Below are 72,089 nucleotides of genomic sequence, written 5' to 3'. Positions count from 1 at the left end.
TGAGCTGCCCCGGGAAGTTTCAAGCAGATAAATCAGAAAACTTGTCAAGATCCTGTGAAGAACTATTAGGAATAATATCATTTTATTCATGCATTTACTTGGCAGTAGTATTTATTTAACCTTTGGCTGGTGTCTTAGTTAAGCACCGACCTATTACAGTAGCCTATACGACAAGTAGAAAACTCTCTAGAGTCATAATATCAAAAATATTAAGAAAGCTGTTTATAAAATTAGACAAAGTTTCTATTAGAAATATATTTTAATGTTTCCCGTGATATAAAGTAATATGGACTCCTTTTTGCCAAGTAAAATGCATACATAATGTATTGTTACAATTTTAAATATTGATGTATAACACAGACACTATACAGACTACTGTTTGTACATTTGTATGCAGTAGGCACATAAAACAATTGAAATAATATGCTGTTATTCTGTAGCTATTCTTCTCTTATCATCTGGATTAAGTCAAATTTGTTCACAGGCTTCTACACAAAGGCTCATTTCTTTTGTTGCACAAATGTAACCTGTTTCACAACCATTCCACAGGACTGCCAATATTTTATGCTTAGCTTGAAAAAATGTTCTGAGGGAGGACACAGTTCAGTTTGTCTTCTGTCCTTTAATTAGATAGTTTTCATGGGCTTTTTGATTAACATGCTAAAATAACACTTAAATTGTTTTACGAAACTGATTTGAACAATGTAAGCTTTATCTGAAGAAACCAGTTTTTTTTTTTTTTTTTTTTTTTTTTTAACACAGCTCTGGTTGAGAAGTAATAGCCCTAGGGTAAGGATTAATAACTGGATTGAGCAAAATCAAAAATGTTGGATATGTATTAACTATTTTTTTTTTTTTTTTTAATAACATTCCTGGATAGTCCTAACTTCTATCAAGTTGAAGAGCTCAGTAGGTCACACAGTTGAGAATCAAATCCAGGTTGTTTACCTTCTCCCAACCCACTGCCTCTGAGCCTACCCAAACACAGCCAGGGGCGGTATCTATCCATTACCTGGTTAGGGACACCCCAGGTCATTGAACTTGTACTTCCATAGCTCCAATCACCCTTAACCGCTATGGTATTCTGTGATGTACACACTAGACAACCATTCACTTGACATTAGGTATGACACAAATAACTGTCATTTCTTTCCAGCTGGCCTGCGATTTCAGCTTTCCATCACACAAAATCAGATGACTGATGTGATCAGTATGGAAACTAGCAACCAGTTGGATAACAAGGTTGTTAAGGGTGCGGTCCGTATGTTAAACATCAAAGTGATTGTATATAAAGAAAATAGTGACATTACAATATGTGGCCACCAGGTGTTACTATGCAGTAAAATACCATAATAAAGTTTATTGACAGAAATCTGATTTTTTTTTTATTCTTATTCTTTTTTACAAATACAGTAAATAGCAGGGATCTAAGCTGAGCTACATTCAACCTCTGCATTTTGCAGCCATTTCAAAACACCTTTGATTAAAGATACAGCTTTGATCCACACATAAGCTAAATGTGTGTGCACTGTTTGTGTGCTATGATGGGAGGATTCAAATGCCTTAATACATTTCTTCCCCCTATATGGGAAAATGCAGGCAAATTAGTGTAAAGACAGTGAGTTATTATAAATCATATACTTTATCTGCATAACTGTTTTCTGACCTCTGGATATTTGCCAAATTATTTTTAAAAAATAATTTAGGGAGGATATTAAATCCAACAGTAACAGTGAAAGGGATAATCATGGATTTATGTATTTTCCAAACTTAAAATATTGGTGTGACCAAGTCTTTATTGTTTCAATTGCTTTGGTACTGTATGAATGCAGAAACCTACATCTGCACCAGCAATGCTAATATATTACAAAGTATATAAAACATTATAATTGTACTATTTGTAAATAGTTACATTGCATGTGTAGGCCACACTTTTTAACTGGTGTGTAAACATATGTATTTAAAGTTAGACAGTAACACTTATTTTTTGTGTACACAATACTAATACTATGTTTTAAACTGTGAAATCCTACCTATGTTTAATGAGTAGCTGATTTTGCCATTTCAGGCAACAGCTTAAATTTAATTTACCCATGTAATTAACTTAAGCCAATGGCTACTTCATAGATATATTCGATATAGTATTTAGTTCAGGTAGTTATCAGGCTGTCACTAAATCAGTAAATACAGACATTTAAAATCAAATGAGTTTCTGCTGTTGTCAGAAAAATTTTCAGCTCTGAGCACCCGAAACATATATTTTTTTATAATTGGAAAAAACAAAACAAAAAACAAACAAACAAAAAAACATATTGTATTGTTTCCTTGTAAAAGTAAAAGCAATTACTGTATATACAATCTGACAAGCTTGCAATTGAAGTGTTTATACTTAGTACATACACTGCATATGTGTAAAAATCTGCATGTCTATGCGTTGCATCAGAAAGGAATGTAAATGCAATTGCTTACATGCGCTGAGCAACAAGACGTTGGCATCCTACCGGCTGTAGGTTACAGTATTTTTTCCTAAAACGTGAACGTATTTAAAGTAGGCTACAGCCAGAACAAGCTTAGCTATTATAAAAAACTCAAATGAGACTAATTTCCACCATAAAAATCTCTTACCTCTGTTCCCGTTGTATAATCGTGGATTCTTAGTGTCTACAGAAAAGAACAGAGCTACTCGACTGGTTGCCTGTGGAAACAGTAAAAGAAACGGATAACTTCCTGGCTCAGAGAGCGCTAGAGAGTCGTCCTGACACAGCCCAGACTCAGCAGAGATGTGCATAATGATGTGGGCACGTGATTCTCTCTTTTATTCTGACAACTGCGTCACCTGTAGTACAATCATTAAAGCAATACGAGACACGGGCATTGCATGAAATAAAACTGCATGGCGTAGCCTATCCAAATACAGAGAGAAAGTATTTAAAACCATAGTTCCCTTCCCCCTATAACAAAGCCTGATTTGCAGTGTGTTGGCTGCAAATCAGAAAAGTGTTTATAATTATCATTTTCACCTTGGTTTCTTTAAAGGCGTTATAATTTTTTTTATATTTTATATATATATATATATATATATATATATATATATATATATATATATATATATATATATATATATATATAAATACTTTCTGAAAGACTTGATTGCCAAATTCCATTTATTTTATTTCTTTGTCTTAAAAAAAAAAAAAAAATTAAAATTTAGGGAGCTTCACTATTTGACATTGCAGATGAATATCCTCACCCCTGGACGCTGTAGAATGAACAAGGAGGGTAAGGATTGAACAAGCTGAATTTTGAACTGTTCCGCTATGTCACCCCATTCATCTGGCGTCAGCAACGGCCAATCAGAACTTTGCATATGTCTGTCTGGACTAAGGCAGATCCCTCACGCTGCGTTACAGGCACATTGTCAAATCTCTTTCAGGGTAACATGAGGGCAAGTTACAAAAAAGGGAGGGGTCTTATGTTTCCGAGTACAGTATCATTTGTTTTCAGTGCGGGTGTATATACCTTGAATTTCATCGGTCTTCCAATACACAGTGACACAGTTAAGTGTCAAATAAAGTCAAATAAATCCATAAATGAACACAACACTGGAACTGTGTTGACATACAATAATCCTAACGTTTTACCAGTTGTGACGCCAGCTTCTACAGAGGTACATTGAAGCTTTTAACAAATCATATGGGCAAGAATGAGCGCAGAGAAGCCGAGTTTATGTGTGGTAGCGAATGTTGCTACATCCGTAATCTTGTAACACTATAGAATTGTTGAAGCATGCTGAAACATTGTTAAAATAAATAAATAAAATAAAACCTAGCTCCTGAGGCTATAAAGCTAAACAAATACTTTGTAGACAGCGTTGTAATATTCTTTATCAATGTAAATATTGTGCATGGTCATTTTCTTTTTTTGTTTGTGTTTGTTTTACAAAACAAATATTTATTTTGAAGTAAATTGTGGGATACCATTCACTAACCAACATTCAAATAACAAGGTCGTTATTATTTGTAGTCATTGTCATCATAATAACTTTAAATAACCAGTGGACTATAAATGTATAAACTGCTTCAATATTAAATTGGATTCATTTATCCATAGAAATATTTCATACCCCCTCCGACCTTGACCCACCCACTTTTAGAAAGGTTCTGGCGCCCTTGGTTATACAGTAAAATGTAAAAAACGATTATTTAAAATTGTAACTATTTCTGAGCATTTTATGTCAGCTGCCGATAGGTCCCTTCATGTAATGACGTCCTCGGTCTCGCCTACCGAGGGAATAAGTAGTCACTCCATGGAGCCCACTTCCTCATGTGCCTCTCACCTACAGCAAGGTACGGTTCTGTGTCACTAACAGAGTGTGTTTTTTGAAAGAGCTCTTCTGAGTCAACTGTAATTCCCTTGTATTTGTGCTGAGAGCCAGCTTGCAGCTCTCGTGGAATCAGCGGATCCATTTTGAGTGTCTTTCCTTCTACAGTCTGCTTTGCTTGTGTTGCAGGCCCTCTTAAGCCTTCTGTGAAGCACCCTAGGGGACGAGATGTTCTGCGACATCCTAGAGAGTCGTCCTGACACAGCCCAGACTCGGGCGCTTCGCAGAAGGCTTGACGGGGCCATGGGAACTGAATGTTTGTCCCCTGTGACCGAGCCGTCTGAGGCCTTAGGAGCCCCGGTTCCCCCCCTCCTCCAACTGTCCCAGAGCCCCTCGCAGGGTATCCCCTGTCTTTTCTCGGCTGTCCGTCATATGAGAGTGACTGCCTGTGCAGTATTGGTGTGTGCGTGTGTTGTCTTTCAACCTACACCTTCAGGGGGAACACTATTCCTCGGCTTGCCGCCACATAGTTGAGCGACTGCCAGTTGTCATTAACACAACTTGGGCAAAAAAAAAAAAAAAAACCCAAACTAACAAAAAAGTCAGCCGTGTGTTCCTCCATCGGGGCTGTGCTTTAGACTGCCCTGCTGTCGAGTAGACCTCACCGACTGCCTCGGCCCACCCATCTTGGTGTGTTGGACCTCAAAAAATAGATAAATACATAAATAAAAGTGTGTTCCCCTTTCTGCTCTGTTTTTTTTTTTTTCCATTAGTTGAGCTTTCAGCCACCACAGCTTTGGCCTGTGTGTCTCCCCTGGTGCATGCTGCACGCTGACCATGTGGCTGACTACACACAGTTATGGTAGGCACCGCTGCATTAGCTGCCCCGGTGCTTTGGTACCTCGGTGCACTCGACGCATGCAGTGCGCACAGTACTTTGGTGCCTCGTGCACATAGTGCCTCGGTGCTCTTGGTGCATGCAGTGCACTTGGTGCTCAGTGTGCATAGCGCCTCGGTGCTCTTGGTGCATGCAGTGCACTTGGTGCTCGGTGTGCATAACGCCTCAGTGCTCTTGGTGCATGCAGTGCACTTGGTGCTCAGTGTGCATAGCGCCTTGGCGCTCTTGGTGCATGCAGTGCACTTGGTGCTCCGTGTGCATAGCGCCTTGGCGCTCTTGGTGCATGCAGTGCACTTGGTGCTCAGTGTGCATAGCGCCTCGGTGCTCTTGGTGCATGCAGTACACTTGGTGCTCGTGTGCATAATGCCTCAGTGCTCTTGGTGCATGCAGTGCACGTGGTGCTCAGTGTGCATAGCGCCTTGGCGCTCTTGGTGCATGCAGTGCACTTGGTGCTCCGTGTGCATAGCGCCTTGGCGCTCTTGGTGCATGCAGTGCACTTGGTGCTCAGTGTGCATAGCGCCTCGGTGCTCTTGGTGCATGCAGTGCACTTGGTGCTCGTGTGCATAATGCCTCAGTGCTCTTGGTGCATGCAGTGCACGTGGTGCTCAGTGTGCATTGTGCCTCGGTGCTCTTGGTGCATGCAGTGCACTGGGTGCTCGGTGTGCATTGTGCCTCGGTGCTCTTGGTGCATGCAGTGCACTTGGTGCTCGTTGTGCATAGCGCCTCGGTGCTCTTGGTGCATGCAGTGCTCGGTGCATATGGTCCTTGGTGCACACAATGGTGCGGTGCCTCAGTGCGTGTGATGCACACTGAACTCAATGCACACAATATTCAGTACACAAGGCATTCGGCACGCTTGGTGTACACGGTGCTCTGTGCACTCAACGCGTATGGTGCTTGATACTTGTGGTACCCTCTGTGCTTTGGTACCTCGGTACATGCAGTGCTTAAGCGCTCTCATGCTTACACTCAGTGCAAGATGGTGTGCAGTGCCAGGGTTATACCCCAGCTAGAATGTCTTGGTTCCATGCTTGCACGTCCTGCAGGGTGAACATACCCCAGGAGGATGGGCATACATTGTGTGCATGGTGCTGGAGTGTCTAACATGCTACTTTGGCACTAGGGGACAAGACGTTCTACGACATCTGTGCGGCTTTCCAGCCACTTTAGCCAAAATAAAGAGATGAAACAAAACAGATTAACACTTAAACAAACAGTGGACTAACAGACAAACAAGCATGGTGAGTCAAAACAATTATTTAATTTTTCCTCTCCACACCCATTCTCCACTCACCGAACACACAAACCCGATTGAGTAAAGCATGTTGCTTTTATGCAGCTGTACCGAGACTTGATTGTCAATCATTCAATTGGAGTCGTGGTACAACTGCACGTGAATTAATAAAGTGCAATTCCCTGTGCTTGCATATTATTACATTTTACCTGCACGTGAGGTGCTGTGCAATCCTCGTGCCTAAATGCAAATATACATTTTAAACAACTTGTGTTCCACAGACCCATTTATATCCTGTGTACCAATGACTATACACCAACATTAACACACAACATGCAACATGGCAGGCTCCCTATCGGCCACAGGAGTTGCTGGTGCGCAATAAACCGAGGATTACCCTGCCTGCCAACCTGAGTCCTCCCAATCTGGGCGGCGCTCGACCAATTGTGCGCTGTCTGCTGGGAACTACCGGCCAAGATTGGCGATGGCATAACCTGGACTGGAACCAACAATCTCAAGGCTATAGGGTGCATCCTGCACTCCAAGAGGAGCACCTTTACTGGATGCGCCACTCGGGGAGCCTCACGTCTTAACCCTTTCAACAGACTAGGCTACTATTTACATTTACCCTATCCAAACGACAATACATTGCCCCTATATAGGTTGAACAATTTTGCAATCCCCGTAATGTGTGTGTGTGTGTGTGTGTGTGCGTGCCTTATAAAGTGAAAAAAAAATTATATCTGTATCAAAAACACATTGGAAATGTGAAAAAATGTCAAGTTATCCAAAGTGCCCAGCCATTTAAAGTAGCGATATCAAAAACATAATCCAAGTTTCAAGAAACCATTGGTGCAACCTTGCCCAGCACAAAGCAAATAGGCACAACTGTAAAATTGATGGGGGCCAAGGTTTCCCCAATTGTTTCTTCTAAATTGTATCAGAAACACAAGATAAGTTAGAAAAAACAGTTGGGGCAAGTTGTTTCAACTAACTTGGCTTGTGTTTTTCATGAGTTTGATCTGTTTTTATTGTGCCTGGAAAACACAAGACAAGTTAATAGAAACAATTGGGGCAACCCGTTCTGTCGTGATGCAAATAAATTAAATACTGTCTATTCAACTTGTTACATGAGCCCCCCACGGTTGTATAATCCAGTTTGGAAGCACCCCAAAAATTCAACAGCAGTTACTAAAAGAAAAAAAAATTAAAATATTGAATTTATATGGACATTTTATGATGTGTAATTTAAAAGCAATTGACAGTAACATGGTAAAATCATCAAACTTAAGCCTAAACCTAAAGCTTGTGTTTATGATAATTCACATATAATTCAACTGCTATCAAAAAATTCAATTTAAGAACATACCTTTCTTATGAAACTAATGTATTTTAAAATACGGTGCCATTGTGTCTATGGCTGCACATTTCCAAATGAAGTACTGTACTGTACATCGGCATCACATGAGGATACCTGGAATTAGTCAGAGGAGTGAAGTGAAAGATAATGAAGCAGTGACCTATATCCACAGAAAAAAGCCTGGGGCCTTTCAGATACTGCCACTCTAGTCTATTGGGATCTGGATAGCTAGCTGGAATGCCCTGAATAATTAAATAATGAATGAGAACATTTTCCTCTTCTCTTTCTTCTTTTGTCAGTCTTTCCTGGTAGACCCCAGTTACAGGTATTCAGTCTTTGTTTATTTGATCAGATCACAAATGTGATGTCAAGTCTTGGCAAGATAACAGCAGTGAATATAGAAGTTACACAGTTGCTAGCATCCATGCAAAAAGACACATGCAGTAATCTTACACACATTGGTTTTAAGGAGCAACCACCATTCAAATCAATCAATCAATCAATATTTATTTTATATAGCACCTTTCATAGTGGACCACCATCACAAAGCACGTTACAAGATAATGAGGAACAATGCATAATACATTAAATACAGTCACATACAGGGCATAGTACATTTAATACAAACAGTAAAAAACAATGCAAATACATTAAATACAGGCATAATACATTAAATAAAGGCTAGGATGTGAATTCTTAAAATTGTGGATGCGTCTGTCCAGCAGAATCATACAGATAAGATGTAGGAGTAAAAACCCTGAAATAGCAATTTAGATAAGAGCTAATAACAGATACAGGGCTTAGGAGCATTAAAAGCAAACGAGAACAAGTTGGTCTTGAGAGTTGGTATGAAACAAGCGACTGTGGGAGCATTGTTTAGGTAAGTGTTCCTGAAGAGAATGTCCTGCCTAAGGGAGACTAAGGGAGATACAGTACTGCCTAAGGGAGACTACACAAGAGTTCATGGGTGTGAAAGGCATTTATAATAGCACTTAGATATTTCCTGCACCCGGTTTCACTGCTGACTTTTCTGTTGTTTTTTGTTGAAAGAGCAGAACACACGGACAGTAAAGCAGTGTTAGTGTAGAGTAGTAGGTGCTGCACTTATTCAGTAGTGCTTAACAAAATGCCCTAATTTATGTTAATTGAGAGAGTAAAAGTGATTTATGAAGACAAATGGACCAATTGTTTATTAGAAGCCGACTATTTAACCCATAATTCCCCCTATAACAAAGCCTGATTTGCAATTCGGTAAATCAGTATTTGCAATCCTATATAAAAAAAAAAAAGTACAAATAATGGTTTGGGTCTTATTTCGTTGTTATCCAGAATATCACAATTCCATATCTATGTATCGCAAATCACTAAGTGCAATAGATAACCTGAGACGAGGGCTGCGCACAGGGGCAAACGCAAGGGCAACGCTCAAAGGAATTGTGGTAGCGCTGCAGGGAGTGGTCTGTCCAAGAGAGTGATTTTGATCAAATTTCGTGCACTGCACAAGCGTAATCCAACACAATGTCTTTGCGCTACACCAATCACTGCCGAGTGGGAGGTGAAGGTGTAGTAGGGACCCCTAAACTACATTATAGATAACAATACGTACCTTAAATACCATTCCCATCAAAGGATGGCTTTAGAGTGAACTCAGGCATTTACAAAGATCTGTCCTCTGTCCAAAAAACAAATTGTTTTAAAATAAAAACAAAAACAAAAAAAATAAAACCCTTGGATAGCTCTCTGCTCTGTCCTGCAGTAGGCAACTGAAGTGTCTCCAAGTGTTTCCTATTCTAACAGTTTCATGTTCCTTAAAAACTTGCGTCCTCTGGAAGGTCAATATGACATCCATTTCATATGGCTACATTGTGAAAACACAACATGCCTCGAAAAAAATCACTGACCTGAGGTCTTGATTGTAGTGTACGACCTGACTGATTCCAAATGTATGCTCAATGACAGATCAAGCAGATTATTGCCTTTCACGCTTCATTAAAGTAATTCCATGCACTGTACCACTTATAGCCAACTGGCTAATACCTGCAGTAAATAAAATAAAATAAAATAAATTACTGTCACATCTAACAATAAAACAACCATTTTTTAATAGGCATTGACAGAGCATTACCGGTAAGGGTTTTCATATCTTTTTTGCAATCTAAACTCACACACAGATGTGAATAGAGATTATGGCCCGTATTTTAAACCTGTCTCTTTAAGATCCTCTGCTGTTTTGGTATTCACAAGCAAATGACAGAGCTTCTGTTGTCTAGAACATTAGCATGGCTGAGTTTCCATGGCTACTACCAGAAGATCTGCCTCTTAAGCCTTAATTAAACAGTAAATATACTGTATTGTGATTTATTCTGATGAATTGAGCAAAAGTGTATATACTTTACAAATAAAATGATCAAGGGTTTTCTATGTGTTTACATTTTTGGATTTCCCTCTCCATTACCTTATTATTCCCTGTATTAATATCTTGAGAACTAATCGTGCAATTGGGACAAGTTCTTAAGGGTGTCAGAATTGAGTGGACTTCTGAGTCACTTCCAAACTTGCTTTGAGACAAATAAGAATACAAGACTACCTTAACTAAGGTAACGTTAGCTAGTACAAAATTAGTGACAACTGGTATCTGTGTAACCAGCTATTGAAATAAGGAACATAAGATCACCTAGAAAATTCAATAGGTAGCATAGAGACTCAATTAAAATGCGATGTCAGGACTATTTATTCATTAACGTAAGACTTTGCATCCCTGCTCAGCACCTGGTTTATTGTAAAACCCTCACCCTGTACTTTGCTCTGTCACATCCATCTGTAAAGCTAGAGAAACCCATATTCTAAAGTTCAGTTGTGTTACCAAGTCAGATTGCTACAGATTGTGCAATGGCTTTACTTGAAATTATATTTACAAGAATATTTTATCTATGAAACTGGGACTAGTAATATAAATGGTTGGCTCAAACTTTAATGTGAGGCTTATTAGTTACGATTATTTAAATGGTAAATTAACTTGTTAGCTGTCACAATAGATTGAGGGATAAGGAAGAATTTTTATATATTTATATATAGCATTATTAACTGACTAAATGCATTGCTGTTGCAGATAAATAATGCTGTAGATGTAAGTTATAGTCTCCTACTTTTTGGTAGTCTTGGCACATGATTAGCTGACCTGTCGATGCTTGGAAATATTAAATGAATTGCAATATAAATTATTAGTTTTCTGTGTTAATAATACATGCATTTTAACAATTATGAATGAATCACTTTCCTCTGGTATAGTTCCCTCTGCATTTAAAGTTGCGGTGGTAAAGCCTTTACTTAAAAAAAAATAAATAAAAATACCTCGACCCAAAAGTCCTTAGCAACTCTAGGCTAATATCCAATCTGCCATTTTTATCAAAGGTTCTAGAGAGAGTTGTTGCTAATGAATTACACCAGTTTCTAGCTTGCAATACCGTATTTGAGAAGTTTCAGTCTGGATTTCCTGCTGCACAAAGCACTGAGATGGCCCTTGTTAGGGTAGTAAATTACCTTTTGATAAACTTTGACTCTGGCTTTCCTTCCTTAATTCTTCTAGATCTTTCATACTGCAAACCATTCCATTCTATAGAATTGTCTTGAAAGTTTTGTGGGTTTGTCAGGAGGTGACCTATCTTAGTTTAGAGATGAAGTCTGATTTGTTAGTTGCCTGTGGTGTTCCGCAGGGCTCTATCTTAGGTCCTTGGTTGTTCTACTGGGGTGCTATTAGTCGCTTGCCTTGCTGACATCAGTGTTGGGCGTCACAGAGCTTCTTAATGTTGAATGCTGACAAAACTGAGGTTATGCTTGTAGACGCACAGCATCAACCAAAAAATATAAATTTACATAAGTTAGACCTTAGCAGTCTCTCATCAGAACTAGAACTGAGAAATTTAGGGGGTCATCTTTGATCTTGATCTATCATTTGAGAATCAAATTAGGAAAATTACGTGTCATTTTATCGTTTGAGAAATACAGCTAAGCTTAGACCTATTATTTCCGTACCTGATGCTAAGAGGCAAATGCGTGTCTTTTTTTGTCTTCTCTGGTATCCCAAAACGTGTGGTTTTCTCCCTTGCAGCTTGTACAGAATACAGCCGTTAAAATTCCCACTAAAACCAGGAAAAGTGAACATATTACCTCTGTTTTAGCCTCTTTGCACTGGCTCTCTGTGAAGTATAGAATTGATTTTAAGATTTTGTTGTTAACTTATAAGGCCCTGAATGGATTATCACCTAGTTATTTGCAAGAGTTACTGACCCCGTATCTTTTGAATCGCACTCTGAGATCACAGGATGCGCAGTTGCTGGTTATTCCTAGGGTCAACAAAATCACCATGGGAGGAAGGAGGGGTTTTTCTTGTACAGCTCCTAAATTATGGAATACTCTGTCTGCGTGTAAGGGAAGCTGGGACAGTTACAGTTTTTAAGTCAAGTCTGAAAAGTTCGGTTAGAAAAAGGCTTTCTTATCTTAATGGGTTTTAATGTAACTTTTATATTGCTGCTTTTATTATTATTATTATTATTATTATTATTATTATTATTATTATTTATTTATATTATTATTATTATATTATTATTATATACTGTTATTTAAATGTATTGTGGTTTGTTTTTATGTGGTTATATCAATAGAGAGGGGGCCAAATAAAATAAAGTCACATTCATTCCAGTTCTCCAGCTTCCCTGTGCGGTAAAGGGTGATGAAACTAAGGTTAGCTACCATTTTATAATCAAAAGAACAGGTAGACAGAACTAAAACTAGTTTCCTTGTCACCAATTAAAAAATATTGCTATATAATTAGCTGCACATTAAAGTATTTTTGTCCTATGTACAAAAGTGACAAAAACAAACTACCGTACTTGTTTGTAAAAAAAAAAAAAAAAAGAGAGAAACAAAGATAATCTAATTAATCATTTACTAAATGGGAACAGAAATGACCTAACCATTAAAATTATAAATCAACTGGAGGACTGTTACAGTTGGTAACAACCTTTATAGACCCTAGCAATAGTAAAACAAGTTTAGTAGTATCAAACAATGTATTATAGTGTAGTACTTCAAGTTATGGATTAACTTTTAATACCCAAGAACTTCACTTAAGTACACATGTTTCACATTGTATAACTAACTTGAGCAATGTAAAAGTGAAAGGGTTTTTTTCTATTCGAAATGAAGAAGTTGGAAACAATAATATGTAAACTATTTCAGAATGAGAGCCAGTGGGACAGTTATATGTGCCTCATATAAAATACTGAAGTTATACATGCAGCAAAAACAACTGTATATTTTTATGTACAGTATTTCTAATAAAATGGTGAAAATGTTACACTATATGTAAAGTATTGTAAACATATTGGCTGTACACACATTTCAAAATGAATACTGTAGTTCATCACATTACTGAAATACAAATTTGTTAGTATACTAACATACTGCATAGAGTAATAATAATATAACATCTTTCATAGTGGACCACCATTACAAAGCACTTTGCAGAGGTAGGCTGTAAACTATATACAGAGTCACCCTCAATTGATTTAACATCTCATCCAAAGTGATTTGCTCAGGGTCACACAGTGAGTCAGTCAATGCCAAAGGTGGGACTTGAACCGTTGACCTGGTTACAAGCCCTGGAATTTAACCACTGGATCACACTGCCTCCTTGTTTGCTTGATAATAATAATAATAATAATAATAATAATAATAATAATAATAATAATAATAATAATAATAATAATAATATAAAAGCTCCAAAGAAAACTTGTGAAATACACTGCAGACAGACTTGGTCAGTTACTAATGCTACTGTTGAACAGAGAACCTCCTCTGTTCCAGTTACTGTATTAGCCACTTATTTTATGTAGTTAAAAAGAAAATATTATTTCCTTTTTTCAATTATAACCACCTACTTTGTTTCATCCTCCACAGATGTGCATTCTTGATAATGCTTTAGCTATGGAGTGATTCATGTTCCATTTGAAGTGTGTTTGTCAAAGCTTAAATCTCTTAAATTTTAAATATCTCTGTACTATGATTATTTATTTAATCCAATAGCACCAAGTGGACATATCCAACTCTATACAATTGTGACTTCAGTGACGGTTAAACGAGCATGACGCATATCTGATTATTTCATTTTTGCCCGTTACATCCCTTATCCGTTTTTTCAGGGAACACAAAAAGATACAATGTCAAAAATACATAGCTGAACGGACAGTGTTTTAAAATAAGTAGGCTTCCATTTAGATGTTCTGTAGCTTGTTTTGTTGGTAGAGTACTATTTTTTCAATACAAGTAGTATTTTAATTCAGAATGATATGATTCTGAAAATATCACTTGAAAATAGACGACTGTGGATACGTGGACTGTAATACAGTACATATTTTTAAAACCAATACGTACTGTAGCAGTATGTAAAATTCCCCATTAACGACTATGGCAGGGCAGATGAAAAGCCCTGCACAGAATGTATTGGTGTATTATTATTAAAAATATATATATTGTTTGGGAAGGGGTGATTTTGTTATTGTATGATTTAAATGTATTTTGTGATTTAAAGAAAACAAATGTTTTGGCTTTTGTTATTGGTTTGGATGTGGTCTGGCAGATGCGATGGTAGCAACTTGTATCTGCCAAACAGCTCGTGAGAATGTGGCTTGAGCCTTTTATTGGATTATTGTTTAAGGGGTTGTAAGTAAGTTTAATGTGCAGGTATATGTAACCTTGTGTTTTTCCATGTTGGTGGGGCGTGTACAAGATGAGAGAATGAGAATGAGAATGAGAATGAGAATGAGCGGAGAAAACCAAAAACAAAACCGAAAGTAAAAAGAACAGTAAGCAATTGCTACTCGTGCTGGGCAGACCAGCACAATATTTGTTTATGTGTGTGTTTTGTGTTCAAGTTTTGTTTTGTTTGAATTTTTATTTTTGCTCTGTGGGCAGTGTTTTTTGTTTAAATATTTTATTTATTTTTGTTTAATACAAACGGTGCACAGAAGTTCTTTTCACCCTGTATAAGGGTGGGGGCATTCACTGACATGGGAGACAGAAGATGGTATTTGAAAAACACAGCACAGCTGCCCAGTTTTATTTATTTTCTTTTTTATTTATTTTAGAGGGCGCTGTTGTCTGTGGCCTGTATCTCGGCAATGGTAATCAGGACCACAGGGTTACTGCCACAGGTATACACAGGCGCACTCACAGGTGCTCAAAAATAATAATGAAAACCAAAGGTGAAATGAAAAGGGAAAACAAAACACAGTAATAAAACTACAAAACAAAAGTGCTGCTTTCACAATGCCCCCACTGCTGCTATGCCAGTCAGCGCAGGTCTCTGTCCTACGCTTGGCTATTCTCTATACACTGTGGTGACCAGTTCCCTGTATATCTACACACGTCGCCTTGGACACGTAATAATTTATTTAAATTCTTATTTTATTTGTTTAAGGTGGGCTTTCTTCCTCTCTTCAATCACTGGCATTCCTGCCTGGTCTTTATTTACACTACCATCTTCGACCAGCATCACAGGGTACCCCCTGTTAGGCCACACGAATGCATAGCGAAGTGCAGTTCTTATGTGCCGATCATTCCCCCAAGGCCTGCCTCTCAGCCACTCAGAGAGAGGGAAAGCCAACACAACCTCTTCCCTACCTCTCCGTGTCATCGCCATGAACGACAGGCGGTTCTTACGGCACTGCTGCCCTCTTCCTGCAGAACCACGCATGCGCCAGACATTCAGCACAGATCTCCCTTGTTACACACCTGTTCTACTTGTCTGTCCTGTCAGCTGTCTGGTCTGGGAATGCCACCCTCAGCTATCCTGTCTCAACAACCCAGCAGCAAACTGAAATCAAAATGTTACCCCTGCACAGAACTGCATAAAATGTAAAAGGCAATGTAATTTAGCAAAAGATTAAAAAACACCAGTTTCAAAATTAAAACAGTATCCAAAGTTATTATTCAAAATTGTAGATTATAGTGCTCAATAAGGCCCTAATGTTACAGTTTACTTGTAAATGAAAATGCACAAAAGCATCTAGATCACAGATTTTTTTATTTTTAATTTTTTTTAATTACTGTAGTTTTTCTCGTTCACTTTTGCTGTATTTTCGTCATGTGAAATTGGAGGAAACGCTGTGTAACTGCACAAAAGACTGCTTTGGCATTGAAAAAAAATGTATGTTCTATTTAGCTCTGAGCATATGAGCAAAATGTCATTCGATTTGTAAGTTTAAGTGCTGTATTGCCAGATCATCACAGGAAATTAGATCTCTCATTGACTGGTTTGTATACATGAAGGTAAAAGCATGGGAAAATGTCGTTCCCTCAGAATTGCCCAGGTTTTAAGCGTAGCTGTATATGTATGAACTGGATGAAAATTGTAAATAATTCTTGCAGATTGGAGATGCCAAAACAAATCCAGTCCTTTGATCTGTTTCAGTCTAGGTGTTTTCAACTAAAGTACAGTCTACTGTATAGGGGATGTTGTGATGGAAAAATTGTATGAATTCAAATATAATTTGAAAAAGACACCATAGGCAAAATGCAAATAGGACAGAATGCAAATGAAACCTGTCACAAGGCTAGTTAAGATCCTTAGGCCTGGCCTGATGTGGAAAATATACACAAAAAGCACAGGTGTTCAGGCAAGATCTTTTTCTAATTTAGTGGTGCATAAAGTATGGGGAGAACACAGAGGAGGTTTTGATGCATTAGAGGGACCAGTTCTGCTGCCTGCAGAGAAGAGATCTGAAGCAAGGGTTTCACCTTGACTGAATGGATCTCGGTTAAATAAGACAGAAAAGAAGAGCTTGCTTTCCTGCAGCTAAACATCCACACACACTGAACCTTTGATAAACTAAAAAAATGAACCTCTTGTCCAAATAACCTCTTTTCTGAGAATGACAAATTGAACTTTCTGTGAAGTGCTAAAATAAGTTTGTGCTCAGCGATTACTATCTAAATGAACTTTCCGTTAAAGCATTAAGGTTACCGTGGATATTGTTATTGCTTAGTGAGCTGTTAGGTACGAGGCGTAGCTGAGTACCTGCAACCAACCAAGCAGTGACATTATTCACAGTAACCCATGCCCTCTCGTACCTTAACCCTCTGCGGTCCTATGTCGGACCAGGTCCAACATTATAATTTTCCCTTTCCAGTCCATCAAAAAGACGTAAAGCACAGGTCTCTATTATTTTTTTTCCGGAAAAAGCAGAGAAAACCGAGTGAGACCAATATGAACTGAATTAAGCCGAAAAAACAGTGTATCTGAGCTATACACATAGCCCTTGCACCACAGAGGTAAAACAGACACATTAACAAAGGAGATAGCTGCTTCTGCATCCAGCGCTCAATGAATATCACAGACATTTTCAGAGCTTTTTGAGATGTTATAGTAATAAAATAATGACTTGGACTGCATTATTGAGGAGTTTGGTGATAAAAAAATGATCAGGAAGGGAAATACAACGAACAAGGGGTAGGGCCTGGCTGGAGATGCAGGACTGATGTTGTTGTGCCATGCAGTGCATTTTAAACCTGTTTTACTCTGAAAAAAAAAATTCAAATTGTGCATAAAATAAACAGCGTGTGTGAAAATAAATTGTACCTGATGCGCCTGACAAATTTACTAATATAAATAAATACAAGGGAAATGATAGTTTATGAAGATTTATTAAGAAATTTGAAGGATAATCTTCCGCAACAGAAAATAGTTCCTATGAACTATTGATACTCAGGTAAGATTTCTCTTTATTTGAGTTGCAATTTTGTGCTCATAGACATTAATTTGAATGTTGCCCTTAATTGTATAATTCTCAATTGTTGCAGAAGGGGGCACTGAAGTGCAGGAATGGGGTTTGCTTTCATCTGATCTTATTTTTTTGTTTGCCGATGCCGTGGCGTTTTCCTCTGTCAAGATGTTGCTCCAGCACTTTCAATTTTCTAATGACGATCCTCAATAACTCTGCAGGGAGCTCTCCAATCTGTGATTAAACATGCTTTGTTCTCCTTTGTTAGGGTGAAGAAAAAAGGCAGGTGGAAGTTTTGACAAGTATTTCTCTAGTGATGCTACTGGGCACAAATGATTTCCAGGCTCTTCAAACATGAATCCGTGGTGACATTCTCTGTTCCGTTCATAGGGATGTTTGATTTTTTGTACTTTTGTCAAAGGTCATGGTGGCATACTTAACTCCCTTTTCATCTGTTTTTATAACAAAATAATCTGCCAGTAGTTGTCCATTTTCTTCTTTCCCCTACATCTAAAATGTAACTGGACATCAAACCAAACTTTACTCACTAGACCAACAGCTGTGTCAGGGTTCAGGGGTTCAGAATGCTTGACTACTTGAAAATCTCAGTAATTGCATGATGATGTTGTGTTTTATCTCGGCCTTCTCGCCTTGTACCCACAAACATGTTGTTTAAACTTGTGAATTCTGTGTCGCTCATTAGACACCAAAATAAACTCATTTAAATTTCATTTAAGAGCGCAACACAGCTGCTGATTCCATATTGCTCACCTTTACAGTTTTGGACTGTGCCATAACAATCTCTAAGGATATTATTTAGCTCTTCTTTTGTTTTTTTATTACCATTATTACAATAGTTGCTGTGATACAATAGTGCCATGGGTCTAGTGATTTACCCAACAGTTACAACATTATATCACGGCTTAGAACCACTGATTGGCCAATCAGCATGCAGCGTTATAACAATCTTTTTTATAAAAACTGTTGAGACATGATGTTGCTCGCAGCTGCAGTAGCACCAGTTGACTGCTGGTGGTGCCATGAACAGGGTGCCTACAAATGAACAGGATGGGGGAATGTGACAGGATAGCGTTGTGGTGACGTCAGGCCAGATGCAGGAACCAAACACACAGAGGCAGTACAGCAACTCAAAATACTCTACGCACTGTTTATTTAAATAATACAAAACACTTCTCATAGAGCAAAATAAAACAGATAAACAAAAACAAATCACAAACACAAAACACAGGTCAGGCTGAGCAGATAGTTTTCACTGATCCTATTCTTTTGCTTAGTTTGAAATTTCTCTCTCCTCTCACTTTCCCGTTCCTCCATCGTACACCCACCCCCCGAGTGTGGAGAGCTGCAGGCTTTTGTTTACTTGGCTGAGGGGTTAACTATCAATTATCTCATTACCCCTCGGCCACAATCTGCACAAGTTTAATTAATAACTGGCAGAGGATGAGCTGCCCATCGCCTCTGCCAGAACACATTTAAACAAAACAAAACACTTGGCTTTCGCAGTCATTTAAATACATAATAAATCATACAACAAAACAAATACAAAACAATACAACATGAAACACAGGGGCAGAGAGGGAGACCCTGTTCTAAAAATAAATAAATAAATGCATGTACAGGGCTCCTCACCCTGTTACATGGAACAATGCAGCCAAAACTGCAGCAGGAGGCTCCTCAGAAGGAGGAAGAACTGCTGCCAGGACAAGGACCGAGACTTTTGAGCCTTTGAGGCCATGTGTGCTACTCACAAGATTGGAGATGTATGACAGGGTACACCCTGCCTCTGTGTGTATTTTCTGTTTTTCTGTTGTTTTATGATTTAAATATATGTATGTATTGGTGCACAGGGTGTGGTTTTATTAGTGTTTAAAATGTGTGTGTCTGTGCACAGGTGTTTTAGATCAGCAGGGAAGGACTGATTGCGAGAGACGATACTTATTTTGGGGTTTGGTTCACCATTTTTGTTTGTATATTTGTTTTGGCCAATGTGCCGTTTTGTTTATGGAAAGTGTTTTGTTTTGTGTTTAAACCTTTTATTTTGCAATAAACACGTGCATCAACGCTTCACTCACTGTACTGGGTCTGTCTACTTCCTTGTCGGACGTCACCACCAAGCCATCTTGGTCACAGCGTAGAAGAAGTGTATGCCATGGTACATCTCCTGAAGGAACTGGACCAGCGAGAACACAGATGCCCTCTTGGAATGCTGGAGCTATAGGTCCCATAGGTCTCTTTGTAAGCACTCTGCATTAGTTGGTCCCCGAGCGCCAGCCGGCTCTCCAGCTCGATCCACGAGGCCCTCTGTGTGCTCATGCCCCTAGTGTAATCTTGATAGAAGACTTTGATCTGCACTTTCCCCATGTCCCACTACTGGCTCCATGTGGGGAAGCAAGATCGTCTGCTGTGCCAAACCGTCCAAGTGTCACGGAAAGACTGCTCAGAGTGTTTGTCCTCCAAAAGGCGTGGTAATTAATCACCAAATAAAATGATAATGTGAGGGAAAGGGAACTGGGAGTCGAAATGAATATAAATGATTGTAGTCTTTGTTTATGTAACTCCCTTTTCTCTATCTGTACCTCTCCACACACACACGCCTTCTGCCACTCTTGCTTTCTCCACACCATCTCCCGGTCTTTTCCCCCGCACCCCCTTATATCCTCTCCTCTCTTTCACACCAAACCTGCACCACCCAATCCTCCACACACACACACACACACACACACACACGCTATCCTGATCCCCTCCCCCAGGATTGCTACAATATATATTTCCCTCTCCAAATTCCGAGTCCCATACGATTTGAAAATATAACCTAGTGGAACCAAATCGTACAAGCAACAATAAGAAAATGGCGGTGCCTCCACTCTGCTGAGCCTAACTAACAAGGTTAGGGTAAAGAAACAGTAAAGAATTATACATTACAGGACACTATCAAAGTAGACTGTGGTTCAGATATACATATATTATGCTCTATCAACCTTTTGGGAGCCTCCAGTTATCAAACACTTTCCTGCGCCAATAACAATAATTGAACTTACAACTGAAGGGAGACAGGAGAAAAGAAAATAGGTTGACAATGTTTTGCCTTAACACGATCATACTAGGACCGCGGTTGTGTAAACATGACAAAAAAAAAAAAAAAAAAAAAAAACCTCTTTATTTTAATGACTTACAGGGCCAAAGTATTTTGCAGTACAGGCTTGAAACACACATCATTGGATAGGGGAGGGACTGACATTTACTTTTTCATTTGATGTCACCGAGAGGGGAATTTAGTGACTAAAGGCCGGAGAATTTTTTGGCAGTGTGGAAAGAAAAGATGCTACTGTAGAAAATACATTTTTTGTGTTTTATTTTTTATTTTTTTAATAGAAATGGAGTCAACTACAGCCAAAAAACACTTGGTTCTGGGGGAGCATCCCACTGAAAAATGCTTGGTTTTGAAGGGTTAATTACCAAACTCTCTAAATGCGATGGGATACAACACGCAGGTTGTATTCATCCACATTACACTTTTCTCAATACTGTATATAAAAAATAAATTTCAGTCACTTTAGAAATGAAATGTCTTTTAAAGGAATGTCTTCTTTCTTTAAATAAAATGCCCCTTATCAGAAATAACAATGTCCTTTTTTCCCTCAGTTAGAAAGAACAGCATGATGCTGGTAACAAAATTAAAGTCTCAATAGTCAAAAGTCCTGGTTTAAACAAAAGAAATGCTTGAGGTTTAGCATGTAAAATCTCTCCATGAACACTTCTTGGATTTGACCACCAGATGGCAGCACAATACAACAAATGAGCACAATCCCACAATACTATTATTTTAATACAATTATTGTATTGTTATACACTTATAACTTACTGCAATCTCAATTGTGTTTCTTTACAAATTCTTTCTTTCATCCTTTTTGTTTATTAACTAAGTATTTTAAAGTGCAACACTATTATTATTATTATTATTATTATTATTATTATTATTATTAAAATCTGTATTATGTGCGGGTCACCACTTACCTTGTATTATTATTTACTTTTATTTAATTTTTCCTTTTAAAACAATCAGTCAGGTGAACTTGACAGAAAATGCTTTATAAATATGTCTCATAACCTTCAGAACGAGTATGAGCATGGTAATGTGGGAACAACTCACTTGGCTTTAAGGCTTAGAATGATGAGTGATAAAGCACATGCAAGAATGTATGGGGGAGAAGAAATATGGTAAACAATGAACCACAGTAACCTTGTAAAATAGAGTAGTTCAGGCTCCCGAGTGGCGCATCCAGTAAGCGCTCGGTGAGGATGTATCTCTACAGCCTGGAGATCGCAAGTTCAAATGCAAGCTATGTCACTGCCGACCGTGACTGGGAGTTCGTAGGAGGTGGCGCTCAATTGGATGAGCGCCGCCCAGGGAGAGAGAGGGCTAGGTCAGCTAGGGTGTCCTCGGCTCACCGCGCACCAGCGACCTCTGTGGTCTGGCCGGGCGCCTGCGGGCTTGCCTGCAAGTTGTCCAGAGCTGTGTTATCCTCCGACGCTGCAACTCCGAGGTGGTTGTATGGTGAGTCTGCAGTGTGTAAAGATGCGTGCAGCTGACGCCAGACACTTTGGAAGACAGCATGCGTTCGTCTTCGCACCTTCCGAGTCAGCGCAGGGGTGGTAGCGGTGAGCTGAGCACAAAAATAATTGGACATTATATTAAATTGGGGAGAAAATAATAAAAATAACAATTGTAGGAAAAAAACAAAGTAGTTTGTGGTTTGTTGTATTTGAATGGAGTAACAGCTGAACAACTCATTTCTATTATAAATTAGTAAGACAACATAAACAAACTGTAGTCACCTATGTTCTGAGCCTACTGGAGCATAAATACCAGACAGAGGCATAGAGAGACAGAGAAGCTCTCCTACCTACAGATCATCTGGACCATCAGCATCTCCTCAGGGGTTGAGGGAATCTAAACAGCTGTCTATCTCTTAATACTTGTGGCATGTATTGTATCTAAACAACAAAGTTCAATGTAGAATGTAATGTGGGTATCTGAAACATGGTCTGCTATCACCTTTATAGCATAGCCAAGTAGTTAATTCAATTTTTCATGTTGTATTAAAGCAGCCTCTTTTTTAAAAAATAAAATAAAATAGATGATTATGTAATGATATGTATGATTTTAATAAAGCCACACATGGTATCTTGTGACAGTTTAATATTTTAAAGACTTTAAGTGTTTGCAAACTATTTTTTTTTTTGTTGAATTTAATTTAATTTGGTGGGCCCAACCATATTATTGAAAAGTGGCTAGAGCTTTGAATTAGTTATATAATATATAACTATACACTATTTCTGTGCAAACAATTCATCCCTTTGTGGATTTGAACCTGTGAGTAATTATAATTATATGCTAAATGGAAAATAACACCATGACAATTAAATAACATTTTGTGTCTAGTTTATTTCAAATCCCTTACTATATATTAAATGTTTCATATTCACGAGATTCTGAAACAATGCTGTTTTTAGCAAGAGATTTACACAAGTGCTGTACAATGGGTAATCTGTAGAAGTCTGCATCCATTACAGATAAAAGAACATTTACCCTGAAAAGTACTTGCAGCTACTGTATACACATTTTGAACTCTGCAAATAACTCAAATCAAGCATTAGTACAGTAGTGTTAAAGTTACACAGCAGACAAAAAAGCAAGCTTTCTAATGTACATCTTAGCACTTTTGTTACATTTACATTGCCACCCACAACAATACGCACTTTGATATGCAAAAGAAAAAAAAAAAAAAACAATATACATAGAAATTATGCAACTTTGCCATTAAAATAATTTCTTATTAAATATCTGATATTCTATACAAATTGTCTAACAATTATAATGCACTGGTTTGCATTTCTTTAAAAAATAAATAAAAAAGGACATGGTTAATTTGATTGGCCCATATTTTATGCTGCATCACATATTTGGTCTTTACACCATGCAAAATGACTAGAACTACAGTTATTTCCAAACATTAACATTTAAGTAGCTCATTCCCACCTTTACTAAAAGAACACCACTTAATAGTGACCACTCAGTTGCCATCCCATGCATACATTACAGTACTTCCCATGTTACATTTACTTAAAAGACACATCTCAAAAGATTACATCGATAGTCCATTGAGCGGTTGTTTTTAGCAGGTTTGCCTGGACTGCCATGAAGATTGCACTGCAATAATCAAACAGTCAAATTTTGAAATCTTATTTTGCCCGGTTTATGGGATCTCCGATAAGTTCTGGGCACCGAGCTGCTTTGTTTGCAATCTGGTCACACTTCACAATGAGGTCATAGTTGATTTTATCCGTGATCACGCTGTCCTGCTTGTATTCAGGGTGGTTTGCAACAAACTCTCGCATCCATCGAGCCATAGTCATCAGCTCCCCTACAGCATAAACACAAATGCATGCATGTTAGCATGGTGCTGTAATTAGAAAATGCCCTGTATAAATATAATTGAGACTTATAATGAGTCCTAACAAATGCCTCTTTTTAGCTTTATTGGCATCATCACTGACCCGCCTTTTTATTGCAGTGTTTACATTTTATAAATTATGATCAATTATTTAATGACAATAATCCTAATTGCATTCTGGGGGTATCTAGAGGTATCTATCGGTCTGTATGATAATCTTATCTGTGCTTATGGTGGATATACAGTAGGCCAGGGTGATTTACTTTTTCATGACACTCTTTAATTTGGTCCTGGGTCAGGTAAGAGGTAACCTGAGACATACCTGAAGCTCTCTTCTTTATTAGTTTAAGATAATTCAATATGGTGCACCGCGTTTCTACGTCTACTTCCATGTTTCCCAGGTAGCAGTTCAGGATCGGTATTAAACCGTGAAAGACACCTTCCTAAAAGCACACACAAACAAATTGAAATTATGATGTGCAGAAACATAGTAGGGTTGGGAGAATAATCAATCAAGAAATGAATAAAAGGTCAGCAGTTGTATTGTTGGATGATTCATTGTTTATTCCCCTTTTTAAAAGTCACATTCAGGTAAAGTACAGAAATGCGGAAATTATCTTCAGAACTCAAGTTTGACAGTTGTTAAGAATAACTGTTATTCATTGAAAATAATAGCCACAAGGCCATAATCCACTTATGTTGTACTTTCCCAACAATGACAAGTTCATAATACAGACTGAATTGAACTTCTTCTCAAAGAATGTGTAGTATAGCAAATGAAGCACACCCACCTTCCCATTAATGATTGTGTCAATGCTCATCAAAGCATACTCTTCATTATCATTGTCTAGGCCGTTTTGAGCTGAAGCACCTCCATCAGCAACAGGATTACAACCTACATTTGACAATGAAAGAAAATAAACTACAATGAATTTCCTACAATTGATATGCAATACTGTACCTTGTAAAACTGAATAAGGAAAAAGTCGACTCGTGGAAATGTAAAAACATAACCACCTGCCCCACGACAGGGCTATTCCAGGACAATAGTATGTCCGATACACAAACCGAATACATATCAGACCAATGGTAAGCCCAATATTTACTTGGTAATGGGTCTATCTTAATACAGTACACAGACGTGTGATCAACCAAAAGTCATAAGCTCCGTTTGGTTTGAAGGAAACAAGAAATCAAAATGTGCTTTGGTGCAGTCGTCTGTCTAGGTAGCATTTACTCAGGTCAACACCTAGACGTTAAAGGTGTTGCAATAGTAATAATAATAATAATAATAATAATCATCATCCCCAGGAACAAGGATATAGTGGAGGTGGACGTAGGTATGTCATACTTTGCATTTTTCCATATATCTGAATTAACGTTATTAAGCATGTTATGTCTATATGTCACCTTTTTTACAAGTTACTTCACATACTGTAAATCAGTAATTTTTAATATATTTGAAACTAGGAATCTAACACCTCTATTAGCCGATATCTAGGTCTTGCATGCCAGTTTTGCTAAATTTTTAAGTGATGGGTAGGCTTGTTGTGTGTTGTTGCGTCCTTATGATCAATGTATGAGTAGAGGTATATTATGGTAGGGAGACGACACACAAAAAAAATTAATACAAATTTAGGTATTCAGTAGGTTAATCCAGTTTAACACATTTGTTACTCAATGCACATATATATAGCAATGGCCAAAAGTTTTGCATCACCCTATCGAATTAACACATTTTACTCCTTAAATTAAACCTGCTGAATAATGTAACGTTAACATATTGAATTACATTCTGCTGTATAGTTTTCCATATACTTAACAAAAAACTGACATTAAAAACCTAACATGAAATACTGTACTACTATTATGGCTTCCAGTAGACTCTTGTGATATCATTTTATAGTTTCTTTGATTACATGACGCTAAATGAAAGATCTAAGTGATGTCTTAAAACCTAAAATTTAAGTGATGCAAAACTTTTGGCCTTAGCTGCATATATCAATTGCACAGAAATGCACACAATGTGAAGAGAGGAAAACGTTAGTAAACTTGCCTTTGAAAATGTCCTTCCTGAAGTAAAACATTCCTTCAAGCACAGCATTCCGTCTCTGAGCAACCTTCATATTTTCATCAACCTAACAAAAAAATCACTTTAGCTTTTCACCATAGCCTATGCTGATCACCTTGTAATCTACATACTGATAAACTGATCTGACTTTGCTTTTGTAACTAGTCCAGTATGTATGGTTAATCACTGTACCTTTGGCACTGCAGCAATACATGCTCTATTATTTTCCCCTGCCTCTTGTCACACATGCTGAAATGCTGTTCTTCTGCACAATAGTATATTTTTCTAATCTCAAGCAGAACATGACAGCCTCGGGAGTAACAGACACACAAAAATGCCATTCATGCTACAAGAGCCATTTAAAATAATAACCATTATTGCAAGCACACACACAGTACACTAACACTTATAACTAAATCTAATTGAACTAATTGAAAAGATAATTGATAGCCAGTAACTAACTAGAAATGGAAGTTTTGTGACCATAAACAAAGCAACCCTGATAGCATGATCCAAGGGGTATGTCATTATATTAGACTGAATGGCTTATAAACATGAAGTAAAATGGGAATTTGAAAAAGATTAAAAACAAGGTGGCACTGAAATGTTCACGGGACATCACCTGTAATGGAACTTAATTCAGAGAATCGTAGAACACCAACTACAAAGACACTACGTCAAAGAACGTGGTCTGTATCATTCAAATGGCCGGGATTATTTATTTATTTTTAACTTAAGACAATGAAGAATACAGCTGTAACAAACATGTTTGGCAGCAGCAGCTTTGCAAAGAGAAAAAATAAATCTCAGGAAAGGGGTACAACAACCACAATTGGCCTACAGAATCAAAGAATGCACCTACCAATATATCTTGAAGCCTTATGTCTGTCATCCAGAAACCAAAAAGTCACAAAACCCCATTGTCAGTCATATTAGGTCACAGGTCAACGTGATGGATAGTATTAGATTTTTGCCCACAGTTTCCACAATAATATGAATATATCCTACCTTCGACAATGGAATAAGAAAGTCAAGTTTGTATGAAAGAATCACTCTTGTGAGCAGTACAACAAATACAACGTATGCTGAGTTTTCAAAGTCTGTCAACTGGACCTGCAAGAGAAAATAATCCAATATCAGTGGATCTCAACAGTACTGACCATGGTGAACAGCTTGTATATATTTAAAACTTGATTTTAAATAAGCTGACTAAAGTGGCAAATTCAGAAATGTGTGAATATGCCTTTTAGCAATAAAGAATGTAATATTGACATGTTCACTGTTACAGTATATTAAAAACAACCTCCTCTCCGCTTGAACTATGTTTGGCATTGTGCTCAAAAAACTAGATTTAGCAATACTGAGAAAAAGCTTGCCAAAACCACTGAAAAGTACATAAAGACATATTATTGACTGAATACAATTGTGTATTTCTTTTATTGTGGGAGAAAAATAATAAAATGTGCTAAGCTGTTGCTAAATGTTATCACCAGTTAGTCCATGTTTCTACACATGCTAACAGCACTTGCTAAAAACATGACAAATAGCACATTCCATGCAGTGGTGATTTTCTAGTCGAGATGTTTAGGCTCCTTGAAATTTATATCGCTTGTGAATCGAGTTTCAAGATTCTAGTCCTGTAGAATTTAGAGAACATCTTCTTGTGGCACAAGAAACAAATTCTCAGGAACCTGATCCTTGAGTTTAATAATTTTAGAGTGAAGCAAAAGATGACTTACTTCCATTGGGCGAAACTCTACTCTCCACCCGATGTCAGACTTGGGAGGAGGAGGTTTAAATCTCATTGTCTGCCAGTTGGTTGATTGAATGTTCTATAATGGAGATTACAAAGAGATGAAAAAGATAAACATTGGTAGTCTATTGAAATACTCTACCGTTATGCACGCAGCAGAGTATTTAATTATTATTTTTTTAAATGACAATACCTCAAAATGGTCAGACTCATTCTCATCATCCAGATAAATTTTCTCTTCAAACAGAGTCAAAGGATCACGGATAAAAAGATGTGCTATATGTTGCGCCAAGAGCTTGTCAATCCCTGAAAGAAAAAGGTTTTATTTATCTAAGATTCAAGGCCAATTTATAAAAGCAGAGGGTTTTTTGCACTGCCATGTAAAGAACATGCACCAGTGTCTCAAATGAGTCTGAATGTTCTCAATTTAACAATGGCTTCTGAAAGTGATTAAAAAGGAAGGCCAGAACTATACCATGTGTACTTATCTCGTGAATATAGATTGAGAACTTCTTGTACAATTGTTAGCTGTGATGAGCGGTTAATGCACTGCAACCCGACTATGGTATCCCACTCTGTGAAGATCTCGGCGGTCCATTTTTGATGAAACTGGCTGCTCGCGCCCCAGGTTGAAATTTGCAGTCAATTGATCTGCAGTTGCTCGCCTGTTTTGTCTTGCACTTCAAATGAATGCATGGATATCACAATCCTGGAATATGCGCTTCAGCCCACGTTGCCCTTTGCTGATGATGTCTTTCCCTCGGAGTTCCATGCTGACATCACCTTAGACACCGTTGCTCGTGAAACATCAGCCAGTGTCGCTGTCTTGGTCACTGAAGCTCCTGCCAAACGCGCCCCAACAATCACCCCTCTTATAAAGTCACTGAGGGCTCCTCTTGCAGCCATGCTAGCCATAATTATAGGCAACCAGGCCTGTCCAGAATTTTTTTTTATACATGACCCTAAGCATGCTGGGATGTTATTTGCTTAATTAACACATGACCCACACCTGTGTGGAAGACCTTGCTTTCAATATACTTGGTGTCCCTCATTTACCCAGGTGTTTCCATTTTGTTGTCCACTACCTGTATGTCCCAGTTTCAACTTAAATGGGTTGAAATAAGGTAATGTGAAACAACAACAAAACCCAACATCAATTGCATTATGGGGGAAACGGCAGCCACGACCTTACCATGTTATAACTGATTCCGCTCTATAAATGGGCCCCATTAACGGGATAGCACTGTACTTGTTTTAAAAAGACATACCCTGAATAATAATAAAAAGAGCTTAGCAGTTACCTGCTTCTAAAAGTTGTCTGTTGATCTCTTCATCTACTGTTAATTCAATGTCATTGTATTTTTCACCACAACTGGAGAGGTAGCTGTCTATGGAATCATATCTTGATTTATTGATCCGATATTTATTATGTTTTAGGGGCTGTAAAAAAACAAAAATGCCAATACATAAATAGTTATAAATACTAGAGTTAAAAAAAAAACAAAAAAAAAACAGCAAGATTGTGATTCAAGTTGTATCCTTATAGCTGATAAATACCATTGTTCCAATACATCTGCATGCATGAAAAATGAACAGTGTCAAGAAAAACCTATGCAGAACACCCCCCCAGCTTTGCTTGTTTTCAAAAGTGGATGTGGATGTTTAATTGAAATGATTTGTGTTTAGTTCAAACAGTAATTGTATTTTTTGGCCCCAAAAACATTTTCACCTGTTTCTAAAACAGAAAATAAGTTAAAAGGATAGACAATGATAGACAGGCAATTTCAAAGGCTATGTTGACTTTCTAAGAAATAAATAATAAAATAATGACCCTACCTCTAAGCCCCGCTCTTCACGTGTTCGGTCATCGACAGAAGCAGAGATCACTCCCCAACGACAGTCATTATCAGACACGTAGCCTCTATAAAACGGAGAAGCTGCACTCAAAGCCATCTAGAAGACAGTAGAAAAATAAAAATAATAAAAATAATAATAATAACAATAATATTGAAAATAAATATTCAAAAGAAAACAAAACACTTGTCTGTCATATTTACTGTTTGTTTTGTTATATGGTACTTTTTAAAAGTAGCTATAGGTGGTGGCATAATTCATTTACAGTACATGCAGACTACCAACACTACACATTGTTCTCAAGTTTGACTTCAAACTATTATATATAGACATCAATTCAGAATTTGCTAACGTGCTGTCATTTGTGACAGTACATTACGATGATATTTTTTTGTATTCACTAACTAATCCATTAGTTCATGTACTGGTACCAAAATGTTTTTTGAAAAAAAAGTGTTTCAATCAATTAGATACACTCTAAAACTTCAATTAAATGCCTCTGGCGTTTATTTACATTATTTGTCAGCAGACCTGGCGCGTATTGGAGACCAGTGTTTATATTAGATCACTAGCTTCACATGCTTCATCCGGTCATTGTGAAGCCACCAACACAAACCTCACAGCGACATCGTAACTCAATTTAAACATTCCAACAACTATGTTACAGGCTCTGTGTCAGTGGGAACTAAGTAACAATTTTGTTTTATAACAAAATTACATTGTATTGTACACCCTGAAGTATAAAGTGAAAGTATACAGTTTTTTTCTATGCACTGGTTAACAAGGATATGGTATGCAAAACGTTGGAAAATGAACAAGCAGAAGTATGGATTTGTATTTAAAAACAGAATTAGATCTACCATTGTTAATATTAATAATAATAATAATAATAATAATAAATACTTCTTCATTTTTAAAAAAAACATTTTAGAATACAAGCAATAAGTATCATTATCAAAAATTATTTACTGTTTAATCTCAAACTTGTACATTGCTAATACAACAAAATTCGTTAAAATACACCAAGTGGTTTGTATCTGGTTTACTTTCGGCATGCTTGAAAACTTTTAATAACTTAATAACTGCATTAAGTAAATATGCATTACATGTAGGCCTACCTCAGCTTCAATGGCAGAGACCCAGCTTTTATTTACAACAATTGCCAGTAGACCCGGCGCGTATCAGAGACAGGCGATTATTTGAAGTTTTACAGTATTATATAATATTTTATAATGCATTTACAGTACTTGTTTTGTTTCTTTTTATAATATACCTACATTTCCATAAGCACAGACATAAAACTCAAATATTATTGTACAACAATCACTTACCACAATGGGACATATTGTGGCAAGCTGGTCATATAAATATCTAGCTTCACTTATGCTACAAGCTTGGAATGTGACCTGTCAAAGAAAAAGAAACAAAAATTACATATTTGTGTGGTTTTCAATAACAAAAAGACCAGCACCACATATTTTCAAAAAAAATCACAATTATATCAACAAACTACAAACACTTAAAATTAAAAAGCGTGGATGACATTGTTAAACAAGGACTAGAATAGAAAGGGCTTCAAGTGTGGATGATATTGTTAAACACGGACTAGAATAGAAAGGGCTTCATTACACTAGGCTTTTTTTTTCAACCTATGGAAAACTACTATAGTTTTTTTTTTCAAGGTAGACGTTTAAACAAGCTGTAATTTAATTTGATAACTATTTCAAAGTAAAGAAATCCTCTACTTGAAGACAAGAGTTTCCCATTCCGAATCCCATGCAGTCCATGTATATGTGGTCTGGCAAAGCTGCCCTTCCTGCCTCTCCGTCGTCATCTGTTGGGAATTTCTCAATAAACGGAGATGGGGTGTTTATGTCTTTAAAGACTGCAGAAAAAACAAAACAAAAAAATGTATTCCATTAATGAGGGAGCTCCAGATGGATTCCTAAATTACTTTATCGGTGGGGTCTCTACACAAAAGCACATTCACATTTGTTTAGACTGTTTCTGATGATCCCTAAATAAAGGTATATAAAAAAAGTAGTAACTGCAACCAAGACAGTAAATAATGCATCTCAGGAGAAAAAAAAAAACTACTTACTGGGTACATTTATCACGACTTTCTCTCCTCTTCTATGACGGATATTTCTGGTCAAAGTGCTGCAATACAAACCAAAAAACACATTCAATTTGAATTCCTCATCAGCCCACATGTATTTGCATTAAAATCCAAATAAACAGCCACACCTCTGCTATCTTAATTTAACAACATCAATTTTATTAGGATTCTAGTTGGTGGCTCCTTTTGAGCACTATTCCAAAGATATCACATGATCCAGTGATCCCTTCATCTCACAATGCAATCTCTGTGTGGCCAAATTACTTGAAAATGTGCTATTAACAGATTTCTTTGGAATCAGGAAATACTCAAAAAGGAGTGGAACAAGGTTTCTACAAGCACAGACAATGTACTTGTGGTGGATTCTGATACAGAGACAAATTATTAAAAAAGGAAGAAGATACTTAGTCTTTATTGAAGTCAAACTTCATTAGTTTCAATGAGAGTGTATTTTTGGAACATACAGTATATTTCAGCGATAGATGTATATGCAAATTTGCACAAGAGAATTCTATTCTGTACTTGCCTAAACCTGGGATGCGGATTAATTGCTTCATCTGGAAAAAAGAGAGATTTGGATGCTCCTTTTTCGACTGGTTTGGGATCAAACTCTGGGAAAGTAAAACTAGGGCAACCCAATCTGTAGAAAACAAGTAATACATATATGAAGTCCATTATGAAGCTTGATCAAGACCACAGAATACAGCTGTGCTGTCTAATGTGAAGACACGATCTCAAAGTGTGTACATCTTTCAAGACAGCACAGGTAATGAAACTTCACTAAAAGGACTATAAAACAAGGTTTACCAACAGTCAATGCAACATTAAGGTTACTGTCTTTCAAGAACTAAGCAAAAATAAATCTGAGATATAATAGGGCCACGAAACAGTTAAGACACTACCCATACTCAAATTGCCCTAGAGAGCCCTTGAATATGTTAAGCCATTATCACAAAACATTAGGCTTTATCATCCAAAATAAAAATTACTACAAAATGAAAAGCACATTAGTTCACATGGAAAAGTTATGGGTATAGTTTGGCAACATTTTTCCATATGCGTTTCCATTACACTCATAAGAACATATTTATTTATAGTCTAGCGTTAGGTAGCCTCATTCATATTCTTATACCTTGGGAATGCTGTAAGGGTGCACAGTATCTGGTTTTCTTTCAGTAAAGAAGAGGCTTCCCTCCGTCGTTTCCCCATGTTGTCTTCGACAGTGTTAAACTCAGACATTGTTCCTCCATAGGGCTGGCCAGGCGTGCCTTCAATCATGTAGCTGCCATACTCAGGCCTCCAGAGGGTCGGGTGACTAGAAGAAAGAAATACACCAATATACAGAAACTGCTTGGGGGATTCTGGACATGAAGAGAGGCATTCTTCTTATTGATTCAGGGGGTTGTATTGTTAAAATGTGAATTCGCGAGTTCAAAGAATGAACCGAATATAATTTTCAATGTGAATTTACTTACTTGGGATTGGCATTTTCACCTTTTTCTTGAAGAGTGTGCAAGACATCGGCTCCATTGAGCACCAGACGAACTTTCTGATCGTTGTGATCTATAGCTACCAACATGTATTCAACCTAGGACAAAAGCAAGAATATTCAAAATGAAACGGACATTACAATTAGGTGAACAGTGTAATCATGAAATAAAGTGTATGTGAAAAAGATCTATATCATTGATATGGTTAGAGGTTAAAACAACAATACAGCAACAATGGGGTTGGGGGAGGGGGGCAAAAAAAACAAAACAAAAAACAGCTGTATACCAACTGTTAAGCCAACATCTAAATTATGTTGTCTGTACCATTAACATGGCCAAAAGGTTAAAATGTGTGTCAGGGAAACAGTTTATTTTTATAATTTTATTGCAACAGCACTGAGAATGGAAGCTGATTAAGTAAACAGGACGTCATATTCCAGCCAAGGTTCAAAATGGGTGGAGAAAAACTACAGTGGGAAATCTAGGGTTTTGAAAAAAAAAAAAAGTGTTGACTGCTTATTATTAAAGTCTTAAGCTACATCCAAACTAGATGCGAGCAAGCAAAGTCGCTGAATGTCAATCCATACCAGACTTGGAAACAATCCAAAAGTCTGGAAATGAATACATGACCCCGCCCATGCATTCCTATTGGACGTACTATAGATAGGCTGTCATTACAAAACAGGGCTTGTTTTGATAAAAGGTTACCACCCTGACCGCTGGCAACTCCGTTGTAAAATAGAGGTTGAACTTTAAAAACTGTAGATCAGAGTTAGTGAACAATCCCATATATCCAACAGCTTTACTGTTATCACATATTAGTAGTAATTGTACAGTTGTACCGGTACATTTCCAGTTGTCAGCTGGACAATAGTACTATATTTGAACTGATATTTTCAACAAAACTATTTTATTGTTATACATTTATATATAGAACTTACTGCAATCTCAATTGTGTTTTACAAATTCCTTCTTTGACACTTTATTAACTACTTTAAGTATTTTAAAGTGCAACATTATTATGAATTACTATTATTATTGTTCAGAATACATAATCACTATCATCACTATCATAATAATAATTATTATTATTATTATTATTATTATTTGCAAGTCACCACTTACCTTGTATAACTACTGATGCGTTTCTGCAAATCTATTTTTTTCGTTTTTCCTTTTAAAACAGTCCGGTGAACAGATATGGCTCATAATCTTCAAAACTATGAGCTTGGTAATGTTGGGACGGGTCACATAAAATACAAACGTGTTGCTGGCTTTGTTTTACAACATATAGAATAGTAGGACCTCGATAATACTTGTGTTTTTTTGGTGAATCTCTTTATGCGTATGTAAAGACATTCTTCTTATCACAGATTTGTGTCACAGAACAATTTGGTGAACAAAACGTTATTTATCATTAAAGCAAACAAACCAAAAAATAGCTTAGGCCATAGCTTAAAATTAGGTCACATTTATTTATTTAATTTAATTTATATAGCACCTTACATCAGAGACCAAGGTGCTTTACAGAAAACATACTATACACAGCATAATAAAACATTCATTCAAATAGCATAAAAAAGACTATTTTAAATAAGTAAATATTTCCAATCAAGTATATTAAAAAACAGCAATAATAAAGACTAATAAAGGCATGTGTATATAAATAAGTCTTTAATCTTTACTTAAAAAACAGCAAGACTCATAGCTTCTCTGACAAAAAAGGCAGAGCATTCCATAATGTAGGACCCTCTTAAGAAAAGGCCCTTCCTCCCATACTTTTAGTATTTACCTTTAGAACAACCAAGAGCCCTACAAACTGAGATCTAAGATTCCGTTTAAGAATGTATAGGATCAACAGCTCTTGTAAATAACTAGGTGCTAAAGGGCTTTATAAAAGTAAAAAACTGCACAGGAAGTCAGTGTAAAGAGGCCAAGTCAGGAGTAATATGTTCACCTTTTCTGGTTTTAGTTAGAATTCTTGCTGCACCATTCTGAATAAGCTGCAAGCGAGACAACAAATACTTTGGAATCCCAGAAAAAAAAGTGCATTACAGTAGTCAATTCTTGATGAAACAAAGGCATGCATTAGCCTCTCAGCATCAGATGCAGAAACAATAGAACAAAGTTTAGCTATATTTCTCAAATGATGAAAACATGCTTTAGTAATTTTACCTATTATAGGACTCAAATGATAGAACAGGATAAAAAAAAGACCCCCAGATTTCTTGTTCAAGTTGTGTAATTGTGGAACCTTTTTTGTGTCATTTTTAAAAGCCAGGAAAAGTCCACACTTTTCATTTAAATGAAGGATATATAGACTGCATGTACAGTCTGGTTTATTTTTGCTTATTAATAAACCTATTTTTATGCAACTTGCACAATCAGAATGAAAATGTCTCGGTGTTGCTAAATGCAATACCTGCAAGCCACGACTACTAGTACTACAAAAAATGATTAACTTGTTCTGAGACGCGACGTGTTTTGAGGTGTGTGTTTGACATGTTTCGAGGGTGTTAACATTAATTCTGATTGGTCAGTTTTATTCCAGTCACACCACGAAAATAAAAAATAGAAACAGGTTCTATTTTAGCAACGCAAAATTCTCAAAGTGACATAGTTTGCTGCTGGCAGGGATACGCCCATTTGATTGCAGTGACTTCTAAATTATTCACTCGCGTCCCGTGTGGATGCAGCTTTAAAGGGGATATATGATGCGGGCACATGCATATTGTTTTCAGTTGTTAATTGAACTCAAGTCCTTTGTTTTTAAATCAAAAGGTGTTCTCATTTGAATGCAAGTTGCGCCTTATTGTTTAACTATTATTGGCTCTTCTGATAAAAATCCTAGGGTCAATTGCAGCATACCAGTGACCTAGTCCACTTCAAGTGGACTAAAATGCGAATCCCGGTAACTGGTTTAACTGATCAGAACAAGTTAGACCGATAACAGGGACTAACCTACAGCTATGGCCAAAAGTTCTGCATCACCTTATTGATTTAACTATTTTTGCTTCATAAAGTCGAATGAAACCTGCTAAATAACGTTAGGTTAACATATTAAATTACATACTGCTTTGTAGTTTTCCCCATATACAGTTGCGAACATCAAACTTACGAACTGACCGCTCTACCAAACAATCCACTTTTAAATTGAGCCTTTTTTCACGTATAGTACTGTTTTAAACACTTTAGAACCATAACAATATGAGTATTGCACTACTTTGCTGTATCCTTGTATTATTCACCAGATTGAGGTGTAGATAGCAGGTGTACACATTTATTAAAAACCACTGAAAACTAAATTTCCAGAGTTACGGTCATTTCTGACTTACGAATAACAACCATTCCCATGGGGTTCGCAACTCTGAGGTTCTACTGTACTTAAAGCTGACAAATTGTGACATTTCGAAATCTAACGTGAAATACTGTACCATTATTTTGGCTTCGAGTTCACTTTTGCGATATTGTGGCATTGCAGGGGGGTTTCTGTTTTCTAAGCATTACTTGTGAATGCTTATTCACCACTGCTACACCCAGTTAGAAAATTGACTTCCCTGCATTTTTCTTTTTTTTTTTTAAACGCAAGATTGAACGTGAAAGTACTCGCCCAGAAGACTACTGAGACAGACATTAATCAACAGATTTAATTTGCCTTGGAGGAGTGTGAGTTTTGTGGTTACCGGTAAACGGTTTAGCCTTCAGGTTTTATTAGTGAAACTTGTAAAAGTTTAGTTAGTACTCCTGGGTGGAGTTAGCCTTTTGTTTTATTTTGTGAACAAATAAATATACAGGCACCACCCTGTTTTACACCCTATTTGTTGTGAAGGTTGCTATTAATGAAAAACTGAAAACCGCGACATTTAAAAATAAGGATTGAAAAACTCTTCGGCTGCCTTACGATGATATGCGACGTTTTGAATTGGAAACGTGTTTATTTCTGGACAGCAATGCAATACGTAATATAATATTAAGACCTGCCTTGTTTAACCAATGACCTATAACACCTCCAATGACACGTTTACAACAATCTGGTTTTATTTTGTATGCTGATAAAACATGGACATGTACTTTATTTATTTTTTAAATAGGACTCCTGTAATGATAATATGGGGGTTACTGTATTAAACATTATTTGCACAAGGCCTGCAGTATGGAAAGGCATTGTAACAGTCCTAAGAGTTAACCTTTTTTAGAATTGTAATCGTGTGTGATAGATGTGTGCAATAAAGTGTCAGAAAGCAACATTTAGTTTATTTGAGTCGTTTATTTTCACCCCCGAAAGTAACCGATTTTGATAATAATAAAAACAGACCACCACCCCCAGACCAAATAAAAACCTAAAAATTCAAGCCTTATATAATTAAGCAATGCAGTAGTACACCAAATGTAATCAATTACCACAATCATCTTAATCATCCAAATTTGCCAAAAATAGGAGAATAAAACCACATTGTCAAAGAAAATGGGGAAAAATTATGTCAATTATATTACTTAACTACTGTGCATCACCAACACTTCCAGCAGTAACAAAAATACTGCTGTTCTGCACAATGTGTAACCTACCCTGGAACATACCGGTACTGGTCTTGAATTGTATGGATGCAAAGGGTTATTGTTATTTTACTCCATTCATTCCGAATGGTGAACATACGAATTATTAACCCACATGTCTAATCTTTTACTGAACTAATGTTGCAAAGATATAGAAAGTTGCAATAGCTGCGAAAGAAAACCAACTAGAATTTGGAGTTTCTGAATGGAAACAAAATCCCTGGGAAGTAGCATCTCTCATTGTTACTTGACTAAGTGAATCACAGAATACAACCGTGCACCACATATTAAATACGGTAACTTAATGTACTGTGTCTATATAGCTGAAGCTTAAATTAACATTATCTCAATATGCAAATACATGACAGAGTAAAACTTGTGGATTCTCAGTGCTGCAGTCAGTGGCTAGTGAGAGAGAGAGACCCAGCGCTGTTATGTAAGGTCATGTAAATATTTGTAAGTATACCAATATTGAGAGGAATGGTAGTTCCTCGCGACAAGTTATCAGCGAACACTGCCAGAGACTCCCTATACAGCAAGGATAGTTTACTTGTTTTCAGGGTATTGGCACAGCAAAAGTAAAATCGTCCAAAAACATCCTCAAACTACTCCCCTACTAGGTCGAGCATAGTAGATCAAAACAATGTAGGTTTTAAGGGGTAGAAGCTGAGACGATGCAGAAATTCACCCTTAGCGGTCCATTTATTTAGCGATTGTCAGGAGCGTCAGGTCCAATTTATTTTCACACGTGCTCCAAGATTAAAGTAGGTTTAAAAGGTATTGAATCACAAAAGGACACTCAGCACTGCATCTCCAGCCAAGCCCCACCTCTTGTTTGCTGTATTTTTCACATACCTCTTTATAGATGTAAATACTCTCCCGATCACCCGTTTTATCAAGAAACTCCTCAATAATGCAATCCAAGTTATTATTTTATTACTATAACATCTCAAAAAGCTCTGCAAATGTCTGTGATATTCTTTGAGCGCTGGATGCAGAAGCAGCTATCTCCTCTATGTCCATATTATCTCTGTGGTGAAAACCTGCAAGTTTGTCCGAAAATTACAGCGAAATTATGCCAGTAAACTCAATAAATCATAGTGAGACGACTCCTTTTTTAAAATAATAAATGCATTTATTGTTTTATTATATTGTTCCTCTTCTGAGTCTTCTTGGAACAACTCTGTTACAATTTCCAACATCTATTTCAGCACATTTTAGAAGAGATAGCAAACACCAAAAACAAAAAACCAAAAAAAAAAAAAAAAAAAACTTAGCTGTGATCTTTTGAAGCTGCGTGTTTCTGGCTTGCAATCTGTGAAACTGTTCTTTCGGGAGCAAAACATGACTACTTCACCCCACTGTGACTATCACGGTTATATTTAGTTTTTTTCATAAAACATATTTGGAAAATTCCCTTTGGATGCCATTATTTATTTATTTATTTATAATTATTTTTTATAATTTTTACAAGTAGCACCGTCCGCTGACCGTTTCCAATTAGAACCTCTATCCTCCTGCCGTGGTGAACTTAGTGAAAATTAGTTGAGCCACAAGGGAAAACATTTTGCTTGTGGCGATGTGGTGAGCGGATAGCGGAAACGTAGGACTGGGGTTTCCATTTCAATCATAGGTCGAGTATTGCATGTTAAAGGGCTCAATGGTCACAGGCCAAAGTAAAAGCCACTCTTAGGAAAACGTCACAAGGACAAATTGCTTAGAGTTTGCAAAACAGCAATTGAATGATGGATGAGTTCTGGCCAAAGGCTCTGTGGAGTGATGAGACAAAAAATGAGTTATTTGGTCACAGATAGTTGTTACATTTGGAGAAAGTCTGGTGAGACGAACAAAGAAAAGAACCACACCTACTGTCAAGCATGGAGGTGGCAATATCCTTCAATAGGGCTGTTTTTCCTCTAATGGCACAGGAAATTTAGTTCCAATACATGGTAAAATGGATTCCATACTATACCAAAAGACATTGGCCAATCTGAAACCCTACAAAACTTTGTTTAAAGTGGAACTGGACATTCCAACACAACAACAATCCAAAGCACACATCAACATCTACTTCAGAATGGTTAAAGAATACAATCAAGGGTCTGGAATGGCTTTGTCAAAGTCCCAATCTAAATCTGACTGAGAATCTTTGGTATGAGTTGAAGGCTGTGCACAAAGAAGTCCTCAGAATTTGAATGCACTGGAACAATTTGGTGTTGAAGAATAGTCAAAAATCACTAAAGGATCATGTCAAATGCCCACTGACAATATCCTAATCATTTAAAATAAGTTATTATTGCTAAAGGTGCCTCAACTAGCTATTAATTGAATCTATTTATTGTAACTTTTCCTCATTCACAAAACCAAAACGTTTGCTACAAAAGATTTCTTTCTGTAATTTGATTTAGAGAAATTCTAAAATTTCCATTGGGGTATGTAAACTGTTGACTACAACTGTCTGTTTATGTGTATATATACACACACACACACACACCACACACACACCACACACACATATATATATATATATATATATATATATATATATATATATATATATATATATATATATATATATATATATACGTATATGATATATATATTATGATGTGTGTGAATTTATTAATAACTACACACACTTAAATATAATAACTACACAAATACAATTGGAGGGTATAACATTTTCCACAGAGTAGGAGCAATGGGGAGACATGTTAAAATTAATTATATACACGGCATTGCTAACTGTGTACAGCACTGTTGTAATAAGAAACAAAGATACACTAGAATTATGAAATAGCAGATGCATACTGTAAATTGAACAGTTCCATGCGGGGAAACGGACACGGTCTTTGTAACGATGATGCAATAATAGATGTATTTATTTACTATATACCCAGGTCAACAGTACACAGCACGATACAAGGCATTACTACAATATAGATGTTATTTCTCTGACGTTATTGTGTACTCTTTAAAATTCAGAAAGGTATAGCAACCAACGTGCAAGTTGTACAAAAAAGCAAATCCTAGAACCGCTGCACTGTTTTATGTGTTGGTCTTGTAACTTTCACAAAAAACAGGGCCTGTGGCAGTCAGTGTGGTTACTGGTGCGATGAAGTATCTGCGTCCCTGTCATTCCAAAATCACATTAAAGAAGTTTGGAAGGATAGGGTTGAAATAAATGATGCATTTTTTTTTTTTTTTAAGCTTATATTTATTTATTTATTGTATTTTTTTGCCGCAGTTACAACAGCAATCACATCACGTGCTCACTAACAGCGTACAAAGTAGTACAGGCTTACCTCATCACCCCACTTCAGGACGTCCTTTTGTCGGTCTTTCAATCTGTTGTAAATATTTAGAAATTGGATGATGCCGTGTTTTCTGACATGATCTGCGTACTTTTTAGTCTCTTCCCAGTTCAAAGGCGATCCTTGCGTCAGCAAACCCATAGCACCATAAGCTCAGCGAGAGCAAACACTTGTCTCCTTTTATCCTAAGTTCCGTCTTTTCACCTCAAACCCCAAATCGTTAAGCGACAATCGCTAGTCACAAAAAGAACTGACCCTCAGCACAGCATTTTTAATGGCATGCGAATAAAAGGAGACCTTATAAAACAAAACGTTTTAAATATACCTATAAAGAGGGCAAAAATGGAATGTTGCAGTCTACTGCGTCCAGTAGGTCAAAAAATAAACCCCGGAGCTAGCCAAATACAGGTTATTCAATTGGTCTCACTTCTGAATGAAGTTACATTAACAGCTAACCCCTGCTTACTGCACGCTTCTCGCCTCTCTCTACCCAAGTCTTGTTTAAACAGTGAAATTGAACACGTTTTTCTTTCAGTCACTTTGCAATGACTGAATCCACGTGACCTAGTCAGGCAGAGAAACGTCACATAGTGACTCAGCACTTTTCACAAACGCTTCAATAAAGCTGCTCCATCCTCACAGGGGTGTGGAGGCTTTCAACTTGAATTGATTTTAACGCAATAAATAAATAAATAAATAAATAAATAAATAAAAATAAGCAGTGTCACAGAAGTGCACACTCGGTTTATGACATGCATTTTGTCAATTGTTCAGTACTATGAAGGTCTTTAGGGGATAATGTAGTTCGAGTCAGAAATGACTTGTCAAAGAAAAAAGTTACTTTTTAAAAATGAAACCGTCTTCAAGAATGGAACCAGAACTCTGCCTGTGGTAACTTTATGCATTTTTAACGAATGAATGAATGAATGAGGGTTCTGCATTGTTGTACTATCTCCTCAAAGTAACATGTGTGCCTGTTTCACAGCATCAGGCTAAAGTATAGTACTGTTGCGTTGGGTCTCGCAGGACTGCCGACTTTATGGTGCTGCATTGAACTGCTGGGGGGGTGGGATTTGTGTTGTTGTCTGTCTGCCTGTGTAGCTGCTGCAGCCAGGGTCCAACCAGATCCGCTCTTTCCCGCTTGCTGGACTCTATAGAGCGCAGCTTGTGCCACTGTTTTCCAGATGTGTGCGGAGTCACCAGAGACCATCTGCGGATAAAACAACGGCACTTATAAGTGCCAGTCCTGAACACATGGCAAGCCACCGCCACAGTATTTAGATGCAGTCTTGTAACCCTGGGAAGTTACCTTATGAGTAGTGACGGGAATGATGCTGCTGATTCGACCCTACATGAACCAAATGATGCAAAAATGTCACGAAGCAAAGGTTTTAGGAATCCTTTGACGTTTCAGGCACTGACGGTAATGAAACGCAATGATCTTACAGTCATCGTCCACTTCCTAGCAGAGTGCTACCGCTTCACTGTTGCAGTGAAGCCTTTTGCAGAGAAGCCAAAAAGAACCGTTTTCTGCAATATGTGTATACACAAAATTGTAGCTTCTGAAATTCTCCCATCGCAGTCAGTATTAACCTGACGCGTTATACTCCTTACCAGGAAACATTGTCTATCAGCTCAGTTAGCGGAGGGTAAATTTTTAGTGATAGCACCACTGCTAAGTGAGCAAACAGAATTCAATTCCCTGCTGGTACGGCCACATATTTTTGTAAGTTTGCACAATAAAAACTTATTGATTATAATATTTAACTCAAAATACAGTAACAGTGGCATTGTTTATTTGTGAAAGTTGTACAATCTTATATGGACTGTTTGATGTGCAAATGCACGAAGGACAAAAAACATGTAAGGTACAGTCGAACGTCACATATCCGACAGTCACATAACCGCCACGGTTAATTAACCGCATCACTAAATAAATAAATAAATAAATAAATAAAAAAATAAAAAAAGTAAAATAAAAATAAAATAAAAGTAGGCTACGAGTGTAATGGCATTGGCAGCAAATGCAGCTTCCGTAATGGAAACCGAAAGAAAGCGATATAGCAATCAGCCTTTTGGTGCATTCCTCTTAGAGGCGGGCTGTGTGGTGTGTCAGTCAGCTGTGTGTAGCGGTGACGTTTCAGTACACCAGTTGTGAAAGCTTTTTTTTTTTTTTTTTTTTTTTTTTTTTTGCGCAGTGCGTTTATATATTGCGTTTCCAAATGCATCTGAATTTAACAAAACAAGCTTCATAAACGCAATGCTTGCCGACAGTGTGTTTAAAATAGCCGAAGCAACATTCAAACCGAGCTGCTTATCGGCTGTTGACAATATCAAGAGCAAACGCAAATATACGGTGGTCTAGAAGTGCAAAGCAGTAGCTACAAAGTACTGTGACAGGGATATTAAGAAAGCCGAACCAGAGAGGCAGACTTCTAGAGTTAGGAAAGAAGCCTTCAGTTGCAGGTTACTGTACATTTACCGTTTTTTTTTTTTTTTTTTTTTTATTTAAATAAAATAATGAATAAATAAAGCTTTGCGTGGAGATGGCTTATAGCAAACTGCATAGCAACACTGTATTTATAGCCTTTAATCTCGTTTACGTTTGCTTACTTTTAAAGCAAAAAATGTCCCCATGTTTAAAGCAGTTTGCGTGTTGTTTTTTGTTCACTAACCTTTTTATGGATGTGTAAATGCTTTTTCTATAGATGTTATTACTACCAACTTATTGTGAAACTCTACAAAGGGTTTGATGCTGTAACATCTAATACTTTTAACCATTGTAGTATTTTAATATACTTTTAAAAATCACTGACTCGACTAACTATTTCTTGCTGAGGACTGAACTTTTTCAGTACATGTAATGTCTGAGAACCTTGTGGAGAGGTGACATCTGTTCTTTGTTAAGTGACATATTGTTGACTGCCTGCCAAGTCAGGATAGGCTTAGAAATATTTGGGGTCTGTTGGAGAAAAGAGAGATAAGGAAAGGGGCTCTTCTTGTATGAGGAATATGTGGGGTATGGGAAGTACAGGGAGGGGTTAGGTTATATGTATTGGTATACAGGAGCACTCACTCACATTTTGAGAGAGAGAGAGAGAGAGAGAGAGAGAGAGAGAGAGAGAGAGAGAGAGAGAGAGAGAGATAACATCGTCAACTGTTCAGATTCTAATAGCTAAGTATTAACATTATCTGTTAATCTGTATTAGGGCTAGTTCATATACTGCTGATAGTGAATTTCTCTATATAATTTTAGCTGTATGGTAATAATAAAACCTGATTACTGTCATTTTAAATTATTTTCGGGCAAGATGAAGAATTTCGGCAAAGAAAGGGTTAATTTTTACTGGTCACATGACCTCAGTGTGGCAGCCCTATTAGTTCAGAGGTCAGTCATGGTCAGCAGCGCATTAAATATGAAGTTACTGCCTCACATGGTTTCTGAAATAGTTTGAAAGGCTGACACTGTGGTGATGCCAGTTTTGTAAAACAACTGTCAATAAACTGTTTTTGATTTTACTTTTACCATAGCCACAGTCAAACTTGGCTGAGAGAATACAGCTGTGTACAACATATAAAAAAATCTCAAAGCGTTTTTATCATCTGGAAATCAAAAAAGTCATATGACCCCTACAGTATATGACGGCGATACTTGGTCACAGAACTAAGGTAAGTATGACGTTAGATTTTGCATAAAACGAATATACGTAACTAGTTAGAGCTAAAAAAATACAGTGAAATCATTTTAATTGTAATTCATAGCTAGATACACATTACAATTACAATGTTGGGGATATGGATTTTTAGCAAGATCCATGGCCTTAATTTCATATATTTGTCCTCTGTTGTCTTTGGTTAAATCCTTTTTTTTCAGTCAAGTTTGTCTAGCTGCTGAAGCGGAACAGCGAAGAAGGAGAGTCCAAGTTTACCCAGTGGAGGTGGGTTATCGAGGATTTATGGAACACTTGACAACCCGGTTTCTCAGAGATGTCTGGTTCAGTTGCCAAGAGTTGCGTCGCACAGTGAAGAACTTATCTGAAGCAGCAGAAAGGAGCAGCAACTGGCTGTGGTTGAGATGGAAAGCTTCTGGATGGGGATCTCAAGCACAATAGAAAGAAAGCAACGCTGATGTTTGGGTAAGTAAGCTGGGCTGAGCTGAGTGGGGGATGGAGGGGGGTGATGCTGGGACGCCAGAATCACTGTTGATCCCCGGAGCCAGCATCGCAGCCATTGTGTGTGCTGATGCGCTGGGGAGGCAAAATGAGCTGATCCCTGGAGCCAGCATTACACTTCAGCAATCAACACCAGACAGAAGGATATCTACATTATCAGAAGGAAAGCAACGCAAATGGATGGAGATGCAGATGGATCACATTAGTTTACTGTAAAGCTGCGTCTTAGTTGGTGCTTATCTTGGCGAGAACCGAGTTCAAATCAGCATGAAGTTAACATCTACTCTCATGTAATGGAAATCATTATAGACTTTTTGTTCTATAACATTTTATAGATGACACTCTCTCTAATGGTTTGGGTACATTTATGATTCTGTCACTGAAAGTGGGATGAAGACATACAGTTGCTGGGAGTCTCAGTAAGGTACTGTTAAACTCTATGGTAAAAAGCACCAAAACTAAGAATACTAAAAATATTATACCGGTACCTCAAGAAACAGGATCATTGTTAAAAATAAATGAAATGCAAATGTGTTTTTTCCTTGGATAAAGCTTTAATGAAGTTGTGGGGCTTTTAACAGTGAACAGTGCAGGGCAGTTGGTTTTTCACCTTAATTTACACAATACCCAGATTAACACAATGGGGTATATTTTAACGAGTTACGATTTTAATGAACTTCACATCAGCTTTAAACATTTTCAGAAGCATTTGTATGGCATTAAGTGAGCTCAATAACACACCCCTGGACAGAATATTAATATCCATCACTGTTAGTCTGGGTTTGCCTGCAGAGTTAGTACTATCCCCAGGTTAGTAGTATCTGCACTCATTTCAAATGATAATTTTCAGTATGATAACATTGAAAGAACGTGAGTTGTCATAGAATGCATGTAAGGTAATAGTATGGAATTGTCCATATCCCTTGCCAATGGCAGAATACATCTCTATATATTTATACCATTGTATTACCTTTCAGCCTCTAGTTAACTTGCTTACTTTTTTATCAACACTGTATTTACTCAATAATTTACAGTGTACTCTGTAAGACTAGCAGCAGTAAACTACTGCCACTCCAGCAGCTCCAATCGGATACCTGCATTTAGCTTTTCACAACTTTTCACATTTTTAAAGGAATCTTTTACTTCGTCTTTTAAAAAGGTATGCCTAATTCGCTACAGGCAGCCTCCAGTGAAATCCATTTTAATTTCATATAACAATAAATCTAATAATAAAACCTCAAATACACAGTACACATTTCTCTTCTCTTTTTGCAACTTGACCATTACACCACCATTTTACTAACCTCTATACACTGTATTGGCTGGACTGGCTCAGAACTGCATACAGATATTATCTTCCTTTTTGTACCAGCAGAGGGTACTGTTGATCTGGCAGTTCATATATAACAAAACAAGGCCTGGTTTTAGACCTGAATAAATATGAAGATTAAAACACCCTTCTCCATTACAAATACTGTAATTGCCAAGTCTAATGCAGTTCTTGTCATTTGCTAGATTAAAACTTGGGACAGGCATCTTTTTTTGTATTTACTTAATAGTGGGCTGATAAAACTGTACACATTACTGGCCCCAAATTTAAAATATATTGTTTGTTTATAACAACTTTAAAATGTGTATAGATACCTAATTTATGGACTATATATCTACAAAAATATAGGTATAAAAAAGGGTGGGGAGGGGTTGCCTTGTTTAATATTTCCTTCCTGGTATTACAGTTAAACTTGCTTTTGATTTTTTTTTTAAGTTCAGTTTGATGTTAGGTTCCCTTTTTTTATTCTATCAAGTTTTGATTGCATTGTTTTGCTTTGTTTTATAATTTTAGTTATAAATTACGTAAGATTATTTTTTAAATAGTGGACGATTCCCTCTAACACTTAAAGATCATAAACAAATGACAATTCTGTGATTAATAAGACATTTTTAGAACTTTCAATTATGGTTCCTCTTTTATTAAATCACTCCTTTTAGAAGATCTCATTTTCAATTTTTGTTTTATTTCCATTCCTGTTATATTTTTTAACATTTAGAGGATTGACTATCAACTATGTAGGATCTATTATAAGTGAGATATATTCAAATTGAAAATGTGTGAGTGAGAGGATGGGGAACATAATATAAAATACACTATTTAAATACATGTCCAGATAAATGCATAAGTTATTAAGTTATCTTTGGGAGGGGGAGGGGGGTTAAAAAAATAAATATATATATATATATATATGAAAGATGACAAAAGCCATAAAATTTACTTTGGATATTCTTTGCTTTGAATTTTCATCTTCAGCAATGCCCACACTTCTATGACTTGGTTGCACTTGATTGGCTAATTGTAACTCCTAACTTTCCCTTCCAGTATGAACATTTTAAATGCTGACTGGAGCTGATGATATAGAGCTTGCCCTGGACTCCCTGGTTTTGTGGCTTGGTTTGGTCACAATACAGCACGAGATGCCTACTGTCGCTTCTGCCAACTCTTCATCGTCAGTCCATTCATTGAGGTCAGGGTTGTAACGCTGGATACACTTTTTGTACTTCTTTTCATTTTCGTTCCAGCCCCCAAGCAGGTAAATCTTATTATTGAAGGCAGCAGCCCCTGCAGTGCTAACCCCTGTCTGTAGGGGTGCAGAGTAGCTCCATTGCCCAGTGTGTGGGTTATAACATTCAACTGTCAGAACATCAACTCTCTCGCCACGACCTCCAAGCTGACTGCCGCCCATGACATAGGCACGATCACCTAGACTAACAGAGCAATGCCACCCTCTTGGGGTGCTGAGGCTGGCTTTGTCTTGCCAGCTATCACTTGACGGGTCATAGGCGCACACAGAGCGTGAGTATGCATTATTAATATAGCCGCCGGTGACCAAAATCTTCCCGTCAATGATAGAACTGGCATGACAACACCTTGGCACTTCAAGGGGTGCCTTCATCTGCCACTGGTTGGAGGTAGGTACGTAACATTCAACTGAAGACTGACAGCCATCTGAATTGCGTCCCCCTACTGCGAAAAGCAGGCCATTGAAGGCATTCAAGCTGAAGTGGGTACGTTTCTGGGTCATGTTAGCCAAATGGATCCAAGTGTTAAAACGGGGGTCATATCTAAAGAAAGGGAGAATAAATTGTGTAAATAGATGCAATACAGTTTAAACAGACATTAATACAATTTTGTAGCTTTTGTTTTAAAAGGGACATGGCATTTAAAATGTATACTAATTTTTATTTTTCATTAAAAAAAAAAAAATGTTATTATACCCCTATGGTCTTATTAGAAGTAGCTGTCAAATGCTAATTTTGGCATGCTGGTTTGTAAAGTCATCCAGTGTATTTTATTTTTGTTTCCACCTGACACCAGCATTAGGCAACTACAAAGTATGCTCCAGGAATATGATACATTTAGATCAATTTTGTTTGCAATGCTCTAAATAGATATATTGGATCTCACCTGCAGAAATTACTGACAGCATGCTTGGCCTGGTTTCTGGCATCATTCTGGTCTTCACCACCAGCCACATAAAGGAATCCATCCATGACAGCCACACATTGATTAAAACTTTTGGCAGCCATTTCGGTCAGCCTATTCCAGTTATTCTCAGGATCTCTGTACAAGATGTCTCTGCTGAGGGACTTTTCGGTTGAGGCTAGACGTCCACCCACAGTGACTAGGACTCTGAGGCCACCGCGCACCTTTGTTCTTCTTGACTGCAACATGTTTTGTTGATATGGAAGTAAGTGGTAATTCATGGCATCCACAAGAAGCCTGTGGCATTCACTATCTTGCATCATCCTAGGCACAGTCTGCACAAAGCTCACCAGGTCTTGCGCTGAGATTGTACCGAAACGTACATTGGCCAGCAAATCAGCTGCATACTTCATCCTCTTTTGGTCGAAATCCAGCCATCTCATTGCAATACGGAATGCTGTGATTTCAGAAGGCAACTGTAGGGCATCATCCGATAAGAAATTGCTGATCTGATCGTAGGTGAGTTTCAAGAACTGGTCTGTTTCGGAAAAGTCAATAAAACTGTCCCTCATGAATTTTTGTGCAGCCTCTTTGGTGTTTTTTAGTCCATAGGTGTCTGCAACGTTGGCCACATACATACAATTTTCCACATTGACCTCCTGAATTAAAAAGTCACAGCACATCTTTACAAGGCTCTGAATTTTTAGAAAGTTGGCAGTGGCAATGGTACTACCAATAGTATACAAAGACAAGTTAAGCTTCCCTGAGTAAGCATATGCAATAACTGTAGCCAGGCCAACTGGGGATATATCGTTGAGCTCCAGTCTCTGGATGGAGGAATCCTTCTTCAGTGCATTATGAACATATTCACTGCAGGAAGCCAACACCACTTTGTGAACACTAAAAGACTTTGTTTTGGTGGCAATGGTCAAGTCGCACAAAAAGCCTTCTTGTTTCATCTTGCTTAGGCCTTCCATGAGGCTTGGCCCATAGGAAGCATCTGTTACCTCAGCAGAGATGCAGCTGAAGCCATTGCCACCCTCTATAAGAGTGTTTAACCCATTTAATTTGCTCAAAGGTCCATCCTCAACGATGATGGTCATCTCATTCATAGCGCCTTTGTTCTTTTTGACGTTCTTCTTTTTAGGTGCCATGACTGCAATTGTGGGTCACAGCCAAGACCTATAAGACAAGCAATGTGTTATTTCGTTTAACCAACACCTTGAGTAAATTACAAAATTTCATAAAGTCAAAGAGCCATAAATTTGCACTAAAATATAACTAATTAATAAAGACAACATCTAAAAGTACCAGTAACTATATAAGCATCACATTTCAATAATACCTTATATAATGCACTCCGTTTATAAGAATCACATCTGTCCCAGGTGATTTGATTCTTATAAGCGGATGATTCTTAAAAGCAGACTGGTATGATTACAATTAGCAAGAGCGCCTCTGCGCATCAGTAGTTTAAATATAATATACAAATGTCAATGGTGCTCAATCACTGACAACAATACATCAAAAGCAACTTGCTATATGATCACAATAAGGTTTACTCAAGGCTGAAGAATCCTATTTGACTACAGTATATTTGAGCCACAATCATCTCGTGAAGGTGCCTAGTTTAACAGCCATGCTGTGTTATGTATAATGACCTTTGAATTAAAATAACATTACAGTATTTTATTGTCAGGACTACCACTAAATTTAAGCGTCTGTGGTTTGCTTTCTTTCAGTTGCGATGCAAATCTCAGTTTTTCACAAAGCAGAGATGCAAAGCTCCACTACTCAACCCCCCTCCCCCTCACCGTGCCGCTACGCAACCCCCCTCCCTCTACATGCATATCACATAGTAACAGTGCTGTACTCTGTATGCATTAAATTAATGTGTATTCACTTTATTAAAACAAACTTTCACTAACAGAGAACAAAAAAAAAAATACCTGCAAAATTGACGTCTGCAGAATGCACCTTTCTTTTTCCTGCAATGTCAACTCACACGAAAACTGGGAGTTGCTGCGGACCAGGGATTATACTGCACATGGTTTGTACGTGACTAATCACGCAAGATGTGATCAAATTCAAAAACAGCTTTACTGGCTGTATACGTCATTAAGCTTTATACAGTACCATATTACATGCAGTCAGTTTGCCCCGAAATGATTCTTATAAGCGGATTGCTTGATTCTTACAAGCAAAGTACTTTAGCAGGGTTAGTATAGGAAAAATGTTGTTCCAGTGGTTTTGATCACTATATGTGGTTAACTCTTATAACAGTAATTCTTACAAACTGAGTGCACTGTATATCAACTTTGTTAAGTACCCTGAGCTTAAAGTAGCTGTCACATCTACTTTTCCAAGCTGTCACAGTTTGGAAAATGACCATACAAAAACTATATAAGATTAATTATTGACTTTGAAACAGCTGTTTTTAACTTTTATTTTCCATTGTGTGTATTCTTATATACACACATGTATTTTTAAATCTAAAGTAAACTTGTGTCATGGGTCATGGGTCTACTGTGTAAGGTTTGATTAATCTCCTAGGTTAAAAGCATATCCACTGAATAAACAAAATGGGTCATCAGATTTTGATGTGTTCCTTTATGGTATGATGTATATAAATAGTATGAATGATATGTATACACCAATAGCTAAAATGTAAAAAAAAAAAAAAAAAAAAAAAAAAAACTTCTCTAAAGAAAGCTGACAACATTCACTTAAAAAAAAGGTTTTTATGTTATTTAACACACATTAGTCAAACAACTTTGAATATCATTATTTTAATGAACAATTACAGAAAAAAAAACATAAATCAAACTCAAAATGATACAGTAGATGAGTGAGGTTTTGCTTTGATGCAAAGTTTATACAACTTTTTTTTTTTCAGTTCTAGAACTAACCATTAACATGTTTATACATTTACATGTTTATGCCTTTCTTCTAGGAGCAAACAATTATAACAAATGTGGTTAAAAAGGTTAATTATGTTCTTAAAACTACTTCTGGAAATAGATTTAAAATACAGTCCCAGCCATAGAATGATAGATAACCATGTCCAGTGAGAACTAGGCAGACAGTTCTGCACTTAGGATGCCACAGGGGCCAGTCAGCTGTTCCTATACAGCATTCTGTAAACTGCATCTGTTGGAATTCATCAGGATCAGCTCCAGGAATAGAAACACAGGAGTGTTGCCCCAGGCTCCCCTTATTAAGCTGGGCTCCATAAAAGTACTGGCTACTTTGCTCCTACTTAAAATGTGTAACAAATGATTAATTGTAAAGATAGTGTGTACATTTTTAATGGTATCGGGACCATAGGAGGCATATGCAGTTTTTTAAGTATTTCACAACTCTTTGTAAACGTCTGTGGTATATAGTTATTGTCCTTAATATATTTGTCTTATCAAAGCTATACTAACTAGAACGTTAATGGAATTCTAAATTAAATGAGTTGTAATAAATGTCACTTTTACTGACATAAAAAAATTGAAAGTGGTCACTAGTGGGTTTGCCAGCCAAGTGCCAAGATTGGAACTGTGCCGAAAAATGTAATCCAACTTTAAAACGTTCCTCAATTACATGACATTTAAAACACTTCAAATAAACACATTAAAAAAATAAAATAATAAATCACATGTGGTACTCCTCTTCATACAGCACATCGCTATAATTAATCGATAAGTGGAAATGCTAATTCATAACCACATTTTAAAGTACACCATATACAATTGAAAAAACAAACAACAAAATAATCTTTGGGTACTTAGGAAATAATAATATGACTCACCTTCTACAGCTTATGAACAGTGCTTGAAATGAGACAAAAAGGATGGCAGTGACAGGTACCTACAAGTCGCAGTACTGGTGGGGAGTGACAAGAGAATTGTAAAAGTCAACGGTACCAAACTACAGAACCATGAGTAACTCCTCCTCTGTCAGTCATCAGTGGCAGGCGTCTGCGCAGTAGCAGAATTTAAAAAGACGCTTGACTAACAATAGTTATATGACAACAGCAAAACAAATTTATATGAGATTATTATTATTATTATTATTATTATTATTTGACTAATAACAGCAAAAAATATTAGTTTCTTGGACGCAGAAAAATGTGACGTCATTTATCAAATCTAGAAAGAAATCGATAAATTCACACCATACGCTCCCGTTGCTGAAAAGGGATTAGTTAATAAATGATTTTATTATTAGAGTTTTCTGCGTATTTTATTAATATTAGTCATTCAATCGTGACCCACTACTTTACAGACTGTTAGCAGAGTAAAGCAAAGAACATAAGAACATAAGAACATAAGAAAGTTTACAAACGAGAGGAGGCCATTCGGCCCATCTTGCTCGTTTGGTTGTTAGTAATTGATCCCAAATAACAACATTACTGGGGAGTTGATTCAGACCCTCTTTCTGTCTACAATGCCCCTTAGAGTTTGTGACTGCCTTGTCTTTCCAGGCTGAAAAAGTCCTTGCGTCGACAGTCACCTTTTAGAATCATTCTTGACCCACGTAGTCTTCTTTGTTCAAGACTGTTAGCAGAGTAAATTCTTTTAGGGTCAGCAGTACATGCCTTTTAAGCACAGCAGCGCCTTGCACTCTGTGAATATAATTTTCAGGTTCCAAGTTAGGTGAAATAGTGTGATTATTTTGTGATGTACAGGGAGGCACAAACTAAGTGTCACGCTTCTAAGGCTCAAGAGTTGAGGGGAAGTAACCCTCTGCAACCCCAAGCTCGCGTGTGTGAAATCTCATCAATTCACGATTTGTACGTAATTGATAGCAGATCTTTGGATGGATCTTTTTGTTAGAGTTCAGAGGCGGCGAAATTGTTTTGTTCTTTTGTAATGATGTTTACATTTTATATTACGAGGCAACGAGTTGTTTTGATTATAAGACATCAGTTCAACAATGAACATCGCCACAAAGTGAACAATGCGTCGATGTAATTAATCACATAAACAATACTATTGTTACCATGATTCTGTAAACAGTTCACTGCACTTAAATTTGGTTTATATATATATATATATATATATATATATATATATATATATATATATATATATATATATATATATATATATATAATATACATACACACACACACACATATATATGTGTGTGTGTGTGTGTTTTTTTCTTGCAAAATGTGTATTTGTTTTAACAAATCAGAACTATACAGTCAACGTAAAAAACTACAAACAACAAATCCAATCAGTTCAAATAAGAAACTACACATTTAACATTAGCGCTTCCTTTTGACACCGCCCTATATAAAGGCGAAAGGCATGGTGATTTTTCCCTTTCGGATTAATACGAACAAGATCTACGTGAACAATAGCTGCCCTTCTCCAAGCAAATATAATGGCTGAGTCTGAGGTTTCGGAAAAAGTGTTACAACTAAAAGAGCTTCTAAATGAAACCACGGCGTCCAAGAAGGTACAAGTAGCATTTTGCACTTTTTTCTCCAAAAACGTAGTATTTAACATCAGAAGAAACCCCACCGCCCCTTAGTTTTATATGCTAGTACAGGTACTGTTTAAACAAGGGTGCACCTATGCATTGTAAATGCCAATCCTGCTTTATTATTTTGTTCATTTTGGAGGTGGTTCTTTAACAATTTCCTTAGTCAGTCGTAGTTTATGCGCGGCTCCTTTGCTTTTAAAAAAAAAAAAAAAAAAAAAAAAGAAAGAAAAAAACATTACCAACACCTCAACACCATAAAAAGTGATATTACGCACGACTGATCTGCTGCTTGGTAAACACACATTGCATATGCTCTTTCGGTGTGTATTAGGATTACATTCCAAACAGATTTAGGTCCCTAGTTTGAAGCGAAATACGTTTTCAGGAAGGAATAAAGAAATTAGTGTGTTTATTTATTTTTTAACTGTAGCGCTATTCCTATTTGCTGTTAAACTAATGACATATAGTATAGTACATTTGTAATGGTGTTTTAAGTGGATTTGCCTATATGCTAATCTAAAAACCTTCAATCCATACCTATAAATACTCAGGAACAACAGTTCTATTTAAAGGTTGGCCTTATAATAGTTAATTTTCAATTGAAAAACCATGTGTGTAAAACTCCTTATAAAACATGGACAGGGGCTGTTGAAATATTCTTACAATAGGTTGGTTTACAATACATTTCTTGCCATTGTGTTAATTTGATTTGCAGTTCCACCATATTTCGGTTTGTTGTGTGAAAGTGGATAATAATGAACCTGTTAAAATGTCATTATGGGATGCAATGAGAAATGGTTTTTAACCTATTGCAATTTATTTATTATGTATTCTACAATATTGCTATTATAGAGCATGCTTTGTTCTAATTCTGTTGTAATGGTCTTTTACTATCTGGTTACTGCTTCTTTAAGTAAGGTTAATAGTTCTTTAATGCCACCTACTGCGTTGTACCGAGTCTCAGTTGAAATGAGGCCTGAAAGCTGTTTAGACATGCATTGGGTATATCCGGAGTGATGGTGGGTTAACTAGCAGGCTAACCTGACCCTATGATGTGTGTGTTATAGATTGGAACTGGGGAACGAGCTATATGTGGTCTGAAGATTTTGACTACTAAAAAACATAAAGCGCTGCACTTGTACCCACAATTCACGTCTGTACTGCCTTCTGATCCCGATGAACACGACACCAGCCTGCCCATCATATGTGGATTTTAGCACTCCTGGGGGAAAACGTTAAGCTGTACCACAGGAATGTTCTGTTTTACACGGAGCATATCATGATTCTCTTTGCAACGCTCTTCCATAGTTTAGACTTTTGTACTCTTGATCAGAATGGTCATCACTTTGTTAATATTTTTTATTAAATTATTTTGTTGTATTTCATTTTGTTTAATACTCACAAACAGCCACTTTTTAGTATTGCTCTTAAAATTATTATTTTTTTTGTTTTAGCCAATGTGTGACAGGTGCTGGCTTTTCCTTCAAACTGCATCTGTTCTGCATGGACTACATTAGAGAGCAGTGACTCATTTAGTATATCTAGTATATATATATATATATATATATATATATATATATATATATATATATATATATAAAAATATATCTTATATTGTCTGAAGATGTATTTCTTGGAAATATTAATTGAATATGAATTGGTTACCTGCCCTGCATATAAAACCCCCCCCCAACAAACAAAAAAGTTTTGAAACTGATTGGTAGATAGTTGACTGACTATTTACTATTTGAATTAATATACATGAGTAACGGTAGTGCTGGACTGCAGCAGTCACTCTTTTTCAATAAATTAGTTCTCTATCCAACTTCCTTATGTAAGACATTACAGTTGAAATTATGGAGTCCATTTACTGTTACACCCTGATACATTTTTAAGCTCTTCTGTATTCTGCTTTAATCAAATAATTGAATGAAAATGTGTGTATTAAAATACTTTAGTATAACACTAGCATTAATTTAACTGAATCCTGACGAGAATTGATTTTAATTCTTCATTCTAACACTCCGCTTACAAAAAATCCTAGCTACTGTGTAGCTATCACTTTGTGGCCTTCTAAAGCCATTTACAATAAAGAAGTTGCATGAGTTGGTTTGTCAGATGAATTGCGCAAAAGGTGTTTGGCTTTTCTGTGTGAGGCTGCCTTGTAATTTGAACCCATAGAGAACTTGCGATCTGCTGTAGCTCTCCTTCTCCTCCTCCTGCTGTTGTTGGTGCTCAGGCTTGACGTTGTATACCAGTGCCTGCTAGTGAGGCCAGCTAATTCTTTTTACAGCTGTGGTAGCTACTGACATTTACATTGCCCATTTATAGTACATGCTAAATGGAGTGGCTCAGCCTTTGGTATTCCCATACATAGCTTCTGATCTCTGTGCAGACTCAGCCATTTTGCTGCTTTCAGGCAACTAAAAGAGGGGCTTTCCATATTTGGAATTTTAGGCAATCAATTTTTCAATCACCTTTTTTGCACTATACTTACAGGTTTTATGAGGTCTGGTTATGATTTAGCAGTAAAATAAATAAAGGATATTTCAAATCCTTTTTTTTTTTTTTTTTTTTTTTAAACCAATATTTGAGAATACATGTTTAATTGTTAAATAAGTATATTATCCAATCTTACACTATTTAACGCTTGAAAAGCTTGCATGTTTTGTTAGCAATATGTAAAATATATGGCAATATTTATTTTAGATTAGTCATTAGCCTGGGCAGTTGTATTCTTTAAAACATTTGCCAATGTTTGTTTTGGCTGCTTCAGGTTAGAATAAGTAAACCTGTATTGTATTTCAAGTCATCCGTTGGCTTTCTTCTGAGATATCTGTTCACGTATTTTAGGTTTTAAAAACACTGAAGCGACTGCAGGACTTGAAGATAACACTGGACGTCCTAGCGGTAAGAGATCACGTTAATGGTGATTGAAATGGATATGCCTTCAATATGTTTAACTTCTAGTTGCCTCCCTAATTTGATTTTAGGTAGTTAAGGTGGTGGTGGTGGGGGGGGTTGGGGTGAGGTGAGAGACTGTCAAGAGAATTGACAATTAAGTCACAGTGCCCTGAAGGAAATGTTTCTGACCCATGGACAAGACCATAGAAGAACAGGTGTCAATTTGACTGAGGTATTAGAAGAGTCCTACTTCAATCTATTAGCATGATTATCTAGCTCTGAAATTACCAACAGTAAAGAAGCAAGACTGGTACAGATCATTTATCCTAAAACGATGTGCTGTTGATGGATAAAGTAACAATTTGTACCCCCAACATTTTGTACCCCCAACATTTTGTTGGATTCTCCACAGGAAACTGGGATTGGAAAAACTGTTAATGGTTTTCGGAAGCATGAAATCGCAGGCAATGTAGCCAAAGCATTAGTTATCCAGTGGAAAAAGTTGGTTCCCAAGGAAACTGGCAGGTAACTGTATTTTACACAACCATTATCTAAAATGCCACATTTTTTTTATTTTGTTTGTTTTAGATTTAATTTGTCGTACTGTAGATTGGTCTATGTAGGTGTATGCATTAAAATATTTAGTTCAATGTGGGAATTGTGAAGTATCAAGCTTTTTTAGCAAGGCAAGATAGTGATTGAAATTGATGGTACTTTATAAAGCACATATCTGATAATTGACCATCCTGACTTCCCAGTTCTAGCCTTGCACAGGATGACCACACTCCAGAAAAACAAAGCTCCAAGAAAAAAGATTTTCTGAAAGAAAAGAATAATTCCAGTAGCATATCCGAGAAAAGGCATTCCACAGGACAGGATAAAAGTGGGTTCGCAGAATCTGAATCTGAGTCCAAGAAAATGTCCAAAGCAGATGGCCATCGAGAGAGCGCTGTTAAGACAAAAGCCCTGGATGACCGAGCTTCTGATGGTCATAAACATAAAGAACATCATCTTGGTAGTGTAAAAAATTGCCCCACAGATGGGAACACTGAAGAATCAAACAGTGATCTTGAAGACTGTAGTGACAAAAATCCCCCACTGGAAAAAAATGCACCCAATCATATAGACAAAGAGAAGTATGATCATAAGTGGAACAATAAGGAGTCTTCCTTGTTCAACTCAATAACAGAGAATAGCAATGCCAAAAGCTTACTTAAAAATTCAACAAAAATTACAAATGGTGATCATATAAAATGTGATAGGAAAAGTACTCAGTCGACAGAGAATCCATCTACTTTAGATCAACTGGAAATGGACAACAAGAAAGCAAAACTGACAAAGAGCAGAAAGTCTGTGAAGTTCATGGATGTGAAAGATAAGAGTGGTGATAGTGACTTTGAGGAGCCAACCATGTCCTTTGAAACCTACCTGAATTATGACCTGACACCCGCCTCCAAAAAAAGAAAAAAGCCTTCCGAAATTCAAAAGCTGACCAAGAAACATAAAAAGCATGACATTAAAGCTGAATCCTTAGGAAAAGAGGTTTCTGAGAAAGAAAAGATCACCACAGACAAAAAGGTATTTAAAAAAAGAAAATACACCAAATATCATATTTTTATAGCTCTTTTAACATGTCAAAGCCTTTTTTATATTCAAGTATAACTACCAAACATCCATGTACACATTATCAAGTTTTTGTTTTCTTTTTCTAGCTAATAAAATAAGTTAGAGAAATTATTTGTATTAGCTGCTTTATTTTCTACACATTATTGCTGCTTAATTTTTAACTCTGTACCCACAGATGAAATCCGGATCAATAATGGATCTATTAAATGTTCCACTGCCATCTCTTCTGCCAGAATGTTTCTTATTCCCTTCTCCTTATATAGAGAAGAAAAGTAAGTACTGTAAATGATATTTAAGAGGTGTGGCATGTTTTTGTTTTGTACATGTAAAAATTAAGTATACCAATTTTTTTTTTTTTTTTTAATTCAGAATTGATGCATGAATTGACAGTCACATTAATTTTCATTTAAACCAAAAGTAAAGGCCGTCTTGTTCCATTAACCAATATATGAATGTACTAAAACTATTTGTTCACCACCATTTTTGAACATTGCAGTAATTATTCTAACTTTTTTTTTTTTTTCTTGAATTCTCAGAACAAGCTGAGGTCCCCAATACCTTTGAAGATGCCACTGGGTTTACAGGGCAGAGACTTAACTCCAAGATGCAGGTTTATTCTGGAGCCAAGACTGTGTTCCTTCCGGGCATGATGACACTTTATCAACAGTGCATACGTGCACTTAAGAACAATATTGACTGTAAGTAGAAAAAAAAAAAAAAAAAACTGCCTTCCGGGATTTTTTTTTATAATTTAAAAAGCAAGTTTACACTACTTATCGTCACAAGGTTTCAAGTTAAAGTCCTCTCTTGCAGCTCTCTACGAGATTGGAGGAGTTCCATTTGAAATTCTAGAGCCAGTGCTTGAACATTGTACACCAGAGCAGCTGTATAGAATTGAAGAATGCAACCCGGTAAGATTAATGTCAAGAATTGACAATGTTGCTTGGCATAAACCAGAAGTGCCAAAAATAGTAAATTACTCAAAACCGTGAGGTATAAACTGTATTGGATAAAAATGAACTGGAAGATTATTTCCTAATTGAACACTATTTAGCAGGACCATTTAATCAAATTTCTATGTGGCTAGTTAGTGTAACATGGGGGTTAAGCAGCTTGCAATAGTCATTAGAAAGTGGTGCAGTTTTCAGGAGTAACAGTTAAAATGTGTATTGTGTGTATGACAACGCCCTTCATTATAACGAACCTGAACCCCAAATAAAGAGAATATAAACACACGCTGTCAACATACTGGTCTGTACGTGTGGGATGCCACCCCCGCAGTGAAGTCAACTCCTTTGTCTTAATAAAAAGCACACGCTGTGTAACTGCCTCCGAAATGAAAATCATTTTATGCGGCAACAAAGGTGGAAACTATACTGATAGTTTGAAAAAAGGAGTAACACAGGCATATCTCTGTCATGAATATAGGTTGTCAAAAAGCACTTTTTTTTTTTTGGCTTGCTCAGCAAGCATAGGCAAAGCAAAATGGATTAAAAAAAAAAAAAAAACAACTTGAGGATCTGAACTTTTCATGTCAAACTTTGTCTGGTTGATTTGGAGTAAAAGCTCAGTTTGGGATTGTTGCATGTCGGATTAAGATTTGGTGCCATTTGAAATGCTTTGTGGGATAGATTTTGAATAGAAGTTTAGCTTCAATTTGGGATTTTTGCTTTTTGTACTGTTTAATTCTTTTAATGAATTGGACAAAGCAAAGGCAGAATACTGCATACGTGAGACAAACAGGTGCATGTCATTCTACTTTTATTCACAATATCTCATTAACTTCAATAGTTTATCTTCATTTTGATATAATAAACAAAAGTTATAGCGAGGATATACTGTGTGTGTTTATATACTGTATATATTAAGTGTATTTAATGAAATATACAGTATGTATGACGAATCTGTGGTTGGAAATTTTGGCCTGTAATTGGTTAAAATATCATCATAGGAGCAAAAATAGATTGAACTATTGCCCTCACTGACATCACTGTCAGTCCCACCCCCTTTCAAAGGAATGTCTCCTCTTCACTCCTCACAATGAGAAAATGGCTGAACACATATTCTGTGAGTTAACAGAAAATTAATTACAAAACATGCTACGTAGGAAAGATGCTCCAAACACTTAAATGGTGATTTTTAAAACGTCACTGTTTTCTGACTTTCAAAAATTCAACTCGACAAAAACAAATATGACGGGCGGGATATAAACTGGATTATGTAACATTTGGCAAACCAGACGGAGAGCTGTATGCCAAAAAACTTTAACTATGTGGTACGAACTTAACAAAATTCTGTTTTATTGTATTTATTTACATCCGCTGTGTTGGCTATATTTAAATAAAATATATAAAGCCGGCTTTACTGTCCAACGTTGCCTCACTTATTTTCTTGACTGATTCATATGTTAAATATGAAATTAAATGCCCCTTGGAAGACTATTGTTACCTCCAGGGTGCGGCTTCAGGCATTATAGCCCCATATCGGTAACAATAGTCTTCCCTCGGGTCAATAATTTTCCTCTATAGCCCTCCTCTCTAGTCCATATTTATTTATTTTATTTGAGGGAAGACCTATAGTTACCAACAGGGGACTATAATGCTCAAGGGCATTGTCCCCGGGAGGCTTTGTTACCCCACTTTTGCCTTAACAATAACTTTACGCCCCCTTGGACGTTGACTCTGCAGAATTCAGGGTGTGGGTGTGTGTGTGTGTGTGTGTGTGTATATGTGTGTATATGTGTGTGTGTGTGTGTGTGTGTGTGTGTATATATATATATATATAAAAAATATACTGGTGCACAAAAGAAAAGCAACACTCGGGTCTAATAGATTTAATCAAACCTAGTTATCAAACAAAATCACAGAAAATGTGAACAAAAATATAGATCAAAGGATCTTTTTTTATTTTAGTATGAAACGTGACACACGGTCAAAATGAAAACATTACAAAGTTAGTATCTGGTAAGACCTCCCTGAGTATTAACACAATCCTGGCAGTGTTGATCGGCCTCTGGGTAGACTGCTGTGGAATATTCTGCCACTCTTCCTGTGCAGCTGTAGCCAGCTGGAACAGGTTGGCTGGTCGCGGTTGTCTCCTGTGGATGGCACTGCTGATTTGGTCCCACAGATATTCTATTAGACTCTAGTCAGGAGAAAAAGAAAGCTGGCCATGGCAAGACCTCGACATTATTTTCTTGAAGCTGTGCAATTGTAGTCTTAGCACTGTGTGGTCTTGCATTGTCCTGCTTGAAAACTGACATGAGGATTGGCTTGCAGGGACAGAAAAGCTATTGCCTCAGGGACTTTGTCAATGTATCGTTGAGCAGTAAGGTTTCCCTCAATCTGCACTAAAGGTGATGTTGTGTTAGGAGATTCTTCACTACAGCATCACACTTCCACCGCCGCACAGGTTGGTCCTGGGCTAGTGTGGTGACCCTCTGCCTTCCAGGATGTGGCCTGTCTCTCACAGAGCTGGCTTCTCTGGACTAGTCTGCTGATTGTTGAAGCAGAATATTTCATTCTCCAGTCAACTTCTCACAGACAAGGCCGCCTTCAGTCATGCCGATAGCAAACAGCCGATCTTCATTACTCAAGCGGGGCATGATCGTATCTTTCACTGTTCTTGCATCAATCAAAATCATGTCCACTCTTTTTTTTGGCAATTTTAATAACTCAAATATCAAACACTGAGCACCTGGCATTCACCTTGAGCTCAGTGTTTTGTTATCCCAAGGAACAATACTACCCAAACTATCAACAAACTTGTCTGCCCACTATTTAAAATGTAAATTAACATTATGTACAGTATGTGCCCAATGAGCCATTAATGTAAAACTAAGACTGTTGCGTTTTCATTGGGCATCAGTGTGTGTGTGTATATGTGTGTATGTATATATAGATATATATGTATGTAATATTTACAAGAATCAATCATTTTCAAACCTTTCTACCGCCATCCCATTTTAAATCTGCTTTTAACTGCTAAATAAACAGTCCTTGGAAAGGATTGTCTTGGGGGTTGCTATTGCCTGTAGCAGCCCACTATGTGCAACCAATCTAATCTGGAACAGACTTTATTAGAATGCCAGTTGCATTTATTTATTTTTTTTAATCCTATTAAAATAAAATCCACATTTTATATTGGTAACGTAATTGAAGCACTTCAAACTAGTAACACAAATTGTCTTTGTCTTTAAGGCTTATATTGGGGATACTGACCACTTGTGGATTAAACACTGTCAAAAGGAGTTCAAACATGAAAGGCCTCAAGAATATGAGGCATGGAGAGAAATGTATTTGAGGCTTTTTGAAGAAAGAGAAAACAAGTTTAAACTGCTGACAAAAAGCATTGCCTCTGCACACTCTGGAAAACCTAAAGGTCAGTATCAAGACATGCAGTAAACTTGCCATTGTAGAATATTTCCTGTATTAACTTTTTGGTGGTTGACACCATTAAATTGTCTGTCTTCTGTGAATTCCATCACATGCCTTCCAAACGTTCAGATGATGCAAAATAATTGTATAATTTAACAATAACTGCCAGACACAGACAATAACACATTCTCTGCATTGTGTCAATGTTCATTTCTAAAGAAATGTTTAATAGCTGTTAATTCTAGCCATTTAATGTTCAGATGGTGGAACCAAACATACATAGTTTCTTTGTTACCGTGGTTTAGAACAGTGATGTGCAAACTTTTTATATGCCGCACCCCTTACTTGGCATACATTACTGGCAAATATGTTTTTCCCTAGATTTAACCACCAAAAAGTCCAGATTTATCTAGATATTTAAATAGTAACAAACACGTTCTTACAAGTTTTCAAAATTGTACTTTCAGTTACTGTATAAATGTTGGAAATGCATGTCATAAATGTAACATTTAAGACCAGTCGACAAATCTTTTTTTAAACTTGGGAGTCAATATTTAGATGACACTTAAATCTGGGTTTCCAACAAATAAATCTGTGAAATTAATTCCTCCTTTTACATTTGGCGAGTTAACATTTAGCTAACATTTTTAACAAATAATTCAGTGAAACAATATGTATAACTTAAATTTAATTATTTTTTACACTTGACAATTCAACTTTTACCTAACCGATAAATCCTAAAAAAAAAAACAAACAAACATTATCGTTCAGCAATTAAATCAGAAAAAGTAAAGCTGGGTTTTCATAAAATAAATATTTTATTTTGCCAGTTAAATCTGTAGCTATTTGAGCCCATTGAAGTGCTTGATTTGGTATTGTGTGCTGCAGAGCTGCTGTTGCATCAGAGAGCCAATGTCTCTGCCTCCCTGCTTCCTCTGCATACTACACTGACAAAAAAAGTACACACTTCAAAACTTAATGTGTTTGTTAACATTTAGGTATTAAGCTAAATCGGAACATTTTTTGGTTAAATCTAGGAAAATAGATTTGCATTAAATCTGTGATAAACACTTAAAATATAAATACATGGAAGCCGTCATTTTTGCTCTGTTCACTGCAGTTTTACTGACACTCGACACTTCAAACATCATTTCTCCAGTTATATAAGTCCTAGAGTGATAGTCAATGGCTCATTTGAAAGGTAATAACTTGGACTAATTACTGTCATTATGTGTTATTTAAAATGTTAGATACTTAAATAAATTTTACTTACTGACTCAACCCATTCCCAACTTTGTGCACCACTGGCTTAGTATCCTTACCTGTGGTATGTCTTTCTACATCTTAATTGGGATAATGTGTATTAATGTGCATAAAAAGCTTGAACACTAGTAGTTCTTTTTTGCATTTTATTCTAAATACGTTTATGTAGGTGGGAGGAAGTTGCAGTATGAATTGTTGATGCATTTTTATGCAACGCTATCATACTGCAATGAAATGCCAACTTCAAAATGAAGAGTACTGTACACAAGGATGTATAAATAGTCTGATGTATCTGACTCCCATGAACACATTCCAAAATCTACCCATCATAAACCTGCTATTAATAGATTTAAGTGGAGCTACCAGAGGTTGAAGTTGCTGAAAATGTCTGTCAAAGCACATAGGGATCCCTCCTAATTTACAATACTAAACAAATTAGATTTATACTGTAACAGCCTTTATGAACATGCATCCCAAGGCGCTGTGCAGGCGGACAAATTAGATTGCTGCTAGCTATGCAAAGTTCTCACTGGCAGAAACTGAAAACCCTGGAACCATAGCGTTCTGATATTTCTTGGAGATAAGCTGGTTCTCGCCAGTGAGATTTGTGTTAAATGTCTGCCAGGTTATTGCAAGTTTGCCTAAATTCAACTAGACAGTGCAATTGGTTCATGGTAGTACCTGATGTGAATGATCCTTTACAGGTTTTTTTTATTTTGTTTTTTTGTTTATTTCTGTAAAATGCAGGCATTCAAATATTTTATTTCAATTCACAACTCATACGCTCATTTTGGCATAAAGGGAGCACTAATGTTAACCTAGTGCGGTTCAGGGGGCAGGAGCTAGGGCTCCTGTCAGTCATCGTTTATTCACGTCTATCTCCCTTGCCCGTTCTTTGCTTTAAATTAAAAAAAATCGTAATTTTCAGCATGAACCAACTCCTTGACATCTCTGATGCAGACCAGGAAACCTCCCTGCTAGATTCTCCTCAAAACCTCTCCATTTTTACAGATGAAAATCTGGTACCTTCTCATTCCAGCCTCCAGACCACCTTCTCCAGCATTCCAGAGATCAAAGCGCCCCTGCCAGCAAGCCCAGCCCTGGAGCAGCTATTTTACAAGGATTGAATCCTGATCTGAGGCCCACCTCCCTCCCGTTAAACTGGATCGTATTAGATACCTCAAATTCCAAATCTCAACCTCTATCAGAAAACACTACCTGCTATCCTTGCTGGGCCAATTCAATTATGCAATTTGCATCATCCCCCATCTCCCTCTTCTACAGTATCAAGCCTGGAGGCTTGGATAAACATCCACTGAATCCATGAAGGACATCAAAATGTGGGGATTTATTCATTAAACTGGAACAGACTTTCACTATTTTACAAAGACTACATCTGAGCCCCCATGATTTTGTCCCTTTTTTCACAGATGCCTTATTTCTAGGATTCGGGGGTTTCATGGGTTTCCAGCAGATGGCCTCTGGAAATTCAAAACCTATCCGTGCATCTCAAGGCTACAGCACTCCTGGAGTTATATCTCATTGTTACAGCCGCCTACCCCTGGAGCCCATCAGTGGTCTAGGAAGTCAATCCTATCCTTCAGTGATAATCAACTCACAGCGCATATCAACAAAAGTTGTTCATCCTCCCCTCATTATAAGCTTTTTCCACTGCCTTCTATGAATTTCAGTGTCTTCGAGTTTCATTATTCAAGCAACCCATGTCGCTGGTATGCATAATAATGCTGCTGATGCTTTAGCTCTCCTCCAGATCACCAGATTCCGCCGGCTGATTCCAGCAGCAGCTCTAGACCTGCTTGTTCGTGGATTTTTCCTGTTCAGTCGTGTCAACTTTGATTCTCTTCCCGCCTGGCCGATCTCCAAGGCAGACCTCCCGTCTCGGTTCTATACGCTTCACTTCTTCAGGATCGGCGCAGCAACATCGGCAGCCAAGGCAAAAGTCAACCAGCATCTCATTGCCTGGGGTGCTGGTATTAAGCAGTTGACTTGTACATTCGCACTTCCATTTCTGATATTTCCAGAGTATTGTTAGCTTGCCTGGAGTGGGAGCAATCTCTTCACACAATGGGGTTTTTCCACTCCACTGAGTGACAAATATACATATAGTTATACATACACATAATCTGTACATCTCTCTAACCCCCTTTTTATTGTTGTCTCGTGTGTTTTTTCCTTTGCATTGGCACATGGTCTTTTTTCTCGTTTGTCGCACAAATTTGGCAATATTCTGTGGAGCCAGGGGTCCTTTGGGGGAGGAGGATCTCACTGGCCCGACCTTGGGTCAGGGTACGCCACCTCTGCCTTCGGATAAGGGGGATTCTCATCGTACAAGTCAGTGGGACCACTGGCCACAATTGTCTTTTTGCAGCTCATGCGCTATTCTATACCTCAAACAGAGGCGAAGTTCTTTCTTCCAATTATTTACTCTGGACTTGGCCTGCTATGTGCTTAGTGCTCAATGTCCTAACTAACCTTTCTGTCTTCTACCTCTTCTCAGATTCCCTGATGGAGGTTCTCTGCTCCCATCGTGAGCAGCTCTCCAATAGCCAGAGTAACTACTCTTCTGTCCTTTCATTTTCAGGTTTGCATCTGCTACCTGTTCCATACTTGAGGGATGCTGTGTACAGTCTTGGCGGCCATGCCTCACCTCTGAGCAAGACAACCCTTTTATATGTTTTCTCTGGTGGTCTTTCCTCTACCAACCCAATCTACGATTTAACAAGCTATTCTAATAGCCCAGGCTCCCGTCCCATGAACTATGTTGGCATATGAGTACATATGATTTTGTTTTGAAGTAATCCCTATTAAACTACCTTTTTGGCCAACAGGTTTTATGTTGTATTTTGTATAAAGCCTAGTTCCTGTTGTGATTCCAGGTGTATTTGGGCCTCCTATTTATTTATTACTTTTTTCCAGGCCGACAGGTGAAGCGAGCATTTATTCACACTGTAGTCAAACCTCCCCGAGATGTGCGTCGGAAACAGGAGATCTATAAGACTGCAGGCCCTGCTGCCCAGCCTCATTCTGTTGATAAAGTGAAGTAAGTTCTATAGCTACAAACACACTAAAGACAAAAGCTTCAGCTAACAGTGCTCCAACTGCTTTTGGAGAATATAAAGTGGACTACAGTCATTTCTAAATGACTCGTAGACTAAACCAATTGAATGTGATTTTTATGATGTCACTAATTGTTCCTTTTCAATGATCAGCTTGTTTTGGAGAGGTTTCCCATTAGGAGTGGAAAGCTTAGGGATACATTCCAGTTTACCTGAAGAATTGTATTCTGTTTGTGAATGATGAATTTAGTTCTACTCTATCAAACTCTGCAATTGGCAACTTTTTGTCCTCAGTCCTATTCCATGACCATATGTCACCTAAAATATAGGGTTCAACACTATTTCCATTATAGAGCATTTTGAGCAGGATTTACTATGTCTTAGCTGTGATCTCTAGCTCATTTTAGCTAAAATCAAGCTACTGTGCCATTGGAGCCTTCTAGTATAGAGATGTGAAATCCAGTAAGGACAGGAATCAAATTTCATGTCTGGGAGTGGAAATGGGAACCTTTTTTTATTATTATTGCAATGACAGGAATGAAGCTGTCACACTTCCTTTTTTTCAAATCATTATATGATTTCAATAGGCATATGGCTAGAGTATATTTTATGCTTGTAAGAATTCGCCATATGGAATTTGAGCCTATGTTGTCTTTGGATTTTGGCTGCTGCTGCCAAGTGAACCTCCAGTTCGGTTTATAAATCTTGGTGAATGCTCCTGTAGGCACACGGTAACGTTTGTGGAGTGACTGTGCCATATATCTTGTTCAACAAATGCAAGTCTCATTTGAAGAGATGCCGTATCAAGAGCAGTTTACCAGGAACAGCTATGGCATTTATTTTTCAAGTGTAAAGGCCCCGGACAGCAAAGCCAGACTCGGCTCTTCTGATGTCCAGGTGCGCACGTCCAGTGCTGGTCCTAGTCAAGATCCAAAGAAAATGGCTAAAAGTAAGAAGTCATTAGCCTTTAACCATTTTTGATACATTGATTTTGTAAAACATCAACCTGTATTTTCACAACAGTAATATTATATAACAATTAAACTACTGTTTGTGTTTTGTAGCAAGATCTAGTGGTCAAGGCTGTAAATAATTGCTTTGTCAATTTGTCAAAAGCTTACATAATCCATGGAAACTTTAATTTCTAGAAATTTCTCAAATGAAGAATTATAGGAAACTTTTGCTACAAAAGATTTTACTTTTGTGGATGAGGAAAAGGTTACAAGAAATAATTGCAGACATCTTTCAGCAATTTTTCCATATAGAAGGATATTACCACACAGGTCTTTCTCCAAATGTAACGACTATCAGCTTGACCAAATAGTTTTTATTTTTTGTTCCATCAAGCCATAAAACCTTTGACCAGAACTTGTATCCATAATTCATATGCCATTTTTGCAAACTTTAAGAGATTGTCCTTGACGTTTTCCTTGGCTTGTGACCATTGAAACCTTCACCATGGAATACTCGACCTATGCTTGAAATGGAAACCTCAGTCCCACTTGCAGCCAGTTCATTTTGAATATCTATGGCTGTCAATCTCAGATTGTTATTAACCTTCAGAATTCTTCATGTTGTTGGTGAAAGAACCTTTTTTCCAGACTGAGGGAGTGTTGTGAGTACCATGAGTCTTGTACTTCTTGATAATAGAAACAGTAATTGAAATTGGGGTACTCCAAATGCTTTTAAATATTCTTGTATCCTTCTACTGCTTTACAACAAATGTTCTGCCTATGGTCTTCAGATAGGTAGGTCTTACTTTGACCCATTTACTTTTGTAATGAAAATCATCCTATGCCTAACCCTTTCATACTCTGTAAGAATGTTCGCCTACAATCTAGCATTTTCTAGACTTTTGTAGAATTAGGTTCTGCATTATCATATTGAAATTTCTAGCACCTTGTAGACAATACTATCATAGCATCAAAGGGTAGGAATACTTCTGAATTAGCATTTTTTGAGTTTTGCAAAGAAATTGCTGAAATAAATAATTAGGAATCTATTTCTTGAAAAATAAAATCCTCATCCACACAACCAAAGAAAAGATTTTGCCTATAATTTGTTTGAGAAATTTCTAGAAATTATACATTTCCATTGGGTATGTAAACTTTTGACTACAACTGTGTGTGTGGGGGGGGTGTCATCTCCTTATCTATGTATTAGTCTATCTCTTATCTCTCTCCTATGCCAAAGTCTGCTTCAATTGGCCAAACCAATGTAGAAAATCCACAGAGTAAATTACCCTCTTCTGTTCTCGACTCACAGCTGCTTATGATGTCCCTGTATCTGGCACACATGATACTGTCACACGATTCACTGGCTGCACATTTTGCACTTGATCAGAAGCCTAGTATATTGGGGCCCATGCTTTGGAAAAAAACAGGATGTTGGATATGTGAATATCCATGCTTCGTGGTAGTTTTAACAACTGTATTAGTATTTTCCCCTTTCTTTTTATCTTTTAGAAATTGCACCAATGATGGCAAAGTCATTAAAGATCTTCAAGAGCCGACTGGTGCGAAGATAGATGCACTTTTGAATCACATTGTTTTGTTTAATAAAGAACCATTATGATCTAGACCTAACCATTATTTTATTTTCCCTGAAATGAGTAATGCATTCAAGGTATAACTATCAAGTTTAACCAGAATATAAAAGCACTTTTGTGTGTAGACAGTAACTACTGTAAATGTAAAGTACGCAGGCACAAAGGGATTAAAATGTCTGCATGTGCTTCATTTGTATTTGTTACATTATATTTTTCAGGAACCAAATTCATTTTTGAATATTGGAAATCTTTTCTTTTTGTTCAATTAAATCCTGTGCTCTGTGTAGTATAGCTTGGACCAGCACTATCAATTTGACACAAAACACTATGAAGATCAAACACAACCACCGTATGTTGGCTGTATTGTGCCATGGACAACTCTCTTGGGCATCCCCCCCCCCCCCCCCCCCCCCCCCCCCCCCCCCCCCCCCCCCCCCCCCCCCCCCCCCCCCCCCCCCCCACCCCCTTTTATTTTAAAAAATTCCAGTTTTTTGAAGATGGACAAAACTCCCGTTCTTAATAGGGCATTTCTATTTATATGTTAAACAGCACTGTGAACAGGGGTTGATTAAACCAAATAAGAAGTGGTCTCCAGGGGTTTCAGTGTTTTCTAAATCCTACAATCAGGATGAAACCTAGTTGTGCTATTGCCACCTAGTGTCATCACAGGAAATGCTCTTGCTAAATCCTTTTCAATTGAAACCTGTAAATGAATGGTCATGTTAAGTGTAGGGGAAGCACCTATGTAAGAGATGGTTAAGACGAAATCAAACCAGTTTATATGTTTGCAACAAAATAGTGTTTTATGTGGATTATAACTTCCCCATAAAACTAAAATGTTTCTTTTGTTGTCCTTTTTACATGACTGGTTTATTTAAAATACTTTAACACCATGTCAAAAGAAATGCAAAATTAAGTTGTGTAGTGCTGCATAGGTGAGATTAAAAGCTCTCTGTTGTGCAAGCATGCCTGACTTGTGATTTAAAATGCTCCCAACAGCAGGGGGAGGTGAGCCACCATAAGAAATGAAGAAGAGTGGGGGTCTGACCTGACTACATAACGTTGAATAGGAGAGGGGGCTGGGGAGTTGAAAATGCATTAATTAAATACTACGTATAATCCAATATTCTATTGCTTTAGGACTCGAGCTGTAAGGTTAAGCTTGAACAAATGTCATTCAATCCCCAACATGCTTTTTGAAAATATAATAGTTTCAGGCAGGAATGTAACTGCTTTGATACCACTGTCGGGTCAATGCTGGCAGACAGGGATGCCCTTCAAATTATTCTGGATATTAGTGATGATGTGAAAACGCTGTGTGATAGAAGGGTATTTTCTTATTTATTATGCAGAAAATGTTGACTATTGATGCATAGAGTTTTTTTTTTTTTTTTTTTTTTCAGCTGAAAGGTGTGATGGCACTGGTTTGAACTGCAGCTTTGTTGTGATTTTAACTGATGCAAGACACAAAAGAAAAAAAAAAAAGGCGTCTTGGGTAAAGGCAAGATCTGTCACTAAATGGCAAGAGTACACCTAACATTTTGCAAAAGATTAGGGGCCCGATCTTCGAAAGTTTTGTGCAGAGGGGTATGTGTGTCGCAAATGGCCATTGTGCCAAGTTGCCATATTCGAAATGTCCTTTTGCGCGTCACAATCCATTCTGCGCTGTGTAGAAGTAAAATGTATGCATCGCGCAATATGAGGGTGGAGTGGCCGACAATATGCGTTAATCCTGGTCTATTTGAAGGTATGCGCCAAGCACAAAACCAGGTTTGTGACGTGCAGAATAAGGATTATGAAAGGACTGCGTTAACTCCACACACACTAGGGGACCTGGGACAGTCGTAAGTTGTTACATTTTGCATCATAACTCAGAGACCATTTGAGCTGGTTTTCCTGTTTTTTGATAGAAACAACTTATACCTGTCTGTTACCAATTCC

At 37.2% G+C, this 72,089-nt stretch overlaps 4 protein-coding genes across 5 annotated transcripts in view; 1 reads left to right on the top strand and 3 right to left on the bottom strand.

Annotated features, from left to right (window-relative positions):
• Positions 1–3,269, bottom strand: part of LOC121315755 (elongation of very long chain fatty acids protein 5-like) — a 44,499-nt gene extending 41,230 nt beyond the window's left edge. Inside the window, exons 1-2 of one of the 2 annotated variants that reach the window (XM_041250129.1) lie at positions 3,251–3,269; positions 2,626–2,695 (exon numbers count right to left, since the gene is read on the bottom strand). The gene's annotated coding sequence lies outside the window, so the exon portion shown is untranslated. Of the gene's footprint in view, positions 1–2,625; positions 2,792–3,250 lie in introns of those variants that run through there. The other variant, XM_041250130.1, reaches the window with a different exon arrangement.
• A 19,770-nt stretch (positions 3,270–23,039) lies between these two features.
• Positions 23,040–41,762, bottom strand: LOC121315753 (glutamate--cysteine ligase catalytic subunit-like). Its single transcript, XM_041250128.1, has 16 exons — positions 41,215–41,762; positions 33,341–33,453; positions 32,998–33,180; positions 32,392–32,505; positions 31,848–31,906; positions 31,492–31,631; positions 31,078–31,152; positions 29,729–29,845; positions 29,194–29,332; positions 28,086–28,198; positions 27,879–27,971; positions 27,148–27,252; positions 26,125–26,206; positions 24,860–24,963; positions 24,391–24,511; positions 23,040–24,038 (listed from the first exon to the last, which is right to left on the bottom strand). The coding sequence occupies exons 1-16, from the start codon at positions 41,362–41,364 to the stop codon at positions 23,857–23,859; spliced, it is 1,890 nt and encodes a 629-aa protein (XP_041106062.1). The 5' UTR covers positions 41,365–41,762; the 3' UTR covers positions 23,040–23,856.
• A 5,858-nt stretch (positions 41,763–47,620) lies between these two features.
• On the bottom strand, positions 47,621–52,773 carry LOC121315752 (kelch-like protein 31). Its single transcript, XM_041250127.1, has 3 exons — positions 52,670–52,773; positions 48,856–50,055; positions 47,621–48,512 (listed from the first exon to the last, which is right to left on the bottom strand). Exons 2-3 carry the CDS (start codon positions 50,025–50,027, stop codon positions 47,780–47,782), a joined length of 1,905 nt encoding a protein of 634 aa, XP_041106061.1. The 5' UTR covers positions 50,028–50,055; positions 52,670–52,773; the 3' UTR covers positions 47,621–47,779.
• A 1,290-nt stretch (positions 52,774–54,063) lies between these two features.
• LOC121316385 (elongin-A-like) lies at positions 54,064–67,588 on the top strand. The gene is made up of 9 exons (XM_041251463.1): positions 54,064–54,327; positions 57,208–57,264; positions 57,671–57,783; positions 58,017–58,836; positions 59,060–59,156; positions 59,421–59,582; positions 59,698–59,795; positions 63,084–63,264; positions 67,461–67,588. Exons 1-9 carry the CDS (start codon positions 54,253–54,255, stop codon positions 67,586–67,588), a joined length of 1,731 nt encoding a protein of 576 aa, XP_041107397.1. The 5' UTR covers positions 54,064–54,252.
• The last annotated feature ends 4,501 nt before the right edge of the window (positions 67,589–72,089 follow it).

Source organism: Polyodon spathula, chromosome 5 (genome assembly GCF_017654505.1).
Source record: "Polyodon spathula isolate WHYD16114869_AA chromosome 5, ASM1765450v1, whole genome shotgun sequence".
NCBI lineage: Eukaryota > Metazoa > Chordata > Actinopteri > Acipenseriformes > Polyodontidae > Polyodon > Polyodon spathula.
Note: the sequence above shows the minus strand (reverse complement) of the source record. Positions and strands in the feature narration are given on the sequence as shown.

What these genes read in the sequence shown, in the direction of transcription:
- LOC121315753 (XM_041250128.1), bottom strand. Translation starts at nt 41,364, where the DNA reads ATGGGTTTGCTGACGCAAGGATCGCCTTTGAACTGGGAAGAGACTAAA. An exon ending in GGTGAAAATGCCAATCCCAA is followed by an intron (nt 33,181 to 33,340) that starts GTAAGTAAATTC and finishes TCTTTCTTCTAG; the next exon opens with TCACCCGACCCTCTGGAGGC. An exon ending in AATAAAGAAGAGAGCTTCAG is followed by an intron (nt 24,039 to 24,390) that starts GTATGTCTCAGG and finishes TTTATGCTGTAG; the next exon opens with GGGAGCTGATGACTATGGCT.
- LOC121315752 (XM_041250127.1), bottom strand. Translation starts at nt 50,027, where the DNA reads ATGGCACCTAAAAAGAAGAACGTCAAAAAGAACAAAGGCGCTATGAAT. An exon ending in GCTGTCAGTAATTTCTGCAG is followed by an intron (nt 48,513 to 48,855) that starts GTGAGATCCAAT and finishes CCCTTTCTTTAG; the next exon opens with ATATGACCCCCGTTTTAACA.
- LOC121316385 (XM_041251463.1), top strand. Translation starts at nt 54,253, where the DNA reads ATGGCTGAGTCTGAGGTTTCGGAAAAAGTGTTACAACTAAAAGAGCTT. An exon ending in AGATCACCACAGACAAAAAG is followed by an intron (nt 58,837 to 59,059) that starts GTATTTAAAAAA and finishes CTGTACCCACAG; the next exon opens with ATGAAATCCGGATCAATAAT. An exon ending in GAATTGAAGAATGCAACCCG is followed by an intron (nt 59,796 to 63,083) that starts GTAAGATTAATG and finishes TTTGTCTTTAAG; the next exon opens with GCTTATATTGGGGATACTGA.